Source organism: Meles meles, chromosome 7 (assembly GCF_922984935.1).
Source record: "Meles meles chromosome 7, mMelMel3.1 paternal haplotype, whole genome shotgun sequence".
NCBI classification, from domain to species: Eukaryota; Metazoa; Chordata; class Mammalia; order Carnivora; family Mustelidae; genus Meles; species Meles meles.
The window spans coordinates 85,606,110-85,676,872 of record NC_060072.1 but is presented as its reverse complement, the minus strand read 5'-3'; the positions used below and the strand labels follow the sequence as shown (position 1 = coordinate 85,676,872).

General features: G+C 43.8%; 3 protein-coding genes and 1 pseudogene across 8 annotated transcripts in view; 1 reads left to right on the top strand and 3 right to left on the bottom strand.

Moving 5' to 3' along the window:
• Nucleotides 1-2,625, bottom strand: part of CCDC184 (coiled-coil domain containing 184) — a 2,707-nt gene extending 82 nt beyond the window's left edge. Inside the window, exon 1 of the mRNA XM_046012653.1 lies at nt 1-2,625. This exon is cut by the window's left edge and continues 82 nt beyond it. Within this exon, the coding sequence (XP_045868609.1) occupies nt 1,450-2,031 (582 nt within the window). The 5' untranslated portion in view covers nt 2,032-2,625 and the 3' untranslated portion in view covers nt 1-1,449.
• A 14,838-nt stretch (nt 2,626-17,463) lies between these two features.
• LOC123946388 lies at nt 17,464-31,401 on the bottom strand (annotated as a pseudogene).
• Nucleotides 31,402-31,460: 59 nt separating this feature from the next.
• On the top strand, nt 31,461-40,915 carry ASB8 (ankyrin repeat and SOCS box containing 8). 5 transcript variants are annotated; one of them, XM_046013954.1, is made up of 4 exons: nt 31,461-31,535; nt 34,129-34,288; nt 35,736-35,840; nt 37,646-40,915. In XM_046013954.1, the coding sequence occupies exons 2-4, from the start codon at nt 34,160-34,162 to the stop codon at nt 38,276-38,278; spliced, it is 867 nt and encodes a 288-aa protein (XP_045869910.1). In that variant the 5' UTR covers nt 31,461-31,535; nt 34,129-34,159; the 3' UTR covers nt 38,279-40,915. The 5 variants fall into 5 exon arrangements, with proteins under 5 accessions (XP_045869910.1, XP_045869909.1, XP_045869913.1 ...); XM_046013953.1 differs by having other exon boundaries at nt 31,468-31,535; nt 34,125-34,288; XM_046013955.1 differs by lacking the exon at nt 31,461-31,535 and adding an exon at nt 31,541-31,671 and having other exon boundaries at nt 34,125-34,288.
• Nucleotides 40,621-64,622, bottom strand: PFKM (phosphofructokinase, muscle). 2 transcript variants are annotated; one of them, XM_046013950.1, is made up of 23 exons: nt 64,526-64,622; nt 61,095-61,187; nt 54,589-54,662; nt 53,716-53,793; nt 52,199-52,388; nt 51,810-51,975; nt 51,075-51,119; nt 50,524-50,632; nt 50,079-50,174; nt 49,768-49,860; nt 49,227-49,352; nt 48,005-48,069; nt 47,434-47,503; nt 46,527-46,676; nt 46,001-46,071; nt 45,556-45,643; nt 45,324-45,476; nt 44,665-44,829; nt 43,551-43,612; nt 43,209-43,320; nt 41,576-41,675; nt 41,389-41,494; nt 40,621-41,163 (listed from the first exon to the last, which is right to left on the bottom strand). In XM_046013950.1, exons 2-23 carry the CDS (start codon nt 61,177-61,179, stop codon nt 41,019-41,021), a joined length of 2,349 nt encoding a protein of 782 aa, XP_045869906.1. In that variant the 5' UTR covers nt 61,180-61,187; nt 64,526-64,622; the 3' UTR covers nt 40,621-41,018. The 2 variants fall into 2 exon arrangements, with proteins under 2 accessions (XP_045869906.1, XP_045869905.1); XM_046013949.1 differs by having other exon boundaries at nt 64,479-64,565.
• Nucleotides 64,623-70,763: the final 6,141 nt, after the last annotated feature.

Sequence of the window (70,763 nt, the reverse complement as noted above, 5' to 3'; positions counted from 1 at the left end):
TCCCCCCATCCAGCTTGAGTTCAAGGTCCGGGATGCAAGGATAAGTAGATAGAGCTGGCAATGCACGTCCGGACCAGGGCAGGGTCAGTCAACTCCTTGGAACCAGAGGCAAGGAGAGAGGAGGAAAGGCATGGTCCCTGCAGTTCCCCTCTAAGCCCTGGTCCATAGAGTGGGCCCAGAAGCCCCACCCTGACATCCCCCTAGTACAAGTCAGCAAGGAGGGGAGATGACGCCTCTTTATTAAGGTTAACACCAAGGAAAGCATTGAGAAGGAGTACACAGCGGAGGAGAAAGGGCACACAAAGTCACTACTTAAGGAGGTGGGAGGGAGGCACATCAGTTAAGAACCTCAGGACAGCCACATGCTCCATGCCCTGGTTGTGGGGGGAAAGAGGAAAGGAGAGGGGAAAGCGCCATGATAGCCTAGGACTCACAGAAGGGTCTGAAGCCCCCTGAACCTAACACCAGAGCCACAAGCCCTGCCCCTCAGGGCTCACACACTACTACACAAGTCAACACACATAACACACACAGGACATTATGGAGGCAACACCGAGAGGCAGCGGGCAGGGGCAAATTGACAGGAAAAGGAACTGAAGTTAAGCGGGTATAGCCAGGAGAGAGACAGTTTTTGGCTGCGGCCCCCAAGAGTCCCTCAAATGTCCCCTAAATCTGGGCTGCTGCTGAGCACCCCCAAGTCTCTGCCTGTGTACTGGGCTCTTTGTTCTCTAAGCCCCAGTGGGTGGATAAAGCAATCCCAGATGAAGTCAGTGACAAGGCAGGATCCGCTCTGCATGCAAGAATCCTAGAGGTTGAGCTATTATGTCTTCATGCACATTCATAGCCAGCTCCTCCCATCCCAGGGACCCTTGGAACCCCATTCACCCAGATTCCTAGGGCTGCAGTTCCCTCCTCAAGCTTCCTTTACCAATCAGCAGCCGCAGAGATCTGTGAGGGGGAGAGGCTTCTGCAGAGCGCTGAATATCTTGGATTTCAGCAGAAGGGTAAATTTTCTGTTGCCAGAACAGAATATCCCCAATTCCTTAATTTCTAGGTAAATCGTTAGAGATTATTTGCCATAGTCCTAGATAAGTCCTTTTTCAGAATAGAAAAAGCAGAATTTTATTTACACAATTCAGGGGTTCTCCTGTTGGCTGGGGAGGGGAAATGGGCAGGGTAGGGGATGGGGGAGTCCAGAGATGGGCGCTTCCTCTCCCGGAACCTCACCTTTCCGCAGTTTGCTATTGTCTCCCTTGGTTAGGCAGAAAGAATTCTTGATGCTCCCAAAGTCCTTCACCCTATAAATCCTTCCTCGAGGGAGTCACTCTGCCTGACCCACAAGAGCAGCAGTCGGAGTGAAGCGTGCTGCACCGCACCGTTCAGTCCCCTCGCGTCATGCACTCGGAAACCCAAAGCCAGCCCAGGAAAGTAGTGCCCCTCGGAGTCCCCTCACAGAGAGGCCTCGCCCTCCAGCTGCAGCAGGGTAATGTCGGGCAGATCGAGGGGCTCCACAAGTGGCCCGTCCCCCGCAAGGAGACCAGCACAGGGGCTCTCGGGGCGCTCACAGTGACTAGTGGGTGTGGCGGAGCTGGGCATCTCCTTCTCTTCATCGTCGTCCTCGTCCTCAGGATCGCGACCCAGCAAACCGCTGTCCCCGATCCCAGGCGAAGGGGTCTCCGGCTCTTGGGGGGCACCCCGGAAGCTCCCCTTGCCGCCGACCACGCCCAGACAGCCCTGGCGGGGCGCCGTGGTCATAATCTGGCACATGGAGACGATGGCCCGCTGGTTGGCGCACACGTCGTCCGAGAGCACCTGGATGTGCGAGGCCTGCTCGTCCAGGGCCCCCCGCATGGCCCTCACGTCCTCAAACAGGGCCTGCAGCTGGGCCTTCAGGTGCTCCATCAGTTCCTTCATGCCGCCGTTGTACTCGCCGGAGATCACGTCCCCCACGGCCGGCACGGTGGACACCTCCAAAGGTGCCGGCATGTCGCCGCCGTCCTTGGTCATGATCTCCAGCGGACCGTCCTCCATTGAATGGCAGAAGCGGGCGGTGGCGGCTCTGGGTCCCGTCCAGCCCGGCCTCCGGGGTGGGGGGAGGGACAGGGATGGGGGAGAGGTCCCCGGAGGGGCGGGGAGGAGCCGAGGGAAAAGGAGGCTCCCGAGAGGGGCGGGGAGCCGACGTGAGAAGATGAGTCCCGGGCGGAGGGCGCGGGCAGGATCGGGGGAGGCCGGGAAGAGCCGGCGGGACGAGGACCGGGCGAAGAGTCCCAAGTCGGCGACTCTCCGGCTTGCCCCGGGGCGAAAGCGCCCAGACCTGCCTCGCCTCCTGAATTGCGCCCGTGGCAGCGCCTCCCTCCGGGCGCCACGAGCTGCAAGTGCCCGCGGGTTCTCTGGGTCACAGAAGCTCTCGCGGAGGGGTCCGGGTGGAGGCCAGCAGTGGGTACCGCTCGGGACTAACCCCGGCCATGAACGGGCAGCGCCCGCGAGTGTGGTTGGAGTGGCAGGGGCGGGTCTCCCAGCGGCGCCGCGGATGCTCCTCTGTTTCCAAGGCGACGCACGGCACGTAAATGACGTGTATCTCCATGGCAACCAGGAAGTGGAGAAGAAAAGGAAGGATGGTTGCGAAGCTGCAGTGGGGCTCTAGAGTCTGAACTAGCGGGTGGGGCAGGAGGGGAGGAGACGCTGCAGTGGCCTCAGCTGAGTGGAAAGAGCGTGCAGCTGCGATGCTTAATAGGGAAGCATGAGAGAGCAGTTTGCTGCATAAACCTCCAGGTCAGGGAGAACTCGTCCCTCCCCCAGTCCGGGTACTAGACCCAGAGCGCAACCGCCTTGCAAGGATTTTTCACCCACCCGCAGTCCTCTCTCGGAGGATGGCGCTAGAGCCGGGTCTTGTTACTCTGTCCTCCAGCCGTCCGCAGGAAAGCAGAGAGGGTAGAGCGGCCGGCGCTACTAATCCCAGACCTGAGCTGGGCGCGGTTGCGCGCTGGGGCAGAGTAGGCCCCGCCCGGCCTCCGCGGTGCAGAGGGCGGGGAGGGCACTGAGGAGGTGCCCGCCTTTCTCTTTGGCTACTGCAGTAAATCAGCCCTCTCCCTGCAGATAGCACAGAAGCTAAGGAAAGATGGGATTCCCTTACATATGAGATGAGACCCAACCGTTCGTGCCCTGGGCACAGGGAATTTTTCCATGATGATGAAGCAAAGTACTTAAGTTTTAAGAACGAAAGCTCCTTAAGGGCAGAGGTTTGTGTCCACGCCCTCAATCACGGAATTCCCAGCACCTAAAATAGTGCCTGGCACGTAGTAAATAAATGCTCTGTGTATTTATTAAATGAATACTTTAACAGGAACCATTATGCTCCCATTCCCTCATCCAGAACTCTCCAGCCCACACACAGCTGATGCTTGGGGACCTGAATTCCATTTTGTTTCTGCCTTTTAATTCAGAGAACTTGGATAAATAATTTTCCTGATCTGTTAGGGGATTGGACTGGATAATCTATAATATTATTTCTAACTGAGTAACACTCTGCATCAGCTCACAGGTGAAAGGGTAAACTGTTGGCCGTGTGTGGAAGGGATGGGTGGGAACAGTGTGCGTGACCGCAGTTTCCCCTCCACAGGCCCAGTGTCCATGTACAGACACACTTGAGTGCCTCAGCCTTTGTGACAACTCCTTTCCCTACTGGAGAAGTGGAGTGGGAAAGGAGAAGAGGAAGAAAACTTTAATATATTTACAGATGACTTGAGACGCAGAAGCAAAAGCACCTGGGCAGCAGCATACTAATTAGTAATGACCCAAGTAAATTGGGAGAAGCCAAGTGGTCAGAAACTAAAAATGAATTTCATACGAAGAAATGAATCTTGTGGAGAAACAAACTGTATCACTTCAAGCTGGGGGAGAGCTAGGTATGGGTGAATGTTTTGTACATCCTGAGCATGTTACCTTGAGATTTCCCTGGTGGCCTGGGGCTAGCCCAGAGAAACCTTTGTAGCACTAAAGAACTGTTTGCTTTATGTCTATTTTACTATTATTAAAATAGAACTGAATGGGAGAAATAACCTAAACAGCAGGAAGTTTAACCTAAGGCACTGCTGATATAATATATTACGCAGCCATTAGAAATTTGATTTCCCAAAATAAATACGTGAACAAATTAAAAACCCTACAGTATGATATTTTCTAAAAACAAATGATTTGGTCCTATTTGCTTGCTCATTCCTTCTTCTTTATTCCACCAGCTTGTGGTGCTCTCACCTTGGTTGTCATTCCTACCTCCACCCTGTTCTCCAAGGGTTATTCCCAAAGCTTAGAAGAAGACAGAAATGCTTTTCCTTGGTTTTCCTAAGCACAGCTGAAGAGGGCTGGTATTTACAAAAAGACTTTACCAGAAAAATATAGGAAAAGTAGAAACAGAGACAAGACACACACACACACACACACACACACACACACACACACACACACGGCTGAGCTTACACAACATAAGTTTCTGATCTGATATTATAGAAAGCATGTTCTCTGGGCATGAGGATTCAACCATGCTGTTCATCCTTCTCTGGAGAGCTCTGCCATAGCCAGAAAAGACAGGACTTCCGGGTTTTTTTCCTGGGTCTGTTACTTCACATTCTTGACCAGCACTTCACATGAACGGTTTCAGCTTGTCAGTGTTCTCAGCCTTCAGGTGGGTCCCTGCCTTCTACCTGTAAAGATGACCCTGCCCCTTGTATAGGAACTCCCATCTTAGTATTACTCTTACATTAAATATAGTCCCCACACAGTGGGAGCTGACTTATGTCATCATAAAGGGCTTCGTGCCACTATTGTTGAGGATACCATGTATGTCAAGTCTTTCAACATAAGATTACATCATGCTGCCCAGAGATGCAGGCATGAAGTCTGCTGAGAGTGCAGGGTGTCTGAGCCTAGAGGGAAGGGAAATTATTGGAGAAGCACGAAAGAACATGGGAAACAGGTGCAGAGATCAAGGGGTGTGGCTGATCCAGTCAAGTTCCAGGTCAGACATTTGAGAGCCAAGGGTAGGTGGGAACTGGGGGAGTCGACTAGTAGCAGGACTTGAAAATGTGAGAAGGAGACAATTGGTGCATAAGATTCAGAACAAGATCATTTTAGGAATTCTGTGTGAAATGGAACTAGGAAAAATAAAAGGGTCTAGCCACTGAAAAATAAGGGGGACAGATACAGAGAGCAAAGAAGTCTCAGTTTCCTGGTGGGGTTTCAGGGCTGGGACCTCTGGATGCCAGTGCCCCAGAGTTTGTTGAATGGATCCAATCCCAAGCAGAAGGAGGCTCAATGGGTGCTCTGACCATGTCATTAGAGTATTCACGCATAGCATGTATGCCCTATAGCAAGAAAAAAATAACCCCTTCTGCTTCTTGCCTTCCTTTTATCCTCAGGGAACCACCCTAGCTGTTCTATTCCTTCATCCCAGTCTCATGAGCCAATGGGGGGAAGACATTCCATGGTACATAGATACAGATCTCTGTCAGGTACACCTAGTTCCAAACATCACATTCTCACTAGAATTGTGATTCTTAGTAGTTTGCGCCATTTTCCTCTATCCGGTTTATCCAGTTTATCTCCAATCTATCTTTTATATAGCTGGTGTACTTTTTGAACTATAAATTCAACAGCCATGATGAAGATGCTGTCTTGACCCAGATCAAGAGTGATGATCAAAATCAAGGCAGAGCTGACTGCTACACTTAAGGTCCATGATCCCAGACGGTACTCTCCAGATGTAACTTTTATGGCATTGAGTTGCCTTAGGGCCCATCTCAGTCAACATGATATCACATTCAAAAGAAACATATCCAACAGCCAAAAAATTAAAAAGCACTTTATTTTTATTATTGTCTCTGGGAAAACTCTAAAGGAATTTGCATTCTCAGCACAAAGCAAAACACATTAAACTTTTCTTCCCTCCTTCTCTACTCATCTCACACATCCTGACAAAGCTGTAGCTCCCATTCCCTCTCCTTTCTCTGCAGACACCTCCAAACTTTCTCTCAAGTCTGTCCCTTGCTTTCTCACTCGTCTGCTTACTTAACCTCTTGGATATATTCTTTTTCTCTTCCGTGAGAAGGAATTCCTTGTCCTTGTTTCATCTCTTTTGATTTTGCCCTCCATTCTGAGCAGGTACTCGGAGCAACAGCTGTCAATGACAGAGTCTCTTCCTAGAGAGCAAGAAAGACTGAAAATACTCATTCTTGTAGGTTTGGTCTGTCGCATAGACTAAATATTCTCATCATGGGAGGGTGGTTTGTCTGATATTACAAACTGTTTTGCTCATTTCCTCTACTCTTTTTTTTAAGGTTTTATATATTTGAGAGTGAGTGATTGAGAGAAAGTGCAGGGGCAGAGGGAGAGGGAGACGTAGATTCCTCTGCTGAGCAGAGGGAGCCCCATGGGGGGCTAGATCCTAGGACCCCAGGACCCTGGGATCACGATCTGACCTGAAGGCAGACGTTTAACAAACTGAGCCACCCAGGCCACCCCTCATTTCCTCTACCCTTATACAGAGAAATGGACACGGGAGTTTGCAAGGACCCCGAACTGTTATGAGCCCCTGGCTGGAAAGGGAGTCCAAATGTCTACAGTCTAAAGTGCTCTGTTGTCATAGACCTGCCATGAGGGGAGCCACACACACACATTCTCACCAGAGGATGACAACCAGAATAAGACTTTCAGTTGCTTGCTCTGTGCCCTCAAACTATTTTTAGGAATCTTAAAAAGGCCATCTCCTGCCCACACATTTCTTTCTCTTCCATAATAACTTTATTCCAAGCAAGAATTCCTTCTTGTGGAGTCTGAAATTCCACTGAAAATCACCTGTTATTCCAATTAAACCTGTTGTTCTGGTGTTTGCCCTATCTCCCCTTTCAGCATTACCCGCTGCAACAGCCGCTTTTGTGTCAACACTTACAGAGGCCTTTTCCCCCTCACTGGATAGTCATTTATCCTGTGCCCTCTGACAGGTCTAGTTCCAGTCCAAGTGTTGCGGGGTAGTTGGCCACAAACAGCCGTCGGAGTTCTGGAGCCAACTGTGATGTCTGGCACAGGGTCTCATGTACCTTCCATCCTTACTATATATTTTCTGCCCCCAGAAAGTTGCCAACAGCCTAGGGACTGGTTTGTCCCCAAGTCACAATCTTCATCAGGCACTGACATGTTTTACCACCAGAGAACACTCTCAATTTTTGGTGCCATGGGACAATTTTGCTTGACAAATTGCCTCTCCAGGAGTATTCTTCCAACTCGGAGGAAATTATGTCCCAGTATCTGGACAGGGTATGGACTCTGGTATGTCTGCGCTTCCATTTAAAGGAATGTTTAGAAATTCAGGGTTCCTTCATGCTGACTTGCATAAAGTTTGCATATGCAAACTTCCAGGCCTCTTCTCACCTGTCATATCTTGAGGAAGTCTGAGGTATTCCATCATAGACAATTCACACAAAATTTTGTAGGTCTTACTGATACATCTAGTTATGCTCTCTCCATACCTCTTAGACATCCTAAAAATACTTTCAAAAGTAGTTTTTACTTCCCTTTTGCCATGAGGTGGTATCCCAAGGATAAGCAAGGCACTGCCAGCTACAGTTGAGCCGCAACTGTGAGGGCGCATTATGCTTCTAGTCAACACACATAGGCAGGGACTACACTAGTATTCATGATGGTGAATACTATGAAATGTGGATCAACTTTTGGGGACACACTTGATCCCCAAAAGTTGATCCACATTCCAAAGTACTGAAGCAGGGCTGGATCTTCTGCAGAAGTGAAGAGAAGGATTTTTGCCCCAACTTTTCCACACCGACCATGAAGCCCCTGTTTTAAGAAGTCTTACATGAAAACAGTCCCATCTTCTATAGTCAACCATAAGTCCACAATTTATAGGCACAATGCCTGCTTTGTTTTTAAGGCACAAGGATCCCCTTCACTCCAGAACTCTCCAGTCCCTTTACTTTGCTTTACTCTTCTCCACAGCAGTTAACATCTGTTATTCTATATTTTATTTGTTTGTTCATTTTTTTTGTTGTTGTCTTTCACTTTCAAATAGGGTATAAGATCCATTAGGGCAGAGGTTTGGTTTTGTTCACTGTGACATCTCCAGCACCTAGATTAATGCCTGGCACATAGGAGGTGCTCAATAAATATTTGTTTAACAGATGAATGAATGAAGCCTGAATCCATAACTAGGAAAAGAAACATCTCCCTTAAGGATATGTATCCTGCAGAGCTCCAAATCCTCCTTATCCTAGAGAGAAGCATAGCTTCTTTGGTTTCACCCATCTACTTTAGTGATTTCTAGCTTATGTTCATATAGATAACCCTTCTAGTGGCCTTTAAAAAAAGGAATACTCACTATAAGACACACAGCGATATCTATCTCTTGCAAAAGAGAAAAGTGCTTATGGCTTTGAAATGACAGTTATCACCTGTCCATGCAGTCAAACCCCCAGTGGTATATTCTACCACTCTACCCATCCAAGTCTCAAAGATAGTGGAGTCGTGTTTTGGTCAGAAGTCAAGGTCAAAGAACTGCATGCTCTCCTGTCCCCTCAGTGTTGTTTGAGAATGTGATGATGCCAGGTCTCTATCCCCATCCTGTATGTCAGAGAGAATTCCTTATTTATACTCTGAATCTACTAGAGGCAGGCTTGAAAAAAGTATTCTGCTACTGATTATAAGATTGGTAGCTGAGAAGGGTATTGTGAATAGAAAGGCTACTGCACTTTAAAAGCTAGTGTTTCTCTTCCCTTTGAGCTCCAGAGCTGTAGACTAGTAATTTAGGGTAATGTTAGCTCAGGGTACTTTTTACTGTAATAAAACTGATGCTTGCTTTCTGTCCCTTGCTTGTGTCTTCTCTACTATCTAAAACCAAACCAAACAAAAACAAAAATTCTCCACATTGATCACATACATAATAAAGGGTAAGTCTTTCTAGGATAGAAAAAACCAAATTAAAACCAGACATCAGGCGCACCTGGGTGACTCAGCCAGTTAGGCATCTGCCTTCAGCTCAGGTCATGATCCTGGAGTCCTGAGTCAAGCCCAGCGTTGGGTTCCCTGCTTGACAGGGATCCTGCTTCTCCCTCTCCCTCTGTTCCTCTCCAACTCATGCTCTCTCTTTATACCAAAATGAATAAATAAAATCTAAAAAAACTCAAACATGGATCAGAAAAACAATATTCCTGAAATCAAGGTAAGTCTCTAAACAATGTTAGTAAAACAATTTCAGTAAGACCTCGCTATTCTCAGCAGTATGGTCTGGGTCTCTAAAAGCAGAGGGCAGTTTTCTGTGACTTTGCTGGTGATTGCCAGAATGAATGAACTAAACTGGGACTTGGTTCCCCTCAAAGTGTGATCCTGAGTCACATATCCCTTCTCCTATTCATCCCAACTCATCCATCACTATGTCACATAGCTGCTCTCAGTTGCTTCTTATATTATTGAAAATCAGTTCTTACCAATAGCATTAGTGGCTTTTGCAGCTCTGCAGAACAATGAGTACCATCCAAGACAGCTCCAGGTGTGATAGATAATAAACTGCTTGCAATTTCACATGATTAGAATATGGAAATTCCTGGTGTTTAATTGTAATGAGGTCTGTGAGACCTAAGTCCCCTCTGCTTCACACTTGGGATTTTTATTAGTATTTGGGGGTAAATTCTCTTTACTGGAAACGGTGATTATGGAGAAAGTTTCTTTAGAGACGGAGCACGGAGATGATGCTGGGGTATCATTATAATCTAAGGCCTAATGGAAGAAAGGAAATAATCTACAGAGATGTGAGAGAGAAAGAAAGGCTAGAGAGAAGGATAGCACAGAGGATAGACAACAGTATCATTCCCTGATCCACTGTGAGGGCAAAAGGCAGGATGATGCGTTTACGTCAGATTTTTAAAGGGCTTCTTTTTTTTCATGTTTCAAGTTTTTACTTAAATTCTATTTAGTTAAAATATAGGGTATTATTGGTTTTAGGAGACCAATTTAGTGATTCATCACTTACATGTAACACCCAGTGCTCATCACAAGTGTCTTCCTTAACTCCATCACCTATTTAGCCCACCCCCTACCACCCCTCCAGCAACCCTCAGTTTGTTCTCTATACTTAAGAGTCTCTTATGGCTTACCTCCCTCTCTTTTTTTTTCCCTTCCCCTATATTCATCTTGTTTTGTTTGTTAAATTCCACGAAGGAGTGAAATCATATGGTATTTGCCTTTCTCTGACTTATTTTTATTAACATAATACACTCTAGCTCCATTCCTTTTGTTGAAAATGGCAAGAGTACATCTTTTTGATGGCTAACATTCCATTGTGTATATAGACCACATCATCTTTATCCTTTCATCGGTCGATGAACGTTTGGGTTCTTTCCATAAGCTGGCTATTGTTGATAATGCTGCTATAAACATCAGGGTGCATGTGCCCCTTCAAATCAGTATTTTGTATCCTTTGAGTAAATACCTAGTACTGCAATTGCTGAGTCCTAGGCTAGTTCTATTTTTAACTTTTTGAGGAACCTCCATACTATTTTCCAGAGTGGTTGCACCGGCTTGCATTCCCAGCAATAATGTAGAAGTGTTCCCCTTTCTCCACATCCTCACCAACATCTGTTGTTTCCTGTGTTGTTAATTTTAGCCATTTTGATAGGTGTGAGGTAATATCTCATTGTGGTTTTGATTTGTATTTCCCTGATGAGTGATGTTGAGGATTTTTCATGTGTCTGGTAGTTATCTATATGTCTTCTTTGGAAAAATGTCTTTTTGTGTCTTTTGCCCATTTCTTAACTGGATTACTTATTTTTGGGGTCTCGAGTTGGAAAAATTCTTTATAGATTTTGGATTCTAACACTATCAGATATGTCATTTGCAGATATCTTCTCCCATTCTGTAGGTTGCCTTTTTGTTTTGTAGATTGTTTTCTTTGATGTACAGAGGTTTTTATCTTGAAGAAGAGACCCAATAGTTCATTTTCCTTTTGTTTCCTTTGTCTCCTATCTAGTGGGAAGTTGTTACAGCCAAGATCAAAGAGGTTGCTACCTGTGTTTTCCTCTAGGATTTTGATGGTGTCCTGTCTCATGTTTAGGTCTTTCTCCATTTTTAATTTATTTTTGTGTATGGTGTAAAAAAGCGGCCCAGTTTCATTCTTCTGCATGTTGCTGCCCAGTTTTCTCAACACCATTTGTTGAAGAGACTGTCTTTCCCCCCAGATATTCTTTCCGCTTTGTTGAAGATTAGTTGACCATATAGCTGTGGGCCCATTTCTGGGTTTTCTACTCTGTTCCATTATCTATGTGTCTGTTTTTGTGCCAGTACCATACTGTCTTAATGACTACAATTTTGTAATATACCTTGAAGTCTAGAATTGTGATGTCTTCAGCTTTGCTTTTCTTTTTCAAGATTGCTTTAGCTATTCAGAGTCTTTTGTTGTTCCATACAAATTTTAGGATTGTTTGTTCTACTCTGTGAAAAATGCTGGTGATATTTTAATAATTATTGTATTAAATGTGTAGATTCTATGAGGCTAGCATTACCTTGATTCCAAAACCAGAAAAAGATCCTACTAAAAGGGGAACTACAGGCTAATATCTCTGGTGAACATGGATGCAAAAATTCTCAACAAGATTCTAGTAAATTGAAACCAACAGTAATATATTAAAAGAATTATTCACCATGAACAAGTGTGATTTATTGCTGGGCTACAAGGGTGGTTCAATATTTGCAAATCAATTAACACAATACAGTGTATTAATAAAAGGATAAGAACCATATGATCCTCTCAACAGATGCAAGAAAAAGTCTTTGACAAAGTACAGCATCCATTTTTTTATAAAAACCCTCAATAAAGTAGGGATAGAGGACACATGCCTCAACATCTTAAAGGCCATGTATGAAAGACCCACAGCTAGTATCATCCTCATTGGAGAAAAACTGAGAGCTTTTCCTCCATGGTCAGGAACAAAACAGGAATGTCCACTGTCATGATTATTATTTAACATACTACTGGAAGTCCTAGCTTCAGCAATCAGACAACAAAAAGAAATAAAAGGCATCCAAATTGGCAAGGCAGAAGTCAAACTTCCACTGTTTACAGACAACATGATACTCTGTGTAGAAAACCCAAAAGACTCCATCAAAAAATTGCTAGAATTGACACACAAATTCAGTAAAATTACAGGATACAGAATCAATGTACAGAAATCAGTTGCATTTCTATACACCAAGAATGAAGCAGCAGAAATAGAAATTAAGGAATCAATCCCATTTACAGCTGTGCCAGAAACCATAAGATAACTGGGAGTAAACCCAACAAAATAGGTGAAAGAGATATACTCTGAAAACTATGAAACACTGACAAAAGGAATTGAAGATGACGCAAAGAAACGGAAAAACATTCTGTGCTCATGGATTGGAAGGACAAACATTAAAGGGCTTCTTGAAAGTGATGGATATCCGAGATGAAGGAGTCTCAATAGCTTGGAGGACTTGAAAACTTGTCTGAGCTTATCTGAGCTTAGCTTGGAAAGAAATGGATTTATATATGCTTGAGACTAGCTCTGTGATATTTTGGCACCATACTATCCATGTTTTAATCACAAACCCAAAGTTGAAAGAGCTCTGAAGTGACTGTGTTTTTCAAAAGGAAGATTACTGAAATGCACACAGACACTTCTCTAATTCATTTCCTCCTCCCCATTTCTGTAAAGGACACCATACCTTAGGCTCTTGCCATCTCATGCCCAGAGGATTGTAATAGCTCCTTTCTCTCAACCTTTCCTCTGTCCCTTCCCTTCTCTCTCCTCCCTGTGCATCATTCTCCCCTGCAGCAGTTAGAGGAGTCTACCTGAAATTCAGATTTGAGCCTTTTCACAGCCCAGCTGAAATGTTCCAAAGGCTTCCATAGCTTCCAACCCCATTTTTCCCCACCACTTTCTGCTTCACTGCTTACCTTCCAGATGCACAAATCTGCTTGTAGTTCTCATGCACCCAGCACACTTTCATGCCTCCCTGCCTTTATTCACACTGTCTTCTATGTTTAATGCCTTTCTTGCTTTTGTTCCCCTTTATGTTTAGACCTTTATCATTTGTGGAAATATAACACAAATACATACACATAAATAGACATACGTTACAATTTAATGAACAAAGGCAATAGATCACTGTCTAGGTAAGAGAGATAGCAATCATCTTCTCTCCCCTCCCCAAAGTCCCCCACTGCCATGCTGGAGTCAAACTCTCTCTTTCCTATGCGTACCTATTATCTTGATTGTCATGATAATAATTTTTCACTTTTCTATATAGTTTATCACATATTTACACATTCCTAAACAATATAGTGTGATTTTGCCTGTTTTTGAACATTATATGGATGGAATCACAAGGACTTTATTCTCTTGAACTTTATATGAATGGAATCACACTTCATATGAATGGAATCACACAATTTATCTTTAGTGTTTCATGTGCTGCTTCTTTTTCGCAACATTAAATTTGTAAATATCATTAATGTTTTTTGGGGTAGCTGTGCTTCATTCATTTTCATGGTTCTACTGTGTTCCATTATATGAACATACTGCAATGCATAAATATCTGCATTTACAGTTGCATTCTACTGTTGATGGACAGTTCAGTTGTTTTTAAATTTGGGGCTCTTACTAGTGATACTGCTATGAATATTCTAGTACATGTTTCATAACAAATTTTTCTAAAGTAGAATTTTTCTGAAAGTTATACATATGGATGGATCTGTTCATCATAGGGTATGCTTATCTTCAGCTCTACTAGAAAATATCAAATTGCTTTCAAAAGTGGTTGTAATAATTTATACTCTACCAGTAAGGCAAAAGTTCTCATCATTCCATATTCTCACCAACAGTTGGTATGTCAGACTTCTAATTATTACCTTCTCTCTGATATAATCCAAACTGTCTAGAACAGTGCCTGGCTCATAGTAAGCATGCTTTAAATATCATTGAATAAATTCATATTTCTTAATTTCCAAACATGAGAATTTTCTGATTGTCTTTTTGTTATTGATTAATAGCTTAAACTCACTGTAATTGAAAAATACCTCCTTGAGGGTTTTGAAGGGTCAGGGGTGGGAGGTTGGGGGAACAGGTGGTGGGTAATGGGGAGGGCACGTTTTGCATGGAGCACTGGGTGTTGTGCAAAAAGAATGAATACTGTTACGCTGAAAAAATAAATAAAATGGAAAAAAAAAAAGAAAAATACCTCCTGTTCAATATCAGCTTTTCAAACTTTGTTGAAATTTGCCTAATAGACAAGTTTATATATATATATGAAAGAATATGTGTTTTGCATTTGTTGGATGCAGGTTTTAGATATATCCATTAGTACAAATTTTAAAACAAATTTATAAGCTCTTTATAAAACTTTTCTATATCAATGATTTTTCTATTTATATTACAAATTACAATAGGGGGTTATCATAATCAACTATATTTGTGAATTTATCCTTCTGATAATTTTTTTCTTTATGTATTCTGGTGCTATAAGTGTAATCTAAATTTTTTAATAGTCATAACTTCTAGTGAGTTGATTCATCTTCATTATTAAGTGTTTTTCTTCTTTACTAATTATGATTTTGTCTTACATTTTGACTGACATTAATATAGCTGCACCTGCTTTCTTTTGAGTGGGGTTCATGATGTTTCCCTTTCCATTCATCTACTTTCAGCCTATTTCCTTAAGTTTTAATATATTTCTGGTAGACAGCATATAGGCAGATTTTTGTTTTGTTTTGCTTTTTATCTATTTTGGCAGCCTTTGTCTTTTATCTGGAGCATTTAGTCTAATTATGTTTAATATTGATAAAATTAATATTTGGATTTTAACTATATTTGTAGATTTTTCTATTTCTCATTCTATTATATTTTGCTTCCTATATTTTGAAACTCTTTATTAGGTGTTTGACAATTTAGGATTATTATATCCTTTTGCTGAATTGACCACTTTGTCATTATGAAATGTCTTTTCTTTTTTTTTTTTTTTTTTTTGAAATGTCTTTTCTTTATTCCTGGTATTATCCATTGCTCTAATATTTATTTAGTCTGATGTTAAAGAAGGCATTTCAGCTTGTTTTTATTAGTGTTGGCCTGGCATATCTTTTCCATTTTTTTTCATTTTGTCATATTTATGCCTTTATATTTAGAATATGCTTGGATCTTATTTTTTATCTAACCTGACCATCTCTACTGTTTAAATGTGATTTTTAGACCACTTATATTTATTATAATTATTGATAAGATTGGTTTTCAATGTATCATCTTGTTATTTGTTTTCTGTTTGTCCCATCTGTTCTGTTACCTTTTCCTTATTTCCATTCCAGTGTTTACATTAATTGAATTTTTAAATGATTCCTTTTTACCTCCAGTATTGACTTATTAGCTCTTCCTCTTTTCTTTCTTTTGCCCTGTTGTTGTTATTATTATTTTAGAACAGTTCTTTCAAAAGAATTTTCTGTGATGATGGAATTGTTCTAATGTGCACTGCTCAGTATGGTAACCACTATCCACATATGGATATTGAATACTTTTAGTGTGACTAGTATGATTAAGGAACAAATTTTTAATTTTCTCAAATTTTAATTTTAATTTAAACAGCTACAGGTAGCAAGTATCTACTATATTGGACAATGGAGCTAGAGAATTTGTAATATATGCTTCAGTTTATCACAGCCCATCTTTAAATAGTGTAACATTTTTCATTTCCTCCCTTACATCCTTTGTGTTTTTGTTGTCATATATATACCATGTTATATATATGCTTCTACATACACTAAAATCTCAAGTGCATTTTTATTATTTTTACTTTAGTCATTTTTCTTTTCAAGAGATAAAATGTAGGTAAAATATAAAAATATTTTATCACTTCTCACACTCTCTATTCTTTTGTGTTGATCCAAATTTTCACATTTTTTTCTTCTGCCTGAAGAGCTTCCTTTCAACAGTTCATTTTTTGTTTGTTTAAAATAGTCTTTATTTTCCCTTTTGTTTTTGAAAGACGTTTTTGCTAAGCAAAAACTTCTGGGTTGACCTAGTCTTCTGCCTCACATAGCTTTTATAAGAAATCTGCTGGCATTATTTGTTCCTCATTTCTTTGTCCATCTAGAGAAGAACGGCAAAGTTTTCTGGAAAGGGCCAGGTAATAAATCTTCTAGCCTTTGCAAACCATAAAAGGCTTTTAGGCTGTTGCAACTACTCAACTCTGCCAACAGAGCACAAAGCAGCCCTAGCAAATACATAAATGAGTGTGCGGGGCTGTGTTCCAACTAAACTTTATTTACAGAGACAAGTGGTGGGCCAGATTTGTCCCATGGGCCATAGTTTGCCAATCCTTGCTCTATGTGTAATACATCTTTTTTATCTGACTACTTTTAGAAATTTTTGCTTTACCCCTGGTTTTTAGCAGTTTGATTAGAACATACCTTGGCATGTTTCCTCTAAGTTTATTCTGCCTAGATTTCATGAGTTTCAAATTTGGAAATTTTTTAGCAATTACTTCTTTTTTGTTGTTGTTTTTAAGACTTTATTTATTTATTCATCAGAGAGAGAGAGTGTGCTCAAGCAGGCAGAGGCAGAGAGGCAAGCAGGCTCCCTGCCGAGCAAGGAGCTTGATGTGGGACTCAATCCCAGGACCCTGAGATCATGACCTGAGCAGAAGGCATTGGCTTAACTAACTGAGCCACCCAGGCGTCCCTAGCCATTGCTTCTTATTTGAATATATTTTTAGTCCCCAACTCCTGAAACTTCGGTTGCATGTGTGTTAAGCTGCTTGATATATTTCACAGATCTTTTTTATCCCGATCCTTTCTTTTTCAGTCTTTTTTCTCTGTGTACTTCATTTTAAATAGTTCCTATTTCCAGATCTTCAAGTTCTCTAATCTTTTCTCCTATAGTCTATAATTTGCTATATTTCCTCCTGTGAAAATTAAAAATGTTGTAAATTTGATAATCATGATTTTGTTTAATATTAAACTTTAAAATTTGTGCCACATTTTCAAGATATTACTTGACTCACAATAGTATTTTACATATTTAAATTCAGTAAGTCACAGAATAAAACTATTCACTTAAACGATATAATTCTCCTTTAATAGCAGTGACTTTATATAAGAGGTTTGACTTCAAACTGTCTTACTATTCCTCCTTTTAGCCTCTGTTGTCCAGAGACAGGCACATTTCAACTCATGTCTTTTTTTAAATTAAGATTGTATTTATTTATTTGAGAGAGAGAGAGAGAGAAAAGGACAGAGTACAAGGGGTGGAGAGGGGCGAGGGAGAGAGAAAAGCAGAATCCCCACTGAGAAGGAATTCTGATGCAGGCTCAGGCTGGATCCCAGGTTGTGGAGATCATGACCTGAGCTGAGGGCAGATGCTTAAGGGACTGAGCCACCCAGACTCCCCTCAACTTATTTCCTTAATGAATATTTTGCATCAAGTTCCTGAAGTTTTCCATTTCTTTCACACTTGTAGAAACTCTTCCAGTTGCAATAAACAATGATACTATTTCTTGCGTGGTTAGATGGAATTCATAAGTGGGCCCGCTTTCTGCTATGTTTGCTAGCAATGTCTCTGAAAAAAATTTAAAAAGGCCTTCAAAGCAGTGCCCAAACCCTTTACTGTGGGAAAACCAGTATTTTTCTACAGTTGACATTTAAACCAACAAATACAACCCATAATTTTTGAAACATTTCTATAATGCAGCCTAAAGTCTGCCTTTAGTTAGCTTGCTCCTTTTTCTATACCAAGCAAAAAGTAATAATAATTCTTATAAAAATGCAAGAGAAATTATTTAGCTTTATGAAGTATTTCCAAGAGTAACTTTGTCTTTTGAATCTTAAAATTCATTTCTATGAAACACTTGAAAATTTGGGTGCTCAAAGAATGACAGCAATTTAGATAAAGGGCTTCATTCTTTGAAGTAGAGAAAATAAGATTTTATTTATTTATTTATTTGACAGACAGAGATCACAGGTAGGCAGAGTGGCAGGCAGAGAGAGAGGGGGAAGCCGGCTCCCTGCTGAGCAGAGAGCCTGATTTGGGGCCCAATCCCAGGATCCCGGGATCATGACCTGAGCCTAAGGCAGAGGCTTTAACCCACTGAGCCACCCAGGCGCCGTGAGAAAATGCAAGTTCTTGAAAATCCCATCAAACACACTGGTGAAATTCTGTAACAGGCATCCTCATTTCTTTTCCCAACAGGTATATTGTGAAGGCGGTCTTGCTCTCAGAGGCACATTAATGCCTGCAGGCAGTCCAGAGGTAGTTTGTTAAATGCGCCCCTCCCCTTTTTTGTACATGGAGACCATCTGTGAAAAATGCTCTCTTCACATTTCCTTTGAACAGAAGCTAAAATATTGAAAGGTTTTTAATTGTGACTTAAAACAGGTTTTTTTCATAGATGATGATATCCCCTATTTTCCAAGCATCTGGTCCCTTGTAACTGTGTAAAAACAATTTACATATTCAGAATCAGGGTATTATATATCATCAGCTTCACAGACGTTTTCTGGGGATCATCAGCCTCAGGCACTGAAGAACAGTCTTCTGTGATTCCTCATTCAAAGATTCATGCACAGCTCCGCATCATTCAGCTTGCTCACATTCTTCAGTGAGCTTAGTGCCTTCTTCAGAATACCTATAGCTTGCAGATTTAATTTACACACTTGATTTTTAACTTACTTGATTTTCCGTTTTTATCATGTCTTACACTGAACTTACTTGCTTTATCCTATAATAAATAGAATGTTTCATGATACCAGTATTGATATTAACAATAAAACTAAAGAATGAAGTTTAAGATTCTTTGCAGTTTGTTTTGTTATTAGGGTATGTTCCACAAAGAAAGGACAAAGTCCTGCATTCAAAAGTCATGTGAAATAAATCTTTTTTGTTGGGGGGGGTTTATGTTACCACTCACATGCTTAGGCTTATTTACTTTGTTTTTAATTTTAGGGATTGCTCTTTTTTCTCTTTTTGATTTAATTTACTTTTTGACTATGTAAAATAATTACATTGTTCTAAAGTCAAAACTACAAAAGAAAAGGTATACTCAGAGGAGTTTCTTCCAATCCTACCCCCTAATCCTCATTCCCCATCCCCACCTCCTATAAATAGCCATTTTTTTAAAAGATTTTATTTATTTATTTGACAGAGAGAGATCACAAGTAGGCAGAGAGGTAGGCAGAGAGGCAGGCAGAGAGAGAGGAGGAAGCAGGCTCCCTGCGGAGCAGAGAGCCCGATGCGGGGCTCGATCCCAGGACCCTGAGATCATGACCTGAGCCGAAGGCAGCAGCTTAATCCACTGAGCCACCCAGGCGCCCCCATAAATAGCCATTTTAATTAGTTTCTAAATTATTCTTTAATGTTTAATTTTGTACAAGAACTAGGTACCCATATACTGCTCTGCACCTTACCTCACATAATATTATGACAATCATTCTATAGCAATTCAAAGAAATACTCCTATGTCTGTATGACTATGTCCACTATGTACTATAATTTATTTAACTATTCGGGTCCTCTCTTTTAATGGCATTCAGGATATTTATAGTCTTTTGCCATTAAAAATAATGCCACAGGAATAACCTTGTGCATGTATCATTCTGAATTTGTGCAGATGTACTTTTAAGATAGTTTCCTAGAAAATGTACTTGCTGGGTTAAAGGATGACTGCCTCTATTTGTAATTTTTCTAGATAGTACCAAATTCCCTTCCTTGGGGGCTGTATCATTCTACACTTCCACTGGTCCATATCAGTATGTCTCTTTCACCAGAACTTTGGTAAGAGTGTGCTCTCAAACTTTTGGGTTTTTGCCAGCACAGTAAGAAATGCTATCTCAATGTAATGTAATTTGCTTCTTTTTTGTTGTTGTTGTTTCTAATGAGTATATTTTACTACTTTAAGGGCCACTTGCATGAATTTTTAACTATGTTTATGTCTTGTGCTATTTTTCCACTGGATTCATCTTTTTATTTCTAGGCTCTCTTTTTATATTAAGGAGATTAACTTTTTCCTGTGGTTTAAGTTGCAGATACTTTGTCCAGTGAATCATTTGTCTTTGGTCTTACTTGTGGTATCTGGGTCATGCCATTTTTAAACATTTTTATGTAATAGAATTTGTCTTCTATTGATTCTAGATTTCAAGTCATAGAGATGTGTTCCTCACTACTCCCATGGGTGATGATTACACAGAAACTGACCGGTGTTTTCTTCTGTTGTTTTTAGGGTTTCCATTTTTGTTATGTTTAGTTAACTAATCCATGCAGAGTTTATCTTGGTGTACAGTCTAAGCAAAGAATTCAATTTTACCTGTGTCCAAATGCTACCCAGTTGTCTCAGCAACATTTATTACAAAGTCCATTTCTTCCTTGTTTTGCAATTTCTTTATCATATATAAAATTACTTTATATACTGGGTTTATATTATGTTTAATTAGTGTAACTGTCTATTCATGTGCCAGTTCTATACTTTAAACTGTGAAGGCTTTCTAGTATTTTAAATGTCTGGTAAGACTGGCCCCTCCCCATTGCTCTTCTTTTCAGGGTTTTTCCTAGAAAGTCTTATTTAGTTTTTTCCATATGAACTTAAGAATCGATTTATCTAGGGGTGCCTGGGTGGTTCAGTCAGTTAAGCATATGCGTTCAGCTCAGGTCGTCATCCCCAGGTCCTGGGTCCTGGGTCCTGGGTTCTCGGGTTGAGCCCAGTGGAGTCTGCTTTGGGCTCCCTGCTCAGTGGGGAGTCTGCTTCTGCCCCTCCCCCCCAGCTGGTGCACACTCTCTCTCTCAAATAAAACAATAAAATCTTTTTAAAAAAAAGAATCAATTTATCTAACTAAAAATCAAACAAAAAAAGTCTTGTTAGACTTTTTATTGAAATTATATTACATTCACAAATTAACTGAAGGTCTGTCTTTTATTCATTCAAGTTTTTTACTTTTGTGTTTTGGGGAGTATCATGAAGTTTCCCTGTATTGAATCCTACAGACTTCTGTAAATTGCTTTTATATCCTGCACCATGCTGAGTTATCATTTTATTTTCAGCAGTTTTCCTATTGCTTTGCTTTCATTTTCTAGACACGTGACTATATTTTCTACAATTCTCATATATCGAATTGCCTTCTCTATATCAGTGCTGTGGCAAATACCTCGAACACCATGTGAGATGTTATAGTAATAGTGTAGACATCCTTGTTGTGCTTCAGACATTAGTAAGAGTGCCTCCAGTGTTTTCCCAATAAAAGAGTAAGCTACTGGTAAGCAAGATGCTTTATGATGTTAGGAAAATACTCTTTTATTCCTCTTTTAACAATTATTTTTATTAGGAATACATCTTGAATCTTCTTAGATATTTTCCCAGAATCTATGGAGATAATCACAAATCTTTTCTTCTGATATATAATATTAATAAATATATTAATGTATTTTCTAACCTTGAATCATCTTTGCCTTCCTAAAGCAATATCCACTTGGTCATGACATAACATGTTCTTTGATTCTATTTGCTAAAATTTTATTTGGAATTTTTGCACTGATACTCATGAATGAGATTCATCTGTACCTTTCTCTTTGTACAATCTATCAGATTTTTGTCTCAATGTTATATTTATTTCATCAAAGACTTTTAGAAGTCGTCCTTTTTCTGTTCTTTAGAGTGGAGTTGAGATTATCGATCTTTAAATTTTTCTTTTGAAACATCTTGGATAATTTTAAGGGTGATTTAAAAAAATATCCCGTGGAAAAAAGACAGTCTCTTCAATAAATGGTGCTGGGCAAATTGGACAGCTATGTATAGAAGAATGAAACTCCAACATTCTCTTATACCACACACAAAGAAAAACTCGATATAGTTAAAAGGCCTCAACGTGAGGCAGGAATCTATCAAAATCCCAAAGAAGAACATAGGCAGTAACCTCTTCAACATCAGCCACAGCAACTTCTTTCAAGACATGTCCCCAAAGGCAAAGGAAACAAAAGCAAAAATGAACTTTTGGCACTTCATCAAGATTAAAAGTTTCTGCACAGCAAAAGAAACAATCAACAAAACAAAGAGGCAATCCACAGAATGGGAGAAGATATTCACAAATGACACTACAGACAAAGGGCTGATATCCAAGATCTATAAAGAACTCCTCAAACTCAGCACACACAAAACAGATAATCACGTCAAAAAGTGGGCAGAAGACATGAACAGACACTTCTCCAAAGAAGACATACAAATGGTTAACATACACATGAAAAAATGTTCATCATCATTAGCCATCAGGGAGATCAAATCAAAACCACATTGAGATGCCACCTTGCACCAGTTAGTCAACAAGACAGTAAACAAGTGTTGGAGAGGATGTGGAGAAAGGGGAACCCCTTACACAGTTGGTGGGAATGCAAATTGGTGCAGCCACTTTGGAAAACAGTGTGGAGATTCCTTAAGAAATTAAAAATAGAGCTTCCCTATGACCCTACAATTGCTCTACTGGGTATTTACCCCAAAGACGCAGATGTAGTGAAAAGAAGGGCTCTCTGTATCCCAATGTTCCTAGCAGCAATGGCCACAGTCGCTAAACTGTGGAAAGAACTAAGATGCCTTTCAACAGATGAATGGATAAAGAAGACATGGTCCATATATACAGTGGAGTATTATGCCTCCATCAGAAAGAATGAATACCCAACTTTTGTAGCAACATGGACAGGACTGGAGGAGATTATGCTGAGTGAAATAAGTCAAGGAGAGAGAGTCAATTAACATATAGTTTCACTTACTTGTGGAGCATAAGGAATAACACAGAGGACATTGGGAGATGGAGAGAAGTGAATTGGGGGAAATCGGAGGGGGAGACAAACCATGAGAGATTGAGGACTCTGAGAAACAAACTGAGGGTTTTGGAGTGGAGTGGGGTAAGCCTGGTGGTGGGTATTAAGGAGGGCACATACTGCATGAAGCACTGGGTGAGGTGCATAAACAATGAATTTTGGAACACACACAAAAAATTTAATTTAATTTAATTTTCTATCCAGTATTTTGTTTTTAGCAGATAGCTGGTTTAAGTAATTTATTCCTTGTTTCTCATGAAGAAAAAAACTTCCACCTTTCTTTACCTGAATTACTTCTTCTAATCCCTCAAGACTTTATTCAGTTAAAATCTTCTTTAAAAAGTTTTCTCTGGGGGCACCTGGGTGGCTCGGTGGGTTAAAGCCTCTGCCTTCGGCTCAGGTCATGATCCCAGGGTCCTGGGATCGAGCCCCACGTCGGGCTCTCTGCTCAGCAGGGAGCCTGCTTCCTCCTCTCTCTCTGCCTGCCTCTCTGCCTAGTTGTGATTTCTCTCTGTCAAATAAATATTTTTTTAAAAAAAAGTTTTCTCTGAGCCCCCCAGGTTGTGCTAAGTTGCCTGTTGTCTCTTTTCTGGGCTTCTACTGGATGGCATTTATTCTTGCATAACTGCATAATATTGAAATAATTCATTATGTTGTCATTATCTTCCATTAATCAAAAGTTTCTTATGGACAGGAATCCTGTATTGCCTCTACTTTTTAATTTCCAGTATCTAATACCAAACACAGTACCTGACATTGAGTAGGAGCCTTAATAAATATTTGATGAACTAATCTTTGATCAGATCCTCCCAACACACACACACACACACACACACACACACACACACTACCTGTTTCCTCTCAAGTTCTTACCTTCGTGAATGACTACTCAATTCATCTAGGAGAATACAGTAAAAATCTAAAAGTCATTGTTGGCAAACGATACCCCCTCATCTTCAGTTTGTAGTCAATCACCAAGCTCTATCTATTCTGACCTAAAATATTTCAAATTCACTCACTTCTCTCCCTTTATATGGCCACCACCTTAGTCCAAGTCCCTACCACTTCTTGCCTAGATCACTTAATTGCTATTCTTCCTATTTTAATCCTTGTTCCTTCTATAATTCATTCATCAGAAAGTCAACATAATCCTTTAAAAAGACAGATGTGATTATGTCACTTGTATAAAACCTATCAATAGTTTCTTCTTCTTTTGGGATAAAGTTTAGAATCTTTAGTGTGTCCACCAAGACCCTGGCTAATCTGGAGCATTTCTCCTTTCCAGCTTTACCTTGTGCCCTTTGCTTCCTTATCATTCTGGCCTCATACTCTTCTTCCAACTTCCTAAGATTTTTTCCCACTCAGAATCTTTGAATACTCTTGACCATTTGCTGGAGGGCCCTGCAGCTTTGATCTGGTTACATCCATTTATTTTCCAAATCCATGCTCAAAGCCGTTTTATTTTACCTCCCAGACTTACTGAGACTCTACTGAATGGTCATATTATCCTTCATACTTTTCCCTTATAGAACTTACCACTACTGTGATTATTTTTATATTTTTTAAAAGAGTTTATTTATTTATTTGACAGACAGAGATCACAAGTAGGCAGAGAGGCAGGTGGGGGGTGGTGGGGTGCCCAGGCTCCCTGCTGAGCAGGGACCCTGGGATCATGACCTGAGCTAAAGGCAGAGGCTTTAACCCACTGAGGCACCCAGGTGCCCCTATTTTTTTGTTTCTTTACCTAAGGTTTATTTCTGACACTAACTATAATTTTCCTGAAGACAGGTACCATGTTGGTCTTATTTTCAGCCATATCTTCAGCATCTGTCATAAGGAATAGCACAGTAATGGAATTTAATAAGTATTTATTGAATGAATGGATGAGTGAGTAATGAACAAAGAACTAGTTAACTGAATTCTGAGCAGAAGTCTGAGAAATAAATTCTCTATTTCTCCCTCCAGGGGGAGACCTACTCCTACTAGAAATAGCATGGGGCTTAAGAGAGCACAAAATTCTCAAATTAACAGTTCCTAAAGCTTAAGTCCCTGAAATTGATTCAGAGAATCCAATCATTCCTTGCTGGTAGAACTCTCCAGGTCAGTCTAGACCACTCAGTGGTACCAGACAAGTGAGCATTTCCTCTGTTAATTTCCCTTCCTTGAAGAATCTTGAAATCCCTCCTGCTTGTGTTTGTCTATTCCAGTCTTGGTTTGCTAGGTGATTTAGCTATAACTGCCCACATTCTTGGAAAAATAATATCTATATGTATGTAATTTAAATATTATCATTAACATTGTTATTTATATTTTTATTGCACCCCCCCAATCCTTTAGGCATTCTTTCTCTACAAAGTCTCAAAATGTTTTAAAATCATTCTAATTGTGAAAATATTGGTAACCTATGAGGCCAAAAAAATAATAAAATATTGATGAAAAGCTAATTTTCAAAAAGTAGCGATTCATAGATTTCCTTGAGCCTTGAGGAAGGTTAAAAAGAAAAAGAATAGAGTTTGAATATTGGGAGCATGTCTGCCTCTGAGCAGTTTCTGAAAGAAGTCCTTGTTTAATCCTGATGACACATCTTGGGAGACTACCCCTGCTGCACACTAATACTGTTCTTTTCTCTGCTGAACTACTTTCTCTAGGACAAAGTTTAAGCGTAGAAAAAGTTTCACAAGGCTTATATTTCTCTGTACTTTTTTTTTCTTTTCCTTTGCTTCTATTTCCAAAGCTCCTTTTCAAATTTCCTTTTAAATGTAACTTCTGACTTCTTTCTCAGGGTCAAGGACCAGTAGTACATAGAGGCATTCCACTATTCCTGTCTTTGGGAGGTCAGTCAGTTCACTTTAGTTCAATGCATGTATCCAATACCTACTGTGTGTCTGGGACTGTGCTATGGAGGAGGGAGGAGTGAGTGAAGGAAATCCTAATCTCTGCCTTAGAGGTGCTTACAGTGTAACTGGGAGGACCAGACAAATACAAAATATATAAGAGCCACCATCTGCACATCAGGTTGTACAGATCAGTAAATTGATACTTAAATAATATAACTTGCTTAGACTGGCAAAGTAACTAGAACTAATATCAGAACTGGAAACTTGGTCCCTGCGGTATTTATATACTATTTTGTTTCTTAAATAAGGGATAAGCAATAAACAGTAACCCTAAAAACTGAAGAAATTCAAAGTAGAGAGAAAATAGACCATTATATTAATGAACCAAAGCTAATTTTCCCAACTAGTCTGACACTTAGATCTTATTTTTTCACCCTCCTTTGCTAATTTTGATTGATCCCCTCTCTCTCCTTCACGCTTAGAGTATCACAAACTTCCTTTTCATTCTTTTCCCCGTTCTTTGGGGACAAGAGAATAGTTCATTTGGAAGGAAACACGTCTTAAGTCACCTTTCTCTAGGACAGGTGTCAGGAAAACGTTGCACCAACATTACCCAAGTGGCCCCCAAAGAAAGATGAGTCCTTTTTTAGACAGAAGAATAATTGATAAATTCTGGCCAGAAGCCAGAAAACTGTTGGGAAAGGCTTCAGGTTACCACTTACAGAGGTTGTAAGACAGAATTCCTCTCCTCTAGTACATGGTCACTCTAGAGGGTTGCATGCAAAATCGGGAAAGGGTTTGGAGCCAGCTGGTGAAGAAAGGAGTTTTTCACTCCAAAAAGAAGTTACACAAAAGCCTGCCGCTGTGAGGTAGCCACAAAGCTCAAAAAACAAGACACCCGGTCTATAACCTGGGACAGCTTAATGGCATCTGCCCGGATCCTGGACATTAATACATGTTGAACGGTGATGGCAGCAATCATTACAAGCAAAACAGCATTATCAAATTTCTCGTTCAGGTCTGTGCCAAGGTGAAAATAGAAACACTAGTTGTACTGTTAGTCAGCACCATCTAATGAACACTTCTTAAGAGCAGAACTGGATTAGCAGAGGAGAGAAGAAAAAATAATGACCTAAAAGTTTTATGAGAGACACAACATATCTAAAACAAGCAAAAAACAACTCACTTATATCAAAGCATGAAGATCACAAATAACAAACTAAAATGTATAGACATGGAACTGGAATGTTAAATGCAAAATTCATGGGATGTGATCAAAAACCATTTTGTTTTTTAGCTTTTATCATCTTTTAAAATTTTGGGGAGGGGGGAACCTGGTAGCCGTTGGTTAAGCGTCCTACTCTCGATTCCAGCTCAGGTCTTCAGCTCAGGGTCATGAGTTAAGACCTGCATTAGGCTCCATGTTGGGTATGGCGCCTACTTTAAAAAAAAATACACACACATACACACACACACACACACATATACGCACACATACACACATTTATATTTATATATGTACATACATATATAAATATATATACATACACACACACACACACACACACACACACACACACACACACACACAGAGAGAGAAAGGATGATCTTCCCCTGCAATTTTCCCTGAGTGGAAAATTGGGCAGATTCCCTGACTTTGGTTCATTCTTTGATAACTGACAATCCTTTAAGTACGTCACTTTAAGTCAAGAAAGAGAGTCTTGACTTGGTAATTAGAATGTTTCCAGTCCAAGATGGTAATCAAATACTTCAGTCTTCATTCTAAGGCACCAGTTTAAGACTTCTCCTCCCCATTCCCCATGTAAGGCCTCCTGTGGCTGCCTGCCTTCAACTTTCCCCTTAACGTACCTCCTCCCCCCACTAGCTAACTGCTGTTTGACCTGCTGTGTGAAAGAGGGAAGCAGAGCACCTAGGAGATATGATATATGTGTACTACCTAGGTCTGGCAGATGATTTAAGTTGACTTTTTCTTGTAGGGTGCTTTCAAATGTTCTTTAGAGATCCTATCATCAGAGACCTCTCACTTCAGTCCTTTTGGCCTAAACAGATACAGTTGGTTGCCTATGACAACCTCTGTGTATGCTAAGATTCCTATGTTTGTCCATCTATCCCTAGCTTCTGGTCACTGGGTCCCTCCACACCTCTAGACAGCCCTTTTGAATAAACCAAAGGCAACACTATGCTGACTGTCTTCTATATGGCCCACATCTGGACTGTCTTCTATATGGCCCACATCTGGTCCTAAGAAATACTTATCCATTTATCATCCCTATCGAATCTGAGAGTGCTGGCAGATCCCGAAGCGTCCACCTCTGCTTTGTGGATCCTGCCTTTAAATTACAGACAAGTGCTGGTGCAGGTCTCTGTGTTTTACAACTATGGGAAACAACTGCCAACTGCTCTGGTCCCATAGAAGCCCCTCTCTGGGCTCAAGGATAAGGATGCAGCATGAGCACTAACTCTCCCTCTGGGTGGGAAGGAAGTGGAAACTGAAAAGCATAAACAAATTGCTCCTCAAAACATCTCCACACAGACCCTTTCTCTCTATATTCTGTGTTCTCTCACTGTGAAGTACTGTTCTTCAACATTGACTTTGTACATCAAAGCTTTGTTGAAATAATTATCCTGAATGGCAATTGACTGTTTGCAAATCCATCTCTAACCTTGATAATAAGAGAATGTGTTTCACCATCACTGTCTCCCCTGCACTGTGAGCACAGCCTGAAACAAAGTAGGTGCCAGTAAATGTTCGATAAATGTATGAATGAATGGATCTGAAACCTCATTTGGTTGTGCAGTATATTTTTCAGACACTATGAAATAATCTGTATAGTTGGCCTATGGGAGTCTCACTGGGAGAGTCATCATTCTATATTTATAAGACGTTGAGAGTCTCCCAGAATTTATACACCCTAACATTTACCAATCAAGAACCTTTGAGAAAGTAGACAACCCAGGGAAAAAGTCATAGTTTTTCAAGGAAGAAATGGATAAACATGAGATAGCTCAAGTTTTTATATGACCATGTAGAGTGTTAAATCAAAACTTCTCAGAAAAAAAATTCCACCCAAACCGTGAATGTTGTCTGAATAGTTTATTCGGAAAGCCTAAAGCTGTACAAAACAACAAATAAAAAAATAGATTTAAAACATTTGGCAAAATGTTAATATGTTAAATATGGATGATGTATAGAAGGAGTTCGTGGTACTATTCTCTCTGGGTTTTTTTCAGTATGTTTGAACATTTATGTAACACAAATAACATTTAAAAACTGAAGCTTGGAAAAAAAAAAACTGAAGCTTGGAATTGGCACTCTGTTTACGCTGCTTTAGAAAGGAGGCACCAGAAGAAGCAAAAATGGAAGGGAAGCTATGTAGACTTTGGCATCTTACAATTAAGCCATAAATACTACTACTAATATAGTAGTATTTTTATAGCCATAAAGCTATTCGTATCTGATGAGGAGTCAAAATTTTGGAAGCAGGAATTTTTGCTTAAAATTAAATAGATTCAGAATCGTAGAAATAGAAGGATGTTCAGAGATTATTTCAGCCAATTCTCTCACTTTACAATTGAGAAAACTGATGCCCAAAAATTTGGGAGGAAGTAACTATCAATCTCAGAGCCAGGACAAAAGCTAGGTCTATACTTCTGTACTCTGCTTTCTCTTTCCATCTAGGTGGCATATGACATTGAATTAAAACTGTTAAGGCAAGGAAACTCAGGTGTTCTATTTTCATTTGCTGCATCCTTTGACTCTATCATTTCTGGTGTGTACCAGAAGAAGGAGGACTCCTTCTTTTGTGCAATGGATTTTCCAAGATTTTCCAAGACACAGCAGTAGACTCACTAGAACTAGACTTAATAAAAGCCCAGAAAGGCAGTCATCAACCCTTCCATAGATCAGTTGTCTGAAGTTTGTGCTCCACTTAGAGAAAGCTATGGGTGGTGTCAAGTATAGCATCATCTTACTGGGTCCAGAGAGAGGGAGACCTAGCACACCTTGGCCCACTGCATTATGCAGTGGACTTTTTACACATCTGCCTCTTGCCTCATTAATTCCCCAGCCAAGTAGAATTCAAGGGGATTCCAGGGAGAATATATACTGGGGTATTAATTCTAGACAGTTCTAGGCACAGAGGTGGGAGTTTGAGAGGTACTGACTGAAACAAGGTTAGGTCTGACAAGACATGTAGTGGTTTGATTTATCTATGATCTTCCCTTTGGTGGCCAGGAAGGATTAAGGTTCACAGGATGAACTTCCCATTTTGGATTAGCACCAACACAGGTATCTTTTGCCCTTGTATTTGAAGGTTTAACATTCTCTAGGGCCCTAGAGAATAATATAGATTTCTGGTTTAGAAGCAAGGGGCACAGAATCAAACTGCTTCCATTCACTGTTTTGATCAAATGCCTTATGGTAGTTGGGGCATGAGGATAGGGTTCTGGCCTCCACATATCATTCAAATTCTTTCAGCCTTTCCTAAGTAAATCTATAAATTAAAAGCAATGTAATTAATATGTAGCTACAGCTTCAAGTCAACTCCCCAGACTCCATCCCAAGCAGCAGGCTGTCCCTAAGCCCTTCTTCCATAGAGCTGCCAATGACTAGAGCAGCCTTTAACCCAGAATATGGAATTGGTGGCTTACAGGCTGACTGTTGCCTGCTTGCAAAATGATTTTTTTAAAATGTTGCCAATATTTGCAATTGGAGAGGATTCACTTGTATAAAAATCTGGATTTTGGCTTCTTTTGAAAAATTGGACAACCTCACCATAACAGAGTGGCAGGAGGTGGGGGACACATTTTTGCATGGCAAAAATCTTTTCAGTTTGGAACTCAGAAGAGGCTCACTCTTCAGACAAGGCATGAACTGTTCCAGTTCATCATCCTCTCGGTGGTGTTCATGAACTCTCTGGGCCGTGCTTTACTCCAAAACTCATTCGATTATGTTGCTTAGAACGCGCTTTGGGAGGTAGGTGTCGGGGCGTTTTTGGTTAAACAGGCTACCGGGTAGATCTCAGTCAACACTGACAGTTGTCCTGTGTAGGCTGCTTCACTCTTTACCTGCACCACCGCGTGCTGCTGGCTTTAAATGTTTGTGCTTTGCACAGAAAGTACATCACTGAGAGATGTCAGCATCTCTCAAGGTGGGAAGGGTTCTGTCAGCATGTACGTCTTTTTCAGTCTTCAACATTTGGGCTACTACATCTCTTGGGTGGTTATCTTCGGTATGGTTCCCTTTGAGGAAGCGTGGACAGTATCCAGGAGGGTTCAGAAGAGCATACATGCGTTCCGATATTATGAATGATGGAAATCGCTTCCCAAAACGCTTCTTACTAACAGTTTAGTCTCCTAAGCAACTGAACCAGTGCAGCGAGTTTAGAGATTTCGAAATGCAGTGCTCAGGCCACCTCAGTTGGAGACAGAGGGAGGCAGCGGAGGGCACAGAAGGACCCACTGCAGGCCGGTCCACGCAGGCGCTGCCGCATAGCGTCAGGAAAAGCCGGGGCCGGAGAGCTTTTTGCCTACCGCTGCGGACCCGAGTTCCCGGACGGCGCCGAGACCGCTACACTGCGCCTGCGCGCAAAGCGTCTGGCGGGCAAAGAACGTAATCTGTTAGTTATAACTGGGTAGGACGAAGGCTGCCTCACGAGTCTGCGCAGGCGCACGCCGCCTCCAGCCATTGGCCGATGCGCAGGCACCCATCCCAGTACCCCTTCACATCCTGTAAACAGAGGGGCCGGGGGAGACGACAACTTCTGCTTCCGGGTCACGCCTTGACAGCGGCTTTCACCACCCAGCTCAGCCCGGCGGTCTGGTGAGTGCGTACCTCGCTGCGGGAATGCCTGCAGCCAGGTTCCTTAACCCGTGGCACTACGCGCTGTAGCTCCTTCTCCATTCCCAGCTCGGGTTTCGTTAACCCTGGAGAAAGAGACATGGTTCCTGGCCTTGGGGTAATCAGGGCGGGGGTTGTTTAGCCTCCAGAGCTCCACAGGCGTAGATTGCTCGACCTTCTTTCACCCATCGCCCCCCCGCCCCGCGTCCCCCGCGGGGATACCTGCCGGCATTGCTGCGATCTTTGCGGATGCCATGAGGAAAGTGACACCACACGTCCTCGCATTTCGTGCCCTTGCCTTTCGGCTCTGTCTCGGCAAGACGCAGCTGCCGCGAGCCGTCCCCCACCCCCGCCACTTCACCCCAGCAGGTGTGGTGGTGTTGGGGGCTCTGGCTGGACTGAGGGTCTCCCGGCCTGGGCGGAAGCCGAGGCCTCATTAGCATCAAAGGTGTTGAATGTCGCCTCTCTCCCCCTTTGCTTCTACCATCGCAATAGAAAACTCCTTGGTGTTTTCTCTGGATCCGCAGTGAAAGAAAACCGGGGGGGCGGGGGGGGTAGGGAGGCTTTTCAGTTCCAGCAGAGGAAGGGGGCTGCTGTCTGGAAATGGGTCAAGCTTACATTTCCTTGACCCTTCCCCACAGTGCATGTTGTTAATGTGCCCCGAAGTTTCACTCTTCATCAGGAGCTTCCATGCAACAGCAGAGAACCACTGGTCATGTCCTGAGTTAGGAGTTCTTAGCCTGGAGTCCCAGGACTGCGGCGAAAATGATTGCAGGGTTTAGTTTCTTCAGATTATCATGGCCCAGAAACCGATAACAGAACTAGTTCAGTCTATTTTCACTTTAGATGTTCTGTCTTCTGCCCCCCATTCTTGGAATCTCTGGTTCAAATGCACCTCTGGTTTTTTCTCCTTTTCCCTTGCAACAAAAAAGTATAAGATACAGACCATTGTCTCTGCATGTAGTGGCTATTAGGTTAAAACATATTCCAACTCTATTCTATCTAGAAAGTTTCAGAGAGACATATAAACGAGTGTGTAAGCTTATTCATTCATAATAACGTAGGGAAGAAGAATGCCCAATATGAATCATTGATACCTATGAATTGAGCATTGTTAACCTGCATTCTATTAATTAATACTGTATATAGTTTAAACAGATAAATGGCTACTGATTAGCAAAATAGAAACTATTCACATTTATAATATATTACATAATGCATAAGGGGGTACTCCATTATGAAAAGCAAAAATTATGTGGTGTGAAATGATGAAAATAATTTTATGTTTTTTACCTTAGTAGTGATCATTTGCATAACATTTTATGCAAGGTGTGAATTTTTTAGGATTTAAGGAAATAATCTTTACATTAATTCAACAAATATTTATTGAGAACCTGCCATGTGCCAGGAACTTTCAAAAATAACACTATCTTTACCCTCAAAGAACTTGGAGTTTAATAAGAACATATATTTCTAGAGAGCTGGTGCTGTATACTATATATTCTCTACAGTTTTTTGATATATACTTTTTCATGGAAATGCCCCACCTTGTTTGCTATAATGTTAAATGTTCCCCAACTAGTATATGGATCTTATACAGCAGAACTCTTAACAGTTAAATTTAAGTATATTGCATTTTTTTTGTTCCATGGTAGAACTCTTTGTCATACTGTGGTTTGAGCATATATTATCCCAAATCTATTTCTTAGTTGTCATAAACGGCCAATTATTAAAATTTTTAAGTCGTTTTGCCTCGTAAGTCTGCTTGTTTTCCTACAACCACAAGCATATGTCATTGGTATGAACTTCACAGTTTTTTCTGATTTTTTATACATGACTAATTGTCCTTTTGAGATTTTTAGTTTAGAATGTCACCCAAATATTCCCCATGTTTTCTTTGGTGAAGACATTTTAACCTGTTTCACAGATGTCTCGTCATTGTTAACATAGCTGTATTTCTTCCATAGCCTTTTCCCTCTCTTCACACAGGTATTGATCACTTCTATAGCCTTTAGCCAACCAGTATTTATTAAATACCTACTTTTTGTGAGATTCTGTGGCTGGTCTTACATGAACAAAAAATAGAAGACAGGGACCTTGCCTTCTAATTGATTACAATTTAGAGGAGAAACAAGATGAACATAACTATACTTGCGGGGCCAGATATAACAAGTAAGCTAAAGGTGATGGTGATAGTAAAGACCACAGAATCCAGAGGAGGGAAAGTTAGTTTTGGGCATCTTCAGCCTTTAAAAAAAATCCCCTTGCTTGCCTAGTCTTGTTTGTAAACTCCACAGAGCTCCATGGGTCTTGGGGCCGCTTGGGGAAATCTTGTTCCAGACTAGTTCAGAGAGTAGAATTGAGGTGCTGAAGGTCAGAGAATTTTCATCCAGATTTACCCAACTCCCTAAGCAACTATTACAGTCTATTTCTTTATGATTCCAAAAAATTATTAATTAGTCATTGATCGCTTTGAAATCTTGTACTGTTGGGAAGGCCTCACAGAATTCCTAATCCTAGGGACAGGTATGCTCAGTGATGTTGTGTATGCCTAAAACTTCTTTGTTTCAGGCAGTTTGGAGCATGTGAACATACTCTGAGCCTTGATGAGTTCCAGCATGTGGTATATTATGCAGAGCATTCAGAGCAAATACTCTCTCTCAGAGCGCTTAATCCGAACAATCGCTGCCATTCGTTCCTTCCCACATGATAATGTAGAGGACCTCATCAGAGGGGTGAGTGTGCTGGACTGACGGAGAGGCCTGTGGGAGGTGAAGCGGGAAAGTTCCTGGGGAATCGTAATAGATTACAGATTGGAAGCATTGACTCAGCACAATATCACAAGGAGTTTTTACAGTCCTCTTAGATGTATTAACTTGACCATGAAAATACATTTTCCTTGTGTTTTGCTTCTCTTTTCTTCTCCCTCTCGCTTTGTGCATCTGACATTTTCTTCAGGAAGTACGTTCTAGGTAACCCTAGTCTCACATTCTTTGTGAAATCTCTGTCTGGATATGGTACATGTGGGATCCAGTAAACTCAAAGTCTTCTATACATGTTTTACTAAGGGAGGAAGGAGACGAGCAAAGCAGAAGTGGTTTTCAGATCCTTGTGGTTTATAATAATTACACAGAGAGATATCACTTGCCGTCTATCTTGACAACAGCTACCACTTCTAGTTCTGTAAGGAATGTCAGTCCCTAAAGTGCATGGTAATTTTTGACTTAAGAAAACATCTTAACATGTCTAATCACTGCTATCCAGCAATTGTTATATGACTAGTGTCCTAGACGGTCTTTGGTCTTTGATATCTTTTTCTGAATATTATTCCTGTTGAAGAGAAGTTACAAGGTCATTTTTTTATCACTAGAAAATGCATCCAGATGCTTACTTTTGTAAGTTCTTTTCAACAACCGTGGAATCCTTATTTACCGCCTGGAGCTCTCTAGCTGCTTCCAAGTTGGGTGGTGCAGCTTTGAGAAGAAAGTCATACAAACTTATTCTCAGCAGAAGCGGTACCAGAGGATTCAGCAGTAGGAAGTTTGTCACATTCTAATTCTAGCTCTGCTGCTGAGTCATTCAGTGACTTTGGTCTGTCTTTAGGATCCCCATCCCCTTTCATCAGATGTGAAACAGCAGTACCAGCAGGGACTAGGCAGCAGAGAATGCTGATGCTAAGAGACTACTTTGAAGATGTTTATAAACAGAGAGAGAACATTAACATGACCTTACTGTTAATGATGGTCATCTGTTGAATGGCAGAAAGAGCATGCCAGTTCTCTTGGTTTCAGTCTGACAGACTCCGTTTCCTGACTTTTTCAGAGCATGATGGCCATAGAAAGTGGGTTGCTTTTCCAGCTCTCCTGTTTGATTGATCCCCAGTTTCTCACTGCTTTTGCACATGAGGCTATGTCCTCAATGAGGTTTAGATGACTGTCTGACAAGTTACCTTGTGGAAAACCTTAATAATTTGATCTAAGGAATCAATAGTTCCTTTCTTTCATCTTCAGTGTATTTTCTTGGTGTGGATATTAATAAATAGGACTGGAAACTGGGACCAATGGTGTGTTTATAGTGCGGTCAGAGCTAGAGGCCTCTTCTGCCCTGGACTCAGTTCTGAGTCTCGTCCTGCTCAGTGAGCCAGAGCCGAGCACACTGACCGGAGTTTCCTTCTGCCCATAGGGAGCAGATGTGAACTGTACCCATGGCACACTGAAACCCCTGCACTGTGCCTGCATGGTGTCAGATGCTGACTGTGTGGAGTTACTCCTGGAAAAAGGAGCGGAGGTAAAGTTTTTAACACTGTCACATTAATAATCCACTAAAGCTTAAGCTTCACATTTCCTTAACATTTCTGTCTCTTCTCCCATCTCTTCCCACCTTCTAGCCCATGGTAACATTGGCATAGCGAATATTAAAGCAAAATGTAATGGTAAATATATACAATGATCCAAAGTATTTCATTCCTTTGCCTTTCTTTCTTGTCTGTGGCTCCAGGAAGAGGGAGTTTTATTTCCCCTTTCTCTCCCAGCCTTCCTTCTGGGGTTGTTTACCTTTCCATTCAGTCCTCTCATTGCCTGTTGACTGTCCGGTAGCTCTAAGTATAGAGGACCCTCCAGGGATGAGTGGAAACCATTGACACCCGCTGCCACACTTCTGATATCACCATTACTGGGAGATAGATCTCATTAGGTAGTCCATTGCTAGCACGGGGTCACTGGTGCATTTCTGCCCACTCATTATTTTACATTTATTATGTCTTGTTCATATCTTCTTTTTAATGTGTCTTAAGGTAAGAAACATAGATTAATTTATATTGACATTAGCAGGAAGTGGCATAGTGTAGTGAATGGTTAAAAGAATGGACTCTGGAGCCAGACATCATGGATTTGAATCCCAGCTCTGTTACTTCCAGCTCTGTGACTTTGAACAAGTTACTTAAGTTTTCTTTGCCTTGGTTTCCCTGTCTATAAAATGGTGGTGATAGTGGTGTCTTCTTCATAAGATTGTCAAGTGTTTAGTACGCTGTCATGTAGTAATTCTAAGTAAGTGCTTGTTAAATAAATAAATAAGCAATTTTGACTGTTTGTAAGCAATTTGGAAGTCGCGTAGGCTGAGGCGCTGTTTGGAATCAGACGTGCCAAGAAGCTTATGCGGGCTCCAAACACATTGGTCAGTAAGCCTAAGGGGCCAGCCCCAAGCACCATCATCTCCATACAGCCATGCTGTTCTCTACTTATCATTATCTAGTCACTCTTGTGAGTTACCCTGAAATGAAGACCAGTGATCAATGTCAATGGTGAAAATACCCTGGTGGGGGGGGGGGGGGGGAGTTTTTAGCTAAATAGAAAGTTGAACTCAGTTAAATATTCCAGCATATTTTTATTGTATTTTGAGGGGAAGATAATATTGAAGTCTTTGTAGCCTTCAGAAATTATTGGTAATATTGATTTTTAGCAAGTCAGCTGCTATTCCAGTATTGAAAGTTCTGTGCTCAGCCTTTTACATGCTTTTATCCAGGTTCTCTTGTGACTGCACAGTGTATATTTGCAAGGGGGTTGATTGGATTCACAATTTGAGCTTCTCTGTATGGCTAATAAACACAGCAAAACTACATGGCCTCATATCTCAGTCTGGTTGCCATTAGCCACAGAATAGAGTGAGCTGGGATAAACAAAATAATCCAGAACCTTTGCTCTGGCTTATATATTCAAGCTCCTTTCCAATAAATATCTTCCAGAGTAGTTACAAGGATTTAGACTTCATCATCTCTTTCTTTACCCCTCCCCCCATGGTAGAGATCCTAGTGAATAATAAACAAGAACATAGCAAAAACCTAAATGAAGCAGGCCAGCTAATCAGTGCATGGAATAGAGTGTTGGTTGTTCTGAGACCATTCTCTTCCTATTTGCTCCTAAGATCCTGTCATATGTCCTCTTGATCACCAGGACTCGCTGGGAATTGCTTGTTGACTCTCATATTCAGAACATGACATAGCAAAGGTCGTGGATAAACACATGCAAGCTGCTATTGCCCGCCCATCTTCCTCTTGGTGGTCTAGCTACTGTAATGTAGTTCCTCCCTCTTTACAGGTAAATGCCCTGGATGGTTACAACCGAACAGCCCTCCACTATGCAGCTGAGAAAGATGAGGCTTGTGTGGAGGTCCTTTTGGAGTATGGTGCAAACCCCAATGCACTGGATGGCAACCGAGACACCCCACTTCACTGGGCAGCCTTTAAGAACAATGCTGAGTGTGTGCGGGCCCTCCTAGAGAGTGGGGCCTCTGTCAATGCCCTGGATTATAACAATGATACCCCACTCAGCTGGGCCGCCATGAAGGGAAATCTTGAGAGCGTCAGCATCCTTCTTGATTATGGTGCAGAGGTCAGAGTCATCAACCTGAAAGGCCAGACGCCCATCTCCCGCCTGGTGGCTCTGCTAGTCAGGGGACTTGGAACAGAGAAAGAAGACTCTTGCTTTGAGCTCCTGCACAGAGCTGTGGGACACTTTGAGTTAAGGAAGAACGGCTCCATGCCACGAGAAGTGGCCAGAGACCAGCAGCTGTGTGAAAAACTGACTGTCCTGTGCTCAGCCCCAGGAACTCTAAAAACACTCTCTCGGTATGCTGTGCGCAGGAGTTTGGGACTCCAGTATCTGCCAGATGCAGTGAAGGGCCTTCCACTGCCAGCTTCTCTGAAGGAATACCTGTTACTTGTGGAATAGGCTGGAGGAGACATTTGCCCCGTCACACAGGCAACTCTGGGGGAGGCTTTTCCCTGCAGTGCTTTGTCTTGGAAAACAGGAAAAGCAGTTGTTCCTGTTGTGTGGTTTGTATTTAGAGGCAACGTGTCACAACGGTAACCTCCACACCATCTCCCCTCCCCAAACCGAGCAACCAAACAAAAAAGATCCCTCACTTTTGTTTTCTGTTTATTGCTTACATGGCTTTTTATATTGCACCCTGCAAAAGAAGAGCTCTCCCCCTACCCTCCCCTTTAGGGAAAAAGTCAACAGTGCAACAAAATTCTCTAGAAGATGAAGAGTATTTAAAGAATGTGTTTAGTTTTCCTTTGGGAACATGATTAAAATTTCAGAAGAATCCCTCTAGAAGCATTGTAACTGGTCAGTGAAGAAGTTTAAGAAAATCCCAGCTAACAGATGTGGCCCAAAGATGATGAAACAATGACCTCAGATGGTGTGCAGACACACAGTTACGGATGATACGGATGATACCTGAGAGTGCCACGTTGTGGAGTGTGTGCGGAAGGGACTAGCCCCCTCTCCCACCAGCAAAGGAAACAGCAGTCTTTGCTTCTTTTCCATGGGTGTGCCTGAGGGTTTAGTAGTTCAGCAGTGTTATTTCAGAAATAACACTGTCTTGCTGTTTTCCACATAGTAGAGGAGATAGCAGGTTCTGAGCAGTCCTAAGAACTCAATGTCCTAAGGACTTTTCTCCTAATGCAATTCTTTCTCTTTGTGAAAGCCAGTTTGCTCCAGCAGGCTTACAGGTGTTTGTACACCTTGGCTGAAGGTGTTTACTCCAGCAGGGGACAAGAAGGGCTGGGCTTTTCCCACCTGTCTTCATTTCCCTATAGATAGCTCACTCTGCTAAGAGTTGGGAATTATTTTCCTTTCAGCTGTTTTGGAAACTTTGCTTTTTACTGATCTGTACAAGACATCGGGGGAGCCGAGGGTGCGGGGGAAGAGCAGTACAAGAGCTTCTTTTGAGATGGCCCACCTACTCAAAAAAGAACTGCTTTAGTGAATCATACTTGGTCAACAATACTCTTTCTTTTCATGTTCTTAAACTAGAGCAAGTTGTTATTGATCTTGGATGACCCAGATGCAAATTTGAAAAACTTTTTTTTTTCTTTTCACTGATTGGGAACCACAAATAAAAATGACTGGAATCTGCTGACGTAGCTAATTTGAAAAACAATGTCTGCTTTTGCCCTTTTGCTGTTGGTGGGTTTTTTTTTTTTGCTCACTTGAAAAAAAAAAAAGAAATAAACACTTCTAAAAGCAAGTTTGGCAATTTCTACTATTCCTACTTTTCTCCACATTATTTAATCACTGGAAGTCCTGTTGGCTGGAACTCTGAAGCGGGGCTGTCACTACCCTCCTCATAAGCTGGTTTGAGGATACAGTGGTAATAGTGCTCGATATTTATTGTTAATTTCGCTTCCTCTTAAAGAACTGTGCCGCGAGCATTTGGCTACTTTAATTCTGGACTCCTGACAAGACTTCTCAGTTACTGTTTAGAACTGTTTTCAGGGTATAGAGGTAATACTTTGGACAGCCAGCAAAAGCCATGTAGTAGAGCTGATCCATCCTCCACCCATGGTAAAACCTGGAATCTCTTCCTGCTTCATCAAGCAAGTGAAAAACTGGGTTGGGAGGAATATGTAGGCTTGTGCCAAGAGCAACAACAGGGCGCCATCCTGTCAATTTGGAGGCTCCTGAAGACCCAACTGCATGACACAGTCACTTGGCTGATGAGGAGGAAGAAGCTGTTGTTATGACACAGAACACAAATTGAGCCAAATAAGAACTGACAACTTTGTAAAGCCGTATTTCAGCCAGCCCACCAAACCAGGCCCCGGTCCAGGTGTCTCTTTCCCAGGCTTTCAAAATGTGCATGTGTCCCCACAGATGGATTCTACCTTTCATCTAGGAAGGAGTACAGGGGAAGGGTTGAGAAGCAAGAACCCTGAGTTGTCAGAAGAGTCAAGATTGTGGGATGGCTGGAAAAAAAGCACCCCTGGGTAATAGGTATAGGATCAAAAGGTGAAACACAACGTCTTGCTTAGGAGACATTGGTGCACCCTATGGCCACAAAGGATGCAGGAGGGACTGGTGTGAAACAAGGGTAAGGATCAGCATAGGATGTTCTAGGATCTTTTGTACAGAGTCAAGAGATGCTGCGGGAAATACGCCAGGAGGTGGAGAGAAGTATGCGGGGTAATCACATGGGCTGCATTTTCCCAGGTGTCTGAGCAGAGTCTGGTCCTTAGGGTTGGCAGTATGACATCTACTTGTGCAAGTGACAACAGGAGAACCAAAAGGACAGTGACCAGTTGGCATTTATTAGTGTAGCTATTGTCTGTCACTGCAGTAAAAGTAGTAGAGGAACCAAGACTTTGTTATCACAAAGAAATAAATAAAGCTTATTTTTAGGAGAATTCTAACCGAGTAGCTGAAATCTAGCAGTAGCACGAGAGGAGCCCAATCTTGTGTGACAGGTGAAGCTGGGGTAGAAGTCATGATAAATTCTACCTAAAAGGAGTTTCTACTCACTGCCTACCACCCCAGCTCCCTGGCCAGAGCTGGTCATGGCTACAGTTGCAAAATAAAAGGAAACCTAAAGAAAAATGCACTAAAACACTTGGGAATACACGGACTTGGATCTATCAGGGTGAGCTGACCATGATCAGACAATCCATGACCCTCACTCCAAAGAGGGTTAGATAGAAGTTTCTCCAGACCGCTTCCGACTGATGTGCTCCAGGTGGGCGTGCTCTGAGGTGTCCAAGTCAATCTCGTACTTGGCTAGGATTTTGAGGATGGGCCTCAGCTTCAGCCACCACTGTTCCTTGGGGATGCGGTGCCTACAGAGAAATGAGATAGGTGATGATTTCACCTTTTAGCACCCCAAATGACTTCTATCAAATGCTGATGGGAAGGAGTAGAGTAGAAGAGGCTGGACTTTAGGGCAAGGGCTAAGATCTGAGAGGTATGACTACCTGTGTTAGTGCTAAGATAAAAGGATGGAAGACAGCAAACAGGTTGGGAAGAGGAGATCCTGAAACTGCTAGGGAAATAGATGTACTCACTCAAAATCCGTCTGGTCCTTCAGCTCAGTCACTGGTTGAAAGACCAGAGCCCTCTTACGCATCCCCAGAACACAGCCCGAGTCTGGCGTGTTGGCAAAGATCCTCCCTGCAATAAAGGATGGTCAATAAGCTTCAGTAATGGGGAGCCAAGCTCTGTGGAGGGGGCTTACCCTCTTACCCCACCTACCGTTACGGTAACTCTCTTTGATTTTCCCAGACATCCAGTTCATAGCCTTGGCACCCATCTTAGTGGCAAAATTCCTGTCAAACGGAGTTGGGCTCCCACCCTGAAAAAAGAGTCTTAAAGTTAGAGAGGGAAAGACTCTAATGAAGTGGCAGAGACACCCGAACATACAGAGAAAAGGGAAAGAAAAGTCCCAGGTTTGGGGCGCCTGGGTGGCTCAGTGGGTTAAAGCCTCTGCCTTCGGCTCAGGTCATGATCCCGGGGTCCTGGGATCGAGCCCCGTATCGGGCTCTCTGCTCGGCTGGGAGCCTGCTTCCTCCTCTCTCTCTCTCTCTGCCTACTTGTAATCTCTATCTGTCAAATAAATAAATCTTTAAAAAAAAAAAAAAAAAGTCCCAGGTTTACAGCCAGAAACAGGAATCCGGAAGTCTAACTCTGAAAGGAAATCCTGGGACAGTGCTGAGAACCAGGGTGAGCTGGCGTGGCAGATTTGGATGTGTATCAGGTGTAAGAGCTAACTAATTAGATAAAGGAGTAACTGATCTCACAACTGCCTCTTCTCGCTCCACAGCTGCCAGATCCCGTTGTTTACTTCCAGTCTGACTGGCCACTCAGGCACTTCTCTGCCCCTCTTCAGCCTAGCAGCTTTTGTCAGTTGCCATCGTCAGGGACAGAGAAGTGTTCCTTGTGAACCAATATGGATGGCCTTGGTAGCACCTCAGAATAATATAAAATATCATGTACATTTTCTCTGAGCTAAGCAAAAATAGGTGGGAAGTGGGGAACAGATTGTCATACTTTATCCACTTGGATATCCACTACCCATGTCTGCAGGGGCTAATAGCAATCTCATTCGGACTTGCGATACTGGGAATTCTTATGTGGGTAGGCAAAGGTCAAATGTCCATACGTAAGCAGGATCAGCTGGAGACACTGAGGATGGGGAGGCCCAAGACTGCTAGTATCATCTGTGAGTGAGGCCCACCAGAGGTGGGGACTGAATGTGGATGGTAGAAAGGAATTCATTTCCCCTGGAAGCCCCAGTTCTTGGGGACGGAGCCCAATACCAGCAAGGTGCCCAGACTCATTTCCCAGGTTCCTTACAGAGGGCGGCATGGTGTGGTGGGAAGAGCACTAACTCTCGCCCAGGCTTGATGAGTAGCCCTGAAAAAATTGTTTCTCCTCTCTGGGCCTCGCTTTCCTCATCTGAACTGGTGGTGGTCCTCAACTAGAGATGATTTTGCCTCTCCAGGGACGTTTGGCAATGTCTAAAGACATGTTTTTAGTTGTTACAACTCAGGAGGGAGGTACTACCAGCCTGTATTGGGTAGAGTCCAGGGATATTGCTAAAGCATCCCACCATGCACACAACAGCTCCCCACCACGAAGACTTATCCAGCCCTGAACAGCAATGGCGCCTAGGCTGAGAAACCTGCCTTCATGAAGAGGATGGACTCATAATCTCTAAGGCCATTTCCAGAGTAAAGATGTTTAGATTCTATGCCAGTACAAGACCGCAGGTTCGTGCTCTGTGGTGGCACTGATGGCCCCTAGCAGATTGGAGGCCAGCAGGAGGCCCAGTGGCTACTGGGGGTAAGGCCATCTGGTGAAGGGTGTGACGGGGCGTCTTCCCTACCTGCTGCATGTGGCCAAGCACATTCTTCCTGCTGTCAAAGATGCCCTTTCCTTCCTCAGAGTACAGGTTGAAAATGAAGTCAGTGGTATAGTTCTCGTTGCACTTCTCATTCCTGCCAAGTAGAAACCAAAAGCCTGTGACTTTGGTTATCTCCCTTTCCTCCCAACCCTTTTCTGCTTTTGTAAGCTTTGTTCTTCCCTTTTCTATCTCCTCCCATGGCTCAGGTTTTCTCCATTTGTATCCAAATTCCTCAGGGTGTCCCAAAAGGATTCAATCTGTGGGCTAGAGCCAGAGCCTAACTAATTCTTCTCTTCACTCAGGAACAAGCCGTGGATGAGATACCTTAACACCAAGCCCCTCTTCACAGTGGTTTTCATCTTTTGCACCAGATGTTCAACATTTGCCTGAAAACAAGAGAGTAAATCCTAAGGTTGGCTGGGAGCGGAGACAGCTGGGCAGGTGCACAGCTCTCTTGTTCCCCACCAGACCTCCCAGAAGGGGAGAGGGACATGGAAGATAGTTGTTTACAATCCTGTGTCTAATTCCTGTAAGAAGTTCAGTGTAGACTGAAATTTAAACAAAGATGGCAAAGAAGACAGGCAGAACTGGAAGAGGGCACATCAGAGACAGCTGTGGCAACTGCTAGTTCGCCCTTCCCCTGCTCCCAATGTCCCTTTCCAGGGGTTTCTGGTTCCCGTCCCTCAGAGGGCTGACTCTTGCTCTCAGCATTGGTCCTTAAATGGTTTGCTTGTGTGTGTGGCAGTGATTGACCTGGGAGGAACCAGTTCCTTCATCAGGACTTCGAGCTGGGAGTAAAGGAGGAAGAATCTCACCTCCGTTCCTAGCAGGGGCGGCTGGGTTCTTGGATTAGGGAGTTCCCTCAGCCTGCTGCCCCTCCACTTTGTGGCCTTTCTTTCCTCTAGTGGACTGAGATCTTGGAAAATTAGGATCATACAGTTCCTCTGTGAATAGGAGTCCAAGTTCCCCACCCCTCCAGCCCTGGAAGTGACAGGGAATAGAAGAGTCTGGAAGCAAGGGAAGTTCGAAGGGGTGGCAGGATGCAGTAGAAAGGCTGACTTTCTCTGTTGGTTAAATCCTCTACTCACTCGTTTAAGTTTAGAATAGGCTTTTAACCTGTCTAAATCTTTCTCATCTGTAACATGGAGATAATGTCTCCTTGCATGTCTGTTTTGAAGATAAAACGCAAAAACACATGGGAAGGGCTTAGCAACATGCCATCCTTCAAAACCGACACTCCCAACAACAGGAGCCGAGGGCACATGTGAGCTTACACCAGACAATGCCTGCGTGCTGCCCTCTCCCACCTCCTTGCAGAGCCCCACGCACCAGGCAGCTGTCCTCCTCTTGAGCTTGCACAGTTCAGGTTGCTGCAGGCACAGTGAGGACAGACAGGGGCAAGGGAGGGCTATGGTACAGGCTTGGGGTAGCCGTCTACCTGCAGGTCCCGAATGGTGAAGGGTTCCTCAAAAATATAGGCAGCATCAGCCCCAGCTGCCAGGCCGGCCATGGTAGCCAGGTAGCCGCAGTAGCCGCCCATCGTCTCAATGATGAACACGCGCCGCTTGGTGCCTGCTGCTGACTGCTTGATGCGGTCACAGGTCTGGTGAGACAGTGGGTCACAGTTACAGAGATGGGGCCCCGGCTCTGCTGCTTGTCACTTCTCTGGCCCTTGCCACAACCCTGCTCTGGAATGCTCTCCTCTCCAGGCAGGCTGGGCTGCTAGGCCACATCAATTGCTTGCCTTCAGGGGCGGCAGGCACACGGGCCCACCAGGCTGTGGAACCCTTCTCCTCGGAAAGAAGCTGTACTCCTCCTTTCTGTTGCTCAGGGTGGGGAAATTAGGCCCTAGACCCTCAGGAAGGAAAAACCATGGCATGCAGAGTACTGGTGGCTTTCCAGGTTGGAGACACCCAGGGGAGAATGAGCCCCACACATGTGGTCGAATAAGGCCTGCATAAAGACCTGTGCTTCCAGAAGCACTCTTCAAGCACTCACTTGGTGGGTACCAAAAAAGTGGCTCACTTTCTAGGAGCACATGTAGTCCAGGGGCTGCAGTCCTGGCCAGAGGCCTGGGAGGTGGCAGCAGGGTCTCACCGTGCAGATAGTGTTCAGGGCTGTGTCAGCCCCCACACTGAAGTCGGAGCCAGGGACATTGTTGGAGACCGTAGCGGGGATGACCACAAACGGGATGCACAGCTCATCAAACTGCTTCCTGCCCTCCATCAGTTCCAGGCCCCCAGTGTAAGCCTGAGAAGAGTGGCGAGGGCAGTGATGAGGGGAGAGGGAGAGGTGGGGGTTGAAGGGGAGGAAACGGGAGGGCACTCACCTCAAAGCCCCCAATGATGACAAGGCCCTGAATGTTAAATTTCGTGATGTTGGCACTGATCTGCTCAAAGCTCTTCTTGGGGAGAGTCCTATTGAATAGGGTGGGGCAGGGGTGCGCAATGAGGTGATGGGATTTGGAGAAGGGACAGGAAAATCGAGGGAGAGAAAAGCCAGAATTAGAAGAGTGCTTTATGTATAATTTCTTGACTTGTGCCCCCTTCCCTATGCCACCTCTCACCACTGTCCACGGGTCCACCTTGGGGCTTTACGTGCCCAAAGCTGCTAAAAGAGGTCTGCACCCACTGCCTGCCACTGAGGCCACTGTGAGCTTGGGGACCAAAGTCCCAGACGGTAGGAGTATAGATGCTGACCTAATGAAATGACACCCATATACGAGGGACGTCTTTAGGGGTAACTAGGAGGAGTGCTCCTGTGATGCCCCTTACCTTTTCGTCCCAAGTTTGGAACCACCTTGGCCAGTCCAGCCCCCTACATAGCTCCAGCCAGCTTCCTCGATCTGCAAGAAAGGTCACACAGGTGTGCACTGTGAACTGACACCACTTGCCGTGTTCTGAGCCCACCCCAACAGCCCCTGGTGGGAAAAGGAACGCCAGGCATCGGCCTTTCCCCAGCTCGATGAACTTCCTCCACCATTACTGCTTATCCACAAATATTAAGCGCCTACTTATGCCAGACACCTCACTAAGCTTTGGAATAGAGAATTAAATAAGGTATGTGATCTGCAAATGGTTCATTTCAGTGGCTCCTGCCTGTTCATACTGCCCTAAAATTAAGTATTTACTTCTGTTCAAAACCTTAGAGGAAAGCAAGGTAGAGAACGGAAGGGGAAGTGGGTGGGGGGGGGGGGGGCAAGAGAAAGGAGAATGGACAGGTTCCTCTGCTACACTTATCCTCCTTGTGACGGCTCCTTGGCCCCAGAGTATGTGCCCTCTGTCCTTTTAGTCCCCATACCTGACCCTTGGCCAGGCCCTCGAAGCCATCGTGCACAACCAGCACCCGGTTGCCTTGGATGAGGCCAATTCTCACAGTGGAGCGCACAGCAGCATTCATGCCTGCAGCTGGCGCCCCCACGTTCATCACGGCCACTGTGTGCGTGCTACCCTGGGGAGAAGGAAGCGGAGAGGGAGTGGGGCAGAGACAGGGACCGAAACCCCAGCAGAGAGAAGGGGGCAGGTCAGTAAGGGGAACTCGACCCCGAGTCCCTAGTGGTCCCACAATCAGGACACGTGCCTCTGGATAACACCCCCCTTACCCTAGGAACGCTGGCATAGCCTGCTCCCTCATGCTAGGGAAGCAAAACTCTATCACGATCAATAAGCAAAGCTCTGTCCCTAAGCCCACACATCACTCGTTATGTAATGAAGGAGAGCTTCCAAAGCATGATCCTTGGGCCACGTGATCTTTATGCCATTAAACCTGGGCCCCTGCCCCAGATCTAAATCTTCTGTGAGGGAAGGACCCAGCAATCTGCATGTTTAATAAGCAGCCCACGCAATTCTGATATACCCCAAATACCAAGAACCACTACCGCAATGGAAGAAGTGGCTAAAGTACACTCAGACGTGGTTATTCCCAGATTTGCCCAGGGGGAAAAATACATAAACTTCTTTCCCATTCCTTGCAAGCTACCTTGTCAGTCCTAAACTGGATGTGGGTCTTGGGTTCAAGATGCCTGGGGCACACTAAGAACATGGGGCTGGAATCTGGTGGCTGCGCGATTTCTTAATAGTGTCTGGGGCTCCGTACCAAAGATGACAGGGGGCAAGGAAGCTGGCCAGGCTGCAGGCTGTGTGGAATGAAAGTAGCACTTCGTAGAGGGAGACTGGGAGAAGGAGAGAGTCAAGGGGGGAGAACTCACCGGTGACTTCGTGACTGGGGGTCTGACATGAGCAAGAAGTTTGTATACCTCCCAGTTGTTCATGAAGCTCCTGTAAAAAGTAGAGAGATACAGAGAGCGGAGTGTCTCCAGGCCACTCCCCATGCTAGCAGCCAAGGGGGTCTGAAGTTTTTCTTGCGGTGTGAAGTTCCACAGGGCGAACCTCGAAGGATATAACTGGGACACAGCACGGGCTAGGTTGGGGCTTAGAAGGGGCCACCGATTAATCCAACCCTCCCTGAGTGCTCTCCTCCCAGCCTGCACATAGCACGAGATGCTGTGCTTTCCCTAGAGAAACAGAAAACCTAGCTGGAATCACACACAGACACACCACATTACAAAAGGTACATCCCAGGGAGAGATTCCCCGGGATGTATTGTGCCTCCTGGTCACCTCCCCACCCATTCTCCTGGAGAAGAAACTGTTGCAGAGACAATAAAAAGCCCCTATTTTGGGTCTGAAGCTATGTCTTTTTTTTTCTTTTTCTTTTTTTTCCCCCCTTCATTCCAGTATCTGATTTCTGTAGCTAGGGAGCTTCTGGTCATTCCCTCACCGGCCTCTCAGCTTCATGGCTTCGTCAAATTTCCTGTCGTTCATGGCCTTGGTCACATCCTTGGTCTGAGGAAGGAGCACAGCGAGAGTCACAACTACAGGGCAGGGCTCTCCGCGGCTGGATTTCTATCCCATGGGAACATCTCTGCACTTATGACTGGTTCTTGCCCACCAGGCACCCCACCTGCTCCATGCCTCCCGACCTTGCACAGAAAGAAGTATCTCTGTTTGTCCTCAATTTGGGGAGGAATGAGCAGCCAGAGGAAGAAGGCGATTCAATGCTCTACTTACTAGAACACGGGCAGAGTGGAGGAGTGCTCAGAGAATAGCATCTCCCTCTACGCCACGCCCATGCCACAACCTCAAAGCAGCCTCTAAACTGAGTAAAGGAAGACGATCACCCAGAGAGTGCAGTCGGGGAGAAAAGCCAGTCCCTGCCATGTGTTTCCCAGCTACGGATTTCTTCTCCATGAGCCAGAGCTTTCACTGTTGGGCTTCCAGAGACACAGTTCCAAGCAAGGTTGGAGTGTATCTGTGCGGCAGGTGGCTGGGACTCCCTGAGTCTCCGAGAGAAGCAGGGCAGGAGACGGGGGGGCCCTCAGCCCTGTGCATGCAGACCAGCCCCAAGGATGGGCCGGACTCCTGAGCTCCCAGCCGCAATGTCTGCTCTGTGGTAGCAGACAAGCAAGTCCTTCATGTAAAAGCCACCTCTCCCTGAGCACTGAGTATTTTCCAAGTACTGCAGCAGACCCTTTACAAAGCGTCCTGCCACTCCTTCTACTAGCCCTCAGGGTGAGCATCAGAAACCTTGTTTTGGTTCAGAGGAACATGGTCAAGGTGGATACTATAGAAACATATGAGCCAGCCAGCCAGACCTTACTACTATCCCTGCTTTTCATAGTCTTTGGAGAGCTACTGCATTCCTCTTCCCACAAATATGTGGTGAAAGAAATTGAGGTTGGATATTATACGATGTTGGGCCTCATTACTTGGTGGGATGCAGCATCTGTCACGTTCTTTAGGAACACTTACAGAAGGGGACCCTGAGACTCAGAGAGGAGACCGCTCCCATACAGAGCGTATCATGTTCTTTCCCCATCTGACTCCCCTGCTGTCTTTCAATCTGTTCCTTGCTCCACTGGCCTTGCAAGTGGGTCTCTTTCCCTCTCAGCTCAAAGACAGGCTCAGGGCTGTTAGGAAGTGGGGTTGAGGTCAGTACTTACCACCTGGACACACTCCATGAGGGGCAGGCGCACAGCCTGGTTACCAGAGAGGCTCACCACACAGGCTGGGGTGTCCGGGGTCCCCTCCAGAAGTGCCATCACGGCTTCCACACCCATCCTGCTGCCCTGCAGGAGCCCAGGGAGCAAAGGCAGTCTGGCTCAGGCCTCCCAATCTGGACTCAGCCTGGAGAGCCAGGGCAATCAAGGCCCATCCAGATCACAGGGCTAAGCCACGTATCTGAGGACTACAGTCAAGTAGGATAAGAGGGTTCAATCTGAGAGTCTGAAGTTAGATCTTAATAATGGTATTAATGCTCAAAGCAGAGATCTGAGAGCTCTTCGTTTGGGGAGGATAGAGTTTCCCACCAGTTTTTGCAACAGAAGAGAACTGGTACAGGTACAGGAATGGGTCAAGGGCCGGTGCCATCAGAGGCTCAGGGTGGGCAGCATGGTCAGCGGGTTGTGCCCCTGTCACAGTGAAGTGCAGTTTCTGTAGGCTATGGGTTCTAACATGTGAGGGCCTCATAACCCTATGACTTACCAGGATTCGGTCAAAGGCTGACGGGGTCCCACCCCGCTGCACATGCCCCAAGACAGTGACCCGAGTGTCATATCCCAGACGCTTTACCACCAGCTAAAGAGGCCAAAAGAGAGACAGAGACAGGGATAAAGAGTCAAAGGCTGAAAACAAGTAGAGACTAAGATAAACCCAAGTGGCTTAGCCTCTTATCTTGTCACAATTCCTTGGACACCAGAGGGAGAGATGTACAGAAGGCCTAAGGGGAGACTCAGATCACTAAGGAAGGGGGCGGGGGATGGTGTCCAAGCCCTTTCTGGGTTCTTCCTACTTACATTCTTGATGTCCTCAGAGGTGATTGGTTTCCCATTCTTGTCGATTGCACCTTCAGCCACAATGATGATGTTGAGACGAGAACCACGGGTCCTTGTCTGGTCAAGAGCAAAGAGAAGAGAGCTCAGTGGAGGGAAACTGATGTGAAGGCAGCATCAGTAGAACAGGCGAGGGTTTTTTTGTGGGTTTTTGTTTTGTTTTGTTTTGTTTTTAAAGATTTTTTATTTATTTATTTGACAGAGAGAGAGATCGCAAGTAGGCAGAGAGTCAGGCAGAGGGGGCGGGGGAAGCAGGCTCTCTGCTCAGCAGGGATGCTGAGGCAGATGGGGGGGCTCGATCCCAGGACCCTGAGATCATGACCTGAGCCGAAGGCAGTGGCTTAATCCACTGAGCCACCCAGGCGCCCCCAGGCGAGGGTTTTTTAAGGGCAAAATAAAGTGCCAGTACCTCGCTGAGCCGGCGACAAAGATGTTCCTCCCAGTCATCATCTGGCGGACACTCAGGAATAAAAACCCAGTCAGCCCCGCAGGAGAGGGAGGTGACAAGGGCCAGGTATCTGAGATGAGAGGCAGAAGCATCACGCTAGGAGCCACATTCCATGAGCAGCCTCACCCAAACCCAGCGGGTCTGCCTGTCCCCATAGTCAGTGGAAGGTCTGAAGGTCTGTGGTTTCCTTCTTGGGGTGAGGTGTCTTCTTGAGACAGCTTCTCAGTGGGCCTCCGTCCCTGACGAGCACCTTCTAGTCATGCTCACCTACCAAAGCAGCTTCTAATCTCAGAGCACTGTGTGTCCCTTCACACTGGAGTGTGCCTGGGCCCATACACACAGGCACAACCCCGCATGCGTGGGTAGGTCGGGGGGTGGGGCTGGAAGCAGAGAAGCAGAGCAGCGCATACACCTCCAGATCTGCTACCCCTGGGAGACCTCTTTAGACTCTCCAGGGAAGAGAAAGCCATTGCTGGCACTGCAGAATCAGTGACTCCAGATGGGGATCTTACCCACAGTGCCGGCCCATCACTTCTAACACAAACGTCCTCTGGTGGCTGCAAGAGAGAGACAAAGGGCTTACACAGTCCTCGTGTCCCTGTGGCCAGGATCAAGCCGCCACCCACATCCACGCCATGAAAGCTCCCTGGGAGATGCATTTATGCTTCCAACAGGCTTCCAACAAGCTTCCTGAGAGACCAGGGAGACCCGGGGAAACACGTCAGCCACGGGGTGGCTAAAATACAGCAGTACATTGTGTCAGTCCTGTGGCTCTGTTCCAGGGAGAAAGGGGGCCCGGGAAGGGAAGGGAAGAAGCGAGGTCTCGACTGGCCTGGAATCTCCGAGGATTGCCCTGGGAAACTGTGACCTTCTGTCCCTCCTTCTCACACTCTCTGAGCAGTGGTGGTGGCCACCACAGTCACTATGACATAGCTGAAAAGGTGGCTGAGGTTTGGGGCTCCCTGGATTCATCTCATATTGGCCCCTAATCATTTGGGAGACCCCCTGGGTATTAAAGCCCTCAGAGCCACAGCGTGGACAGTGCACTAGACAGCGACAAGAGGCAAACCCACAGCATTTAGATGGTGGCGCAATTTCAGGGCTCCAGGGATAACCCTTCGTTAAAAACAGCATTCTAGCCCCCAGAAAACTGGTTGTTAGGAGTCTACAGCTCCAAAGCGTTCATCTTCCCTAGACCCCAGCCCTTCAGCCAGTCCCAGCTGCCACCTTCCTACACTGCCCCTTACCTCTGAGCAGTAGTGGTGATGGCATCCACGATCTCTATGATGCGGTGCAGGGCAGAATCGGTGCCGATGGTCATATCAGTGCCGCAGAAGTCATTGTCAATGGAGCCCACCAAGCCCACGATGTTCAGGTAGCTGGACTTTGTAGCCTCCTCTGCTGTGATCTTACCTGACAAAGACAAGCAAACCGGAAGCCCCTGGGTGAGGTGCCTGGCGTGCCGAAAGAGCAGGTGACTGGGGAGGGAAGGACCTGCAGCCAATGGGAACCGTAAGCAATGGCAGAACAAGGAGGCCAGAGGCTGTCCGTTTGCATCTAGGTAATGACTTCCTCCAGCGGGAGGACGGGGGTGTGTGCAGGCGCACAAACCATACTTATGACAACAACGTCTCACCCGCTTTCTGGAGGTCACTCAGTAAGTCACTCCACTCAGAACGGAAGGTGTCAGCCCCAGTGAGGCTGCCATCACCCCCAATGACACACAGATTGGTAATCCCACGCTTCACCAGGTTGTGGGCAGCTCGCAGTCGCCCCTCTCGGTCCCGGAAGTCCTTGCACCGGGCACTTCCAATGACTGTGCCTCCCTGTGGGGAAGAGGTAGAAGTCAGCTCCCCAGAGGACATGGCCAAATTTGGGCTCAACGTGCTAAGATTTCCTCCATTCCAACACTGTGATGGGCTGTCCTAACCACATGCCTTTCTAGAAAGAGCCCTGACATCCTGAAGGGCCATCTGTCCTTTCTAGAAGAGAGAGAAATGATACTGGCTGAGCTATCATAGGGTTACTCCTTATATTCTGCTATACCTCTTTGAAGACTAAGATCAACCCATTTCGTTGAAGACTTTGTCATCAAAGTGATTATCCTCAAGGAGAGCAAAGGAATACATACAATTGGCTTTTGGGATAATCTCCATCTTTCACAAGAAATAGCACTGGCTTCAGTCCTGGAAATTCTCCCTAGTGACCTGACTTCATCAGACTGCATCCAGACTATTCTTAGGAGTTCATCCCAATGTGCTTGGTAGTACCTTTTCCCTCTTGAACCCACTGATTTCTAATTGCAACCAGGTACTGCCAATTTCCTCTCTGCTCCTCAGACTATGGTGCTAGTGAGAGGAGACACCATACCTAGGTATTCACAGGAAAAATAGCTCTGAGTATTCCCAGGGGCTTATAGATACCCCAAGAGAGCTAAGTAATTGGCTCCATGCCTTTGGGAGTATTGATGGAGAATTCTGGCTCATTCTCAGACCACTTTACTGCAGGCATTATTGCTTAAAGAGAACCTTCACGAAGCTGGCACCTTAAAATTTTTCCTATGGATTCTTAGACGGTTGAAGTAAAGAATAGGGATACAAATGTAATTTGCAGATTTTTCAGTAAATCAGAAAATAGGTCTATGACTTAGAGAAAGTGGCACAAAGGGTTCTGGATATAGTCAGCATAATCTTAGGGTGTTTTCTGGAAACTCTGAAATGCTATATTGGTTCCTTCCTCCCTTAAACACTTTGGTTTCAGGTGACATTATCTCTATCACATGAGGACTGGCAGATTTCAGCTCTACTTCTGGCTCTGGCTCCAGTCGTCTGGTAAAGTTATTTTAATGGCCAGGCCTTTCCCGTGACCCCAAAGCAGGTCCTGCTTACATAGTGGCTCCTCAAGTCTTGCCTATGACCTTTCTATAAGGAGCAAACTGTCCTGTGACCGCTCCCATCCCCATGCCACCCTAGGAAAACAGGGACATATTTTCAGACTCAAAGAGTAAAGGGCAGTCGTGGCACCTCTCTTGTCATAGACCCTTCACATCGAGCCACATGGGGGGAGGGGGGACTTGAGCAACCATGAGGCTAAACCAGAGTGCGGTGCAGCAAGGACAGGACAAACATGGGACAGGAGTCTTCAGGAACATACCAGCTGCAGCATCATCGAAACACTCTCCCAGGTGGCCTCCCTGATGTGATCTCCGCCATCCACCAGGCCTTGGTAACCCTGTGGGGCACATTACACCCATTCAGCATCTGCTAGGCCAGTTCTCCTAAACCCCCACGATCAAGACAGGATCCTGGGAAGAAGTTCTCAGAATCAAATCGCCTCCTCCCATTACTCTTCCTGGATGCCCATGACACTGTCATATTTAACACAGTCCAAGGAAGAAGACATCAACTTTCAATACCCTCTTCTAGTTTCTTACAATCTCAAAAGGGCAGGATGTCCTTCCTGATATTTCATCCTAATTACCCTTTCTTCTGGCTCATCCCATGTCCTCCAATCTGCTTCCCAGGGAACTAGATAACAGATGGCTTTGATAACAGCAGAGGGAAAAGAGAAGGGTGTTGGAGGGAAGGAGGGAGAGAAGTGGGACTTGAAAAGAGGAAATTGGGAAGAAAGCAAATAAATCTTACAGAGCAAAGAGCGGACAAAGAACGAGAGAGAAGGGAGAGAATGGTAGAGGAGTTAGACCCTCAGAAGGTTCAGGAAACTACAGAAACCTGATGAGACTCTTCCTTCCAAAGGCTCTATCTCTGGATATACTAAATTTTCTGTGAAATACTCTGAAATGAGGTACTTCTTTCTTAAATTGGACAGGCACCATGAGGACCCAGTCTGCAGACCCCTAGATCCCACCATCATTATCGGAGACTGGAGTGGCAGGGGATACTCATGGAGACAGGGAGCCAAGACAGGTGAGACATAGCATGTAACTGGAGGGAGAAGAAAGAGAAAGTAGGGAAGGAGGAGCAGAAAACAAAGAAAGAATGATGAAGAACAAAGTAGAGAACCAACCTCATGGACAAAGAAGACGCGGGCACCAGTGAAGATACCAACTCGAACCACAGCTCTGACAGCAGCATTCATACCTGCAAGGAGGGAGGAAAGACAACAGGGAGAAGTTAGTCCTCAGAAAAGCAGCCTGGACTACAGGATATGACCCAGTCCTTTTCTTAGGCTTTTCTCTGAATCTAGAATACTTCTCTCCTCCAAGTCTTCCAGCCTCCCCACTAACACTGAATTACCATGTTTAGTGTTTATATAGCTCCACATATCTCTCCCTTTACCCCAAATCCCATCTTTCCTGAGAGCTTTCCTTGCCAGGGCAATCCAGGGAATCATCATCTTGAATGCTTACTGTAGTGTTAGACACTGCTAAATGCTTATCAAACCTAATCTCAGGGGCACCTGGGTGGCTCAGTGGGTTAAAGCCTCTGCCTTCGGCTCAGGTCATGATCCCAGGGTCCTGGGATTGAGCCCCGCATCGGGCTCTCTGCTCCGCGGGGAGCCTGCTTCCTCCTCTCTCTCTGCCTGCCTCTCTGCCTAGTTGTGATTTCTCTCTGTCAAATAAATAAAATATTAAAAAAAAAAAAACCTCATCTCATTGACTCCTATCCACAACTCTGAAGCTGCCTCCATTTTACAGATTTGGAAACTGAGGTCCAAAGAAGTCACAGTCACAGAGCCACTATCTCCACTGGGAGAAACAATTAGGACTGACACTAATTAGGACTAAAACAGAGAGGAGAGCCTTTCCCCTTTCTCCCACTTAAGCATCATTCTTTTCCAGTAGCTACTCAGTGTGGCGAGAACAGTCTCTGCCACGGATACCGTGGAGGAACCACCCCCCACAACACACGACACACGGTGGAAGCTATAAAGGCCGCCATATTAGAACCAGTGCTACTGATAACTGTATGAAGTAAGCAGGGCTTCCCTGGTGAGAGATGGAAGACACTCCTGTGTCTTGATCCCAGTAAGCCCCTCCTACCTTGTAACGGGAGGAGGGCCTCACCATGAGGCTCAAGGAATCTCAAAGCCAAGATAGATCAATTCTTGTGAACCATGTGAACCACCTTCCCTCAGATACCCCAGTTCATTTTTTTTGTTTCAATCTAAAGTCTACTCCTATGGTCCTTAATCCTGCCTAGGGAAATGCCAGATTCCAGTGGGCACTAGGGAAACCAGTAGTTAGAAGAATCCACAGCAGCAAACTAAAATCCATCAAGAACTACTGCAAAATCCCAAACTACCTGGAATGGAACAGAATAAAAAAGACCAAAATGTCTGGGGTTTTTTGGGGGGCGAGGCAGTTTGCAGGCTGACAAGAGTTGATATTAGATGGCTATAAGCGCCAAATCAGATCGAAGGGCCATTCACTCATTGAGCAAATATTTATTGAATACATGCTCCAGGCACTATATAGGCACTAGGGAAATAGTAGTGAATGATATAGTCTAGGGATACAAAATTAAGGGACTCGGTAATGGTCCTCAAGACTTGCAAAGAATATAATATGGTTACAACATGGATCCCTACAACGGGGATATGTACAAAGCATAGTGGGAACAAGGAAAAGGAGCATCTCAACTGCCAGGAGGAAGTCAGGACAGGTTATACAGAAATGACAGCATTTGACCTAAGGACAATATCCTTATAAATCTTTTTTGTCAGATGGACACTTTGGGTGAGTGTTCTAGGCAGGAGAATAGCACAAATGACGGCAAGAGTCAAGAAACAACCTTAGGTGGATGCCCGGGTGGCTTGGTCAGTTAAGTGTCTGCCTCCGGCTCAGGTCATGATCCCAGGGTCCTGGGATCGAGCACCACAATGGGCTCCCTGTTCGGTGGGGAGTCTGCTCCTCCCTCTCCCTCTGCCCCTCCCCTGGCTTGTGCTCTCTCTCTCTACATGAGATGAAGCCACGTACAGTTGGGCAGGCACCCGAATGCCACATGAAGAACTGTGACTGTTATTCTGTAGGCCAGGGTTCGACTGGAGATCCATGGGTGGTGGTTTCAGGGACTTCATGAACCCCATGAAACTAGGAAAAGTGTTCTGGGCACAGGAATTTCATTTGGGAGAAGGTCCACAGCTTTCATATGATACTTAAAGGGGTGTGTGACCTAGAAAAAAAAAGTTGCAAATGATAGGGAATCTTTGCAGACTTTTGAGAGCAGAGAGACATGATGCTCTGTGCATATCAGAAAGATCACCGTGGCAGCAACTCGGAGGATGCAGGGATAAGATGGCTCTCAGGCATCCTAGGCAAAACTGATGGACAGCCTGGACTGGGAGAGTGGCACTGGGGACAAAAGGAGACACTGGACGGGAGACACCTCGGAAGCAGCACAGCTATGCGGTTAGATTTCAAGGTGTTGGAGAGGGGGATGGAAACGCCCCAGGAATGATTCAGGCACAGGGTACAATGGTGGTGCGATTAACCGAGCGGAGGCGGGTTTTGAGTCAGACAGGTGGGGGTGCGGATGACACATTCATATTGGGAGACACTGAGCTTGAAGTTCTTGTGGGACATCCACGTGGACTTGGAAGAGGCTGTCTCAAGAGAATACGTAGAATCCAAACGGGAAAGGCAAGGAATGGAACCTAGAGGAAAACCAATACTGAAAGAAAGGGCAGGGGAAAACAGGATCCAGGAGGGAGGCTGAGAAGGAGCTGCAATAAAGACAGATGGAAAAGCAGCTTAGCGATGTCTTGGAAGCCAAAGGGGACAGTTTCAAGAAGCTGGAACACTACCGAACGCTCCCAAAACTGATCTCAGGTAAGAACTGAAAGATTTGGCTTGCCTACGAGAGGCCCCTGGTGAGCAGCGCTGTCAGAGTCTAGAAGTCTAGGTTCACATTCTCAACTTGAAGGGATCAAAATGGAAAAATCTGTGACGGCAGCAGTAGGAAAAGCCTGTGTTTATGAAAAGAGCAAAGTCAGAGTCAATGCATAGCCATCTGTGCTTTAGGAAGGTGGCATAAAGTCTATAAGATCAGAATAGAAATGACAATTGTTTATTCATTTTCTAGACTTTGACAAGGCCTTTGGGATTCTCTTTGGGATACCTGGAGTTCCGGAGCACGAGCTGTAATTTTAAAAAATAAGGAAAAAACATTCTTCTGAAATTTGTAAGTTCGAATGCTGTTTCCCACTCCCCAACTGAGTAAGGGTAGGGGAAAAAAGACTTGAGAAAAACAAATGACTTAAAAGGTTTTAAGTGTAAACAATGGCTGTCAGGTAGGAAATACCCAAATCCATTGGGCAGAAGAAAATTCTTTCTCTTCTCTCCTCTCTTTACCTTCTCACCCCATCTTATCAAGCTCCAGAGGTCATCCTTCCTGCCTCTAAGTTGGACAGCTATTTTTCTAGAAACCGAGTTTTAAGACTCCCTTTTTCCCCTATACCTGCATCTCAAACCCCCAGTTCCCTAGAAATCACAGACTGGGATGTATACTAACTTTTACTAGGGAGTCCCAGTAATTCTTTGGGCTCTCCTACTTCACATTACTGGCCTATTCTGGCCCCAGACCAGTCCTGGCCAGGCTCTCCTTGGCTGTTCCACGCTGCCCTAAATAACCCTGTGTTCGCAGCTGTCTCACTTATTAGAAGCAAGACGAAGGATAAGATTACAGGCACCACCCAGGGGGTATTCTGGGTACAGGGAAGAGGGGCTCTGGAGAACATCAGAGGCACGTACTCTGGAGTTTCTAATTAAAGCCTGTAGGGAAGAGGCATTGGGGAGAACTATGGGTGATGGGTCCCTATCACATGAGACAGAAACAAACTAATAAATGACTTGGTCAACACCTTTTTGAAAGCAAATGTTAAACTCTGAATAGGAAAAAAAAAAAAGATCCTTTAATTCCAACATGGGAAATAAATGTTAGGCCTGGATTACACTTCTGAATATGTAATTCAAATTATGAATCCTAGAACAGCAATCCAGAGAGGTCATCGAATCCCTGTTCCTGTAAACCTCTAACACCTTTGCAAACAGGATAGACAGGCATTCGGAATGGACTGCCCTTCTGAGGACAGAGGGCCAGAGCAGACGACTGAGATCCTTTCCAGCAGAATAAGCTAATGTCAGAATGCCCAACGTGGTATGACTGAGCAGAGCTGGGGCCATTCCTGGGCTGAAGCGGGAATTAGGATTTGTATCTACTCAGACCAGTTTCTGAACTCAGGCTGCTTTCTGGCCTCTCTTCTACTTTAAGAAGTTACGAGCTTTGCTGAACTCAGGGAATGACAGAGCTGTGGCCTGTCTGGATTTTACAGAGCCTGATCTCACTCTCCCATGTGCCTCACAGCCTCTGGGGAAAAATCATTTCTATGCTCTGCTCTCCCTGGGAAAACTAAAGCTCATGAAACTGATCTCTGGGCGGGCCACTGCTGTATTTGAGCTGCTCCTTCAGCTGGGATCTCTCGGCTCTGCTTTGAGTTTTCTGCTTTGCTTCCTGCCTCTCTCAGTTTCATCCTGTCCCAACTGCTCCCGTGCACCTGTGATGTTATGTGGCCCCCCAGTGGGATGTTTCCCTGGGGACACCATGCCTGTCACAGGACCCCACAGACCTGGGTCCAGCTGGCCCTCCACTAATCAACTTATGCTAGGCCTGCCTCCAGGAAGGATGATCTTCCTATGAAGCAGGTGACAGTCCCTCTAAAATGAGGGTTTCTCTGCTCAGGATCCGAAGCTGGAAGGGCTCTGCTGCTCTTAGACCCAAGTTAAATCCTAGGTGTCTCTCTCTCTTCTTTTTTTTTTTAACCACTTCCCCCTCTCCAGAGAGTCCTTCTTTTTCATAATTTCCTAACTTCACATACGTCCCTTGGATTTTCAGCAGGCTCCTGCTTCGCTTCATCCAATTTCACGACCCACCCTACCAAGGTTTTAGAGTCAACACTCAAGAGTTTACGTAGCATGGGAGTCTCTCCAGGAGAGAACAGAGAAGCAAGAGAAGCCAGGCCAGCCTCAAGCAGGGCTCTGCATTCCCAATCCAGCCACCATTCCTGAACTCAGACTTCTCGGCCCTCCTCCCTAAGTGTCTTCATTCTAGCATTCTCGTGTTCATAATATATATCACAGGTGTAACTCAATAAACATTAGTTTAAAACATCTTTAAAGTCTAGATTTACTAATGACACTCATGAGAAGGACTGTAAGAGCGAAGACAACCTGTGACCTTTTCATCAACGTATCCTTAGTGCCCACCATCCTGCTTGCTACACAGGTGCTCAATAATTCCCTTTGCACTTAATTAGGAATATGTTTATTTAGCACTGACTATGTACCAGGCACTGTTGAAGCAAGAATCCATTCAATGAAGAGTTCAGTTTCTTGAAATTTACCTTGTCTGGGAACTTTTCCGTGGTTAGTCCTACTAACGCCTAACATTTCATGATATAAGTGGGTTCTACTTGCTTACGGCACACTTGATTATTGTTATTTATGAGCCTCACATAAGAAATGTAGAAACACTCTAGAAATGTATGTCACCTCTCCTCCTAGAACTACAAGTTCCCCAAGGAAATCAACTTTTTCAAAACACACAGGACAAGGCCCCAAACAAAATGGGTGCTTAACGCAAAGTCTAGGAAGCCTAGAGAGACAGAGGAGTGGAGTGAAGGGGAGACCAGCTACAATCTCTTTCCTTCTCTCTTTCTCCAGCACAGTGTCCATGTCCTGGTGTCCCTCTCAAAGACAGTCTGCCTCTCTTCAAGGTATTATAAACTAGAATACATGAGACCATCAAATGAGGGGGAAAAAAAATCACACATTCTCTACCTCCTACTTCATTTTGCCATATACCTGATTTTCCTGACTTCCAGGTTTCTGGGACTCAACCCAGAAAGTGGTTCTCTCTGACTTTGCTGTCTGCCCACCCCACCCCCGGACCCCACCCAATGGGTCTGTACCAATTAACTGCTGCTGTTCCTTTTTGTTGGAGGGCTGAAGGAATGGAAGAGGAGGAAAAGGCCAGAGAAAACAGAAAACGGAGAAGAACTGTGCCTAGTAGAAGGGAATGTGCTATCGGAATGAGATGCTGGAGCCTGGTTAGTGCAGCAGCCCCACAGACATCAGAGGCAATAGCTGAGGCTCTAGGTAGGGCCCACCAAATCCCAGTTCTGGTCCTCCCTTTCCCCACTACTTCAGTGTCCTGGAAATGAATCCACCTACTGCTTTCAAAACAATTTTATCTCTTCAGTCTCTTTCTAGTATGGCTTGAGGAAACACCTGCCTTTTAGGTACCAAAAGACCCACATGGTCCCAAATCTTCAGAGAAACCTGGAAAGAAGTTATAGGAAGATCTGCGTAAATTAGAGCAAACAATATCCAGAAGCACTTGGGGACTTAGACCTGACAGAGAATTTTGGGAAGGCCCAGGATTCCAGCGTGACTCTACAGCAGGAGGACATTAAGGAGGATAGTTCTTGTTCTACAGGTGAAGGGAGTCAAGAAATTCAAGGGGGCCCACCAGCCATGTTTTTTGTCCCTCCCCAAGCAGCGCCTTCCTCCATACCTTGGGCATCTCCACCAGAGGTTAACACGGCGATGGCTTTGCCGATCCCCAGGGTTTTGGCTGCATGGTGCTCTTCATGGGTCATGATCCACTCTGAAATTCAAGGGAATGACCTGTTAAGACACAAGTAGATCGAGGTGCTCGGGGAAATGGCTGTTTGACTGGTGAGAGCCGCCTCAGTCAGACTCTCTCACTATACTAAGCCTGGGCTTTACAGCCTGGGTGCTTTGGACTTCTTCCAGAAGAAGGCCACACCCCCACAGAGTGACCGGCTGAAATGTCACAGTAATCAAACCCAGCACCGCAAAGGTCCTAGCTAATCCCTCCCACCTCAATTGGAGCCTATTTGGAGAACAAGCTAAGGTCAAGGGGAAGGGCAGTTGCCTGAACAGACATGAGAAAACAGGGAGGAAAGTCAAGTTCGCCTCAAGGGAAGAGAGGGGCTCTCAGGAAGGGAAAGGCTGTTGCAGACCGCAGGACTCCGATGAGGTTTGGGGCACTGACTGAGAACCAGCAAGATGGAAGCAGGAAAGCAAGGGTAGGCTGGGTTACGGTGAAGATCAGGGTTCAGTTGTATGGAATCGAGCTAAGCTGGCACTAGAGTGTGAGGTTTCACATGCACATCTGAGCTTGCACAAATCAATGGTTCAGGCTCGGGAACGATTAAAAAGACATTCTAGGGCTTCTCCCATCCTCTCAGGCTCCTGGCCTCCTGGGCATCTCCCGACTCCTCTTCAGGCCTTGCACCTCACACGTTATCCGGCGGGAAGAGTAACAGAACCATCGCCACATTTGCAGGGATAGGGACACATGACATGTGACCACCTTCCTATTTTTGTCTGCAAGTCTTATTTATCTCTCTCACAGGAACACACGAGACATGCTTTTATATCTTTAAAATGTCAACAGAATCATCACTCTCCCAGCTACCCAGGCTAAAGCCTAAATTTTTAAATTTATCTCCTCCTTACTCGCAGAGTCAAAATGGTTGCCAAATCCTATTCTCCTCCCTTCTATCTACCCTTACCCTTCTCTTCTTTGCGATCCTTGCTGCCTCTCTCCACCAGAATTGCCTACAATAGCTGCTCTCCCTCTGTTTGTTTCCCTTCTCCACTCTATCAGAGACACAAAACAAACCTCCATGGAAGGTAGGCGGACCCTGGGGCCTCGGTGGAGAGAGGATGCATTCACCTGAACGGGCCTGATGACCTTTAAGCACAGCTCCTATTTCTGCTGTGAATCTGGGGACATCAGGAGAGCTGCTGATAAAGACACAGGTCACATAAACACACAAATCCACACACGTGTCCATAAAACACATGCAACGGGACACTCACGAAGACACACCTACACAAACACACATAGTATTATTAAGGGACACAGAGCCTCACAAACTACACATAATCCGTGCTTGCTTCTTGGGTCGGCAGTCCAAGCTTCCACGATCTAGCCCTTGCCTGCCGCTTCAACCTTTGCTCCCATGAATTTCCTGCTCCATCATCACCTGAACATTACTTTGCTCCTCCCCACGTGTGTACTTGGGCACACTGATCCCGCATCCAGAAGGCCACCTGGGCCCTTTTCCCCAGATCGATAGCCCAGTCCATCATTTAAGACCAGTCCTCGTCACAACCTTATTAATACTAAGTCTATTAAGCCTTCACTGATGACCTCACAGGTCAAGGAGTTCCTTTTGGGACTTCCTCTCATCACAAATTGTCTGGTACTGGATCATTCATTTAGCATTTAATCCCTACTTTATGTAATTTTTAAAAATTCATCATTTATTTGAGAGAGAGAGAGAGAGAAAGAACACAATGGGGAGGGACAGAGGGAAAGAGAGAATCCCAAGCAGACTCCCTGCTGAGGGCAGGGCCCATCTTGGGGCTAGATCCCAGGACCCAGAGATCATGACCGGAGCAGAAATTAAGAGTCAGCTGTTTAACCGGGTGAGCCACCGAGGCACCCCTATGTGGTATTTAAATTGCTTCTCATATATTGAAAAGAAGTTCAGACTAGATCAGGAGTCAGCAAGCTATACAGCACATGGACCAAATCAAGCCCCTTTTATGGTTTCATATGGCAGCAAACTAAGAAACGTTTCCACGTTTTTAAATGGTTGAAAAAACAATTTTATGACATGTTCAAATGGCATGAAATTCAAATTTCATTATCCATACCACTCTCATTCTTTCACACATCATCTTATGGCTGCTTCTGGCTACCACAACAGAGTAGATTATGGTGACAGAGACCAGATAGCCTGCAAAGACTAAAATATTTACTATCTGGCCTTTTACAGAAAGTGTCTGCAGACCCCGGGATAGATGATAGCGATAAGCCATTTTCCCTAACTAGACTGAACAATCCTCCAGGGAGGGATCATGTTCATTTTTAAAAAACTCTCCCACAGCTTTCCAAAGCCTGGTGAAGTCTGTGCACATCACAGTTCAATAAATCGTTGCTGAAAGCATTGGGGAACTGACAAACAATACAAAATGCACACAGTCATATGAAAACTTTTATTTAATATGCTTAGATACATAGCTCCATACTCTATTTCTAACACATACGGATACAAATAGGACTTTAAAAAGCATATAATGACGAACAGTGAAAGAGATACAATAAACAGATATGGATGGAGATACTCTCCTAATAACTAAAGCGTTCATGTTCAATTTCTGCCGTTCTCAAAAAAAGAAAGGCTAACTAGCTAGTGCAAATAGGGAGGCGAAAATTTGGGAACAGAAGAACAAAACGTGAGTATGCTGATCCCATTTCCCTTGAGTTTTTTCCTCTCATTGACTCTGGGAGCTCCTCACTTACAAACCCACACTCTGATCTTTCACCCCTGGGGGCTTCCCTGAGGGCGAGAATTCACCATAACAAGGGGGAAGGTTAGGACTGCTGACTTGCAAACACAGTCCGGATTCTTCTGCATCTCTAAACCACTTATAAAGGCACGGAATACCAAATGTACGCAGATTCATCTATAAGCATCCTTACAGATTCACAGTGACACACACGTAGAAACACAGGCATAAAATCTAAATATAAAATCACATGTGTGTGGATAAGCACATGGGAGGGAGAAATACAGGGAGACATCACAGGTGCACTGATTTGAATTGGACAAGTGCCAGGATAGGAGTCAGGCAGCCAAGGGCAACGAGGTCCAGCACTACTCACCCATCCCTGGTTTCCAGGGATGGGGGCCGTGCGTGCAAGCAGAGGGAGCTGAGCCAAAGAGCTAGGATTCTTCACGAGGGCCCTACCCATCCCCCCTCTTCCCTCCACCTTCACATGCCATACCACCTCTTCTTTTCCCGTCCACTCCTTCCAGTTCTCCCCACAGCCTCCTCCCAGCACGGTGATCCCCACCTCGCTCTCGGCTTTCCCCCTGGGTCTTTACCCAAGGGCCCCCTTGCCTTTTAGTCTCAGCTCTCCTCCGCCGCGGCTTCCTTGCAGACTCTCCTTGGGGAAGGGGGAGGGGAGCTTGGCGAACGCGGGGAGGAGCCAGGTGGAGGCAACAAGGGAGGGGAAAGCGAGGCTTCCCAACCTCCACTGGCTGATGCTGGTCCCGAGGCTCCACCTCCTCCCTCTCCTCTTTCTCCTCCCCTCCCTCCTTCTCCCGAGGACGGCTCAGATATGGCATCAGCTTAGTCTCTTCACTCCACAGAAGGTTCTCGGGTCCCCATCTCTGTCTTGGGAACCCTCAGCTTCTGTACACAGTGGGAATCAGAAATTATTTAGTTGCCTCCCGGGTTGTTCTCGGAGACAACTTTTTCCTAGCGGGGACTGACGGAGACGCCCTGCCTTCAAACACCCTCCACAACTAGTAAACTTCCCCCTCCGGCCTGATGCATTTTCTCTCACCTTTTCCCCTCTCTAAACATTTTCGGAAAGTCTTTCTGCCAGGGTTTGTGTTAGGTGCTTAAGGATGAAAAGGTAGCGGAAATAGAGTCCCTGCCCTGGAGGAACGTTGAACACTGGTATTTTCTTTAGAAGGACCTCAAAAACTCCTTTTACATATATATACCTTTCTCAGAGAAAATCTGGGTCTACAAAGTAAACGGCATGCACCGCGGGAACTTGGGCCAGAGCTAAAGGTGCCTCTTTTCCTCGATCCTCTTTATTCCTTCCTCTCTCCGCCCAGGGCTTTGTGGTAATGCCTCTCCAAAGGCGTCTCTCCTCTCCTGGCTCTTCCTCCTGCTCTTCCTCTTACTTATTTTTGTTTCTGCCCCTGTATATTCTGGCTACAATTAGTAAGAGTTAAGATGAAGCCACTGGAATACACAAAGCTTTTGCGGTGCAAATGTTACCATCAAAAGACAACCTATAGAATAGGATAGAAAATTTGCAAATCATAAAAGTGATAAGGGACTGGTTTCCAGAATATATAAATAACTCTTCCCATTCGATAATAAAAGGACAATAACCCAGTTCAAAAATGGGCCAAAAGTCTGAACAGATACCTCACCAGTGAAGATACACAGATGGCAAACAATCATACAAAATGATGCTCCGCATCATTCTCATTCAAGAGCCACAAATTAAAACAGTGAGATACACTACATATCAGAATGGCTGGCATCTAAAAAATAACAAACAAACAAAAAAACTTGATAATACCAAGTGCGGACAAGAATGTAGAGCAACAGGAACCCTAATCTTTTGTTGGGAATGCAAAATGGTACAGTCATTTTAAAAGGCAGTGTGGCAGTTTCTTACAAAACTGAATATAACCTTATTGTATTCCAGCAATTGTACTCCTCTAAGTATTTACCCAAATGGACCAAAAACTAGATCCACAAAGAAACCTGCATACATATGTTCATAACAGCTCATTCATAATTGCCCAAAACTGGAAGCAACCAAAATGTCCCTCAAAAGGTGAATGGATAAATTGTGGTATATCAATTCAATGGAATACTATTTAGCAATAAAAAGAAATGACCTATCAAGCCAAGAAAAGGCAGAGAGGAAACTTAAATATATATTGCTTAGTCAAAGAAGCCAGTCTGAAAATGCTACATACTGTATGATTCCAACTAAATGACATTCTGGAAAACTATAGAGATGGCAAAAAGATCAATGGTTGTCAAGGGCTGGGAGTAGAGAAGGAGTGATAAGTGAAGCACAAGGGATTGTTAGGGCAGTAAAACTACTCCCCATGATGCTATAATGCTAGAAACATGACATTATGTATTTGTCAAAACATAGAACTTACAACACAAAGAGTGAAACTTAATATCAACTATGGACTTTAGCTACTAATAAAGTATCAATATTGGCTTATCTTTGTAACCAATGGACCATACCGATTCAAGTAGTAATAAATGGGAAACTGACCATGGGAGAGGAAACTACAATCTCCTCAATTTTCTGTAAGCCTAGAACTTCTCTGACAAAGTTTACTCATTTAAAAAGCATACTCTGTTCAATGAAATATCTAATAAAATTGTAATATTAAAAAACAAAAAATAGGCAAGGGTTTACAGAGACATTTTTCTAAGTAAAATATGCAAATAACCAATAAGCACATAAAATGATGCCCAACTTTACCAATCACTAGGAAAATGCAAATTGAAACCACAATGAGATTCAACTTCACACCTATTAGAATGACTATTAAAAAACAAAAACAAACAAAAAAGGGGGGAAAAAACAAGCATTGGAAAGGACCTGGAGAAACTGGAACCCTGTGTATTGCTGGTATAAATGTAAAATTATATAGTCACTATGGAAAACAGTTTGGTAATTCCTTGTGTTAAACAGAGTTACCATATGGCTTAGCAATTCCACTCCTAGGTATACAGCCAAGGAAAATGAAAACATATGTACACACACACACACACACACACACACACACACAAATGTGTACACCAATGGTCATAGCAGCTTTATCATAGGCAAAAAGTGTAAACAGGCCAAATGTCTACCAACTGATGAAAATGTGGCATGTCCATACAATAGACTATTACTTGGCAATAAAAAAAAAATGAAGTACTGATACATGCTTTAACTTTAAAAACATTACGCTAGGTGAAAGAAGCTATTCACAAAAGACCGCTACCATATGATACCATTTATATGAAATGTCCAGAACAGGCAGATCTATAGAGACAGAGAGTAGATTAGCAGTTGCCTGGGGCTATGGGGAAATGAGGGGTGACTGCTAAAGAGGACAGGATTTCTTCTGTGGGTGATGGCAATGTCCTAAACTTAAAATGACTGCAAAGCCCTATGAACATACTGTATTCCACTAAATGACAGGCTTTCATTGTAATGAAGTTGAGTTTATCAATTGTAGTTGGCGCTTGAATAATGAGAGGGTTGGGGTATTGACCCCCGTGCAATCTAAAAAGCTATGTATAAATTTTGGCTTCCCAAAAACTTAATTATAGTTCACACTCAAACGACACGGGTTTGAACTGCATGGGTTCCCTTGTGCATAGTTAATAGTTACCACTAATAGTAGTTAAATTTGTGGGAAGTCAGAAGTTAATAGGCTGATTTTCAACTGCACAAGAGGTTGGTGCCCTGAAGCCCCGTGTTGTCCAAGGGCCTACTGTACTAACAGCCTACTGTTGACTGGCAGCTTTACCAATAATATGAACAGTTGATTGACACGTATGTTGTATGTTGCATGTATTATATACTATATTCTTATAATAAAATGAGCTAGAGAAAAGAAAATGTTATTAAGAAAGCCATAAGGAAGAGAAAATATGTTTACAGTACCATAGAAAATCTGTGTATATGTGGACCTCCATAGTTCAAACCTGTGTTGTTCAAGGGTCCATTGTATTTCTTCCATGAATAATATCTTCAGAATCGCATCTAAAAAGACTTCACCATACCCGAAGGTCACCTAGGTTTTGTCCTATATTATCTTCCAGGAATTGTATAGTTTTGCATTTTATATTTAAGAGATAGAAAAGAAATTTCTACTTACATCATAAGAGATATTGATCTGTAGTAGTCTTTTCTTTTAATGTCTTTTTCTGGTTTTGGTATTATGGTAATGCTGGCCACACAGAATGATTTAGAAGTTTTTTCTCTGCTTCTGTCTTCTCAAAGAGATTGTATAGAACTGGCAAAATCTCTTCCTTAAATGTTTGACAGAATTCACCAGGAATATATCTGGGACTGCTGCTTTCTTTTTGACAAGTTATTATTTTTTTGAAAAGTTATTAATTATTAGTTCAATTTCTTTAATAGATTTAGGCCTATTCAAGTCACCTATTTCTTCTTGTATGAGTTTTGAAACATTGTGTCTTTCAAGGAATCGGTCTGCTTCATTTAGGTTATTAAATTTGTGGGCACAGATTTGTTCATAGTGTTCTTTTACTATCCTTTTAATTTTCCTGGAATCTGTAGTGACATCTCCTCTTTTATTTCTGATGGTAATAACTTGTGTCCTCTCTCTTTTTTCCTTACTTAGCCTCGTTAAAGGCTTATAGGTTTTACTGATCTTTTCAAAGAACCAGCTTGTGGTTTCATTGATTTTTTTTTTCTTTTCAAAAGTTTTGTTGATTTCTGCTCTCTTTTCTTTTTTTTTCTTTCCCTTGGGAGAGGAAAGGTCAGAGGAAGACATAGAGAGAGAGAATCTTATGCAGGTTCCACACCCAGCAAAGAGGGGGACACAGGGCTGAACCTCATGACCTTGAGATCGTGACCTAGGCTAAAATCACACCGATTTCTGGTCTAATTCTTATTTTCTTTCCTTTTTTTTTCCTTTGGATTTAACGTGCTCTTCTCTAATAGTTTCCCAAGTTGGAAACTTCGATTATAATTTTAGACCTTCTTCCTTTCTCTTAGATGCATTCAATATTACAAATTTCCCTTTAAGCACTGCTCTCACTGCATCCAATAAATTTTGCTAAGTTGTGTTTTCATTTTCATTTAGTTCAAAATTTTCTCAAATTTCTTTTAAAATTTTAAATTTCTTTGACCTATGTGTTATTTATGTGTTGTTTAAATCTCATATATCCTCACAGTTATCTTTCTGTTACTGATTTCTAGTTTAATTCCATCATGGTCTGAGAGCAGACATTGTAGGATTTCTGTTTATTTAGTTATTTATTTTTTAAGATCTTATTTATTTATTTGACAGAGAGAGACACAGTAAGAAAGGGAACACAAGCAGGGGGAGTGGCAGAGGGAGAAGCAGGCTTCCCTCTGAGGGAGGAGCCCCATGTGGGGCTTGATTCCAGGACCCTGGGATCATGACCTGATCTGAAGGCAGAAGCTTAACAACTGAGTCACCCAGGTGCCCCATGGATTTCTGTTCTTTTAGTTAAGGTGTATTTTATGGCCCAGAATGTGGTTTATCCTGGTGAATGTTCCAAGTGAGCTTGAGAAAAATGTGTGCTCTGCTGTTGTTGGATGAACTGTTGACATCATTTATATAATTTGATTGATGATGTCGTTGAATTCAACTATGCCTTTACCTATTCTCTGCCTCCTGAATCTGTCGCTTTCAGAAAGAAGAGAGTTGAAATCTCCAGTTCTGATGGTGGATCTCTTTTTCTCTTTCCCCTTTCACTTCTACCAGTTTTTGCCTCAGGTAGTTTGATGCTGTATTGTTAGACACGTACACATTAAGGACAGTTATATCTTTTTAGAGATGACCCCTTTTTCATTATGCAATGCCTTTCTTTATCTTTGATAACTTTCCTTACTTGGAAGTCTATTCTGTCTGAAATTAATAGAGCTACTACTGCTTCTAAAAATTAGCTTTAGCATGATATATTTTTCTCCCTCTACTTTTAATCTATATGTATCTTTATATTTATAGTGGATTTCTTATGGATAAACATTTAATTGGGTCATGTTTTTGATTCACTCTGACAATCTATTTAGTAATTGATGCATTTAGACCATTGACATTCCAAAGTGATTATTGATACAGCTGGATTAATATCTACCATATTTATTAACTGTTTTCTATTTTTGCCCTTGTTCTTTGTTCCTATTTTTGTCTTCCACTCTTTTTTCTACCCTTTGTGGGTTTTTTTTAAAGATTTTATTTATTTATTTGACAGACAGAGATCACAAGTAGGCAGAGAGGCAGGCAGAGAGAGAAGGGGAAGCAGGCTCCCTACTGAGCAGAGAGCCCGATGCGGATCTCGATCCCAGGACCCTAGGATCATGACCTGAGGCAAAGGCAGAGGCTCAATCCCAGGACCCTGGGATCATGACCTGAGGCAAAGGCAGAGGCTTTAACCCACTGAGCCACCCAGGCACCCATGCCTTTTGTGGTTTTACTTGAACATTTTATACGATTGCATTCTCCTTTCGCAGCATATCAGTAATACTCTTACCTTTTTAGTGGTTGCCCTAGAGTTTGCAATATTTCACTTACAACTAATCCAAGTCCACTTTCAAATAGCACTATACCACTTGACATGTGGTGTGAATACCTATAACAAGAAAATAATCCTAATTCCTTCTTCCCATTCCTTGCATCATTGCTGTCATTCATTTTACTCATGTATAAACATAACATAGGTGTATACAACCCACCCTTGAACATCCCTGGCTTGAATTATGCTGATCCACTTATGTGCAATTTTTTTACTGTCCTGTAAATGTATTTTCTGTTACTTGTGGTTTTCTTAATAACATTATCTTTTCTGTAGCCTACTTTAATGTGAGAAT

What these genes read in the sequence shown, in the direction of transcription:
- PFKM (XM_046013950.1), bottom strand. Translation starts at nt 61,179, where the DNA reads ATGACCCATGAAGAGCACCATGCAGCCAAAACCCTGGGGATCGGCAAA. An exon ending in TTTCGATGATGCTGCAGCTG is followed by an intron (nt 52,389 to 53,715) that starts GTATGTTCCTGA and finishes TCTTCCCCACAG; the next exon opens with GGAGGCACAGTCATTGGAAG. An exon ending in GTGATGGGCCGGCACTGTGG is followed by an intron (nt 50,633 to 51,074) that starts GTAAGATCCCCA and finishes CTCTCATCTCAG; the next exon opens with ATACCTGGCCCTTGTCACCT.
- ASB8 (XM_046013954.1), top strand. Translation starts at nt 34,160, where the DNA reads ATGAGTTCCAGCATGTGGTATATTATGCAGAGCATTCAGAGCAAATAC. An exon ending in TAGAGGACCTCATCAGAGGG is followed by an intron (nt 34,289 to 35,735) that starts GTGAGTGTGCTG and finishes TTCTGCCCATAG; the next exon opens with GGAGCAGATGTGAACTGTAC. An exon ending in TCCTGGAAAAAGGAGCGGAG is followed by an intron (nt 35,841 to 37,645) that starts GTAAAGTTTTTA and finishes CCCTCTTTACAG; the next exon opens with GTAAATGCCCTGGATGGTTA.